This window comes from Mytilus galloprovincialis, chromosome 6 (genome assembly GCF_965363235.1).
Source record: "Mytilus galloprovincialis chromosome 6, xbMytGall1.hap1.1, whole genome shotgun sequence".
NCBI lineage: Eukaryota > Metazoa > Mollusca > Bivalvia > Mytilida > Mytilidae > Mytilus > Mytilus galloprovincialis.
In genome coordinates this window covers 18,464,342-18,536,430 of record NC_134843.1, presented here as the reverse complement: position 1 = coordinate 18,536,430, position 72,089 = coordinate 18,464,342, and the positions used below count along the sequence as shown (strand labels likewise).

General features: G+C 31.7%; 3 protein-coding genes and 1 long non-coding RNA gene across 7 annotated transcripts in view; all 4 read right to left on the bottom strand.

Annotated features, from left to right (window-relative positions):
- The window catches only part of LOC143079117 (uncharacterized), a 13,682-nt gene extending 8,830 nt beyond the window's left edge, over positions 1 to 4,852 (bottom strand). Inside the window, exon 1 of one of the 3 annotated variants that reach the window (XM_076254305.1) lies at positions 4,775 to 4,852. The gene's annotated coding sequence lies outside the window, so the exon portion shown is untranslated. Of the gene's footprint in view, positions 1 to 3,282; positions 3,391 to 4,515; positions 4,625 to 4,774 lie in introns of those variants that run through there. The other 2 variants (XM_076254306.1, XM_076254307.1) reach the window with 2 other exon arrangements.
- Positions 4,853 to 16,190: 11,338 nt separating this feature from the next.
- Positions 16,191 to 36,848, bottom strand: LOC143079115 (deoxynucleoside triphosphate triphosphohydrolase SAMHD1-like). 2 transcript variants are annotated; one of them, XM_076254301.1, is made up of 15 exons: positions 36,707 to 36,848; positions 36,436 to 36,497; positions 31,505 to 31,568; positions 30,662 to 30,822; positions 28,946 to 29,121; positions 27,799 to 27,881; positions 26,059 to 26,196; positions 25,453 to 25,491; positions 24,517 to 24,690; positions 23,707 to 23,798; positions 23,283 to 23,339; positions 21,763 to 21,949; positions 20,998 to 21,078; positions 19,287 to 19,388; positions 16,191 to 18,526 (listed from the first exon to the last, which is right to left on the bottom strand). In XM_076254301.1, exons 3-15 carry the CDS (start codon positions 31,511 to 31,513, stop codon positions 18,287 to 18,289), a joined length of 1,539 nt encoding a protein of 512 aa, XP_076110416.1. In that variant the 5' UTR covers positions 31,514 to 31,568; positions 36,436 to 36,497; positions 36,707 to 36,848; the 3' UTR covers positions 16,191 to 18,286. The 2 variants fall into 2 exon arrangements, with proteins under 2 accessions (XP_076110416.1, XP_076110418.1); XM_076254303.1 differs by lacking the exons at positions 36,436 to 36,497; positions 36,707 to 36,848 and adding an exon at positions 32,698 to 32,772.
- Positions 36,849 to 42,220: 5,372 nt separating this feature from the next.
- LOC143078017 (uncharacterized) lies at positions 42,221 to 57,352 on the bottom strand. The gene is made up of 5 exons (XM_076253041.1): positions 57,235 to 57,352; positions 55,038 to 55,200; positions 50,840 to 51,127; positions 45,278 to 45,310; positions 42,221 to 42,542 (listed from the first exon to the last, which is right to left on the bottom strand). The coding sequence occupies exons 2-5, from the start codon at positions 55,090 to 55,092 to the stop codon at positions 42,439 to 42,441; spliced, it is 480 nt and encodes a 159-aa protein (XP_076109156.1). The 5' UTR covers positions 55,093 to 55,200; positions 57,235 to 57,352; the 3' UTR covers positions 42,221 to 42,438.
- A 7,196-nt stretch (positions 57,353 to 64,548) lies between these two features.
- Positions 64,549 to 69,668, bottom strand: LOC143078016 (uncharacterized). Its single transcript, XR_012978997.1, has 4 exons — positions 69,641 to 69,668; positions 67,063 to 67,143; positions 66,049 to 66,209; positions 64,549 to 64,611 (listed from the first exon to the last, which is right to left on the bottom strand). It is a non-coding gene; the product is annotated as an uncharacterized LOC143078016 (long non-coding RNA).
- Between the last annotated feature and the right edge of the window lie 2,421 nt (positions 69,669 to 72,089).

The window sequence follows — 72,089 nt, the reverse complement described above, 5'->3', positions numbered from 1 at the left end:
CATTACATACAAGATAATATAAAAAGAAGATGTGGTATGATTGCCAATGAGACAACTATCCACAAAAGACCAAAATGACACAGACATCAATAACTATAGGTCACCGTACGGACTTCAACAATGTCAATGAGCAAAGCTCATACCGCACAGTCAGCTATAATAGGCCCCGATAAGACAATGCAAAACAATTCAAACAAGAAAACTAACGGCCTTATTTATGTAAAACCAGGTGTTCCGCAGGGCGCAGCTTTATATGACCGCAGAGGTCGAACCCTGAACAGTTGGGGCAAGTATGGACAAAACATTCAAGCGTGATACAGCTCTGAATTTGGATTGTGATCAAATTTTTGACATTACATGGTGTTTTTTTTACACAAAACAAATGTCAAGATTTTACAAATCAATTTAAGATTTCTTCTTCAAACTTTTTAAATCTAAAATTAAATAGTTGACACAGCATAGGTTTCTGACACAGAATGAATGTGGTCTAATGAACTTAAAAGTTTTTTTTTGCCTTTGAGCAATCCACTATGCTGTTGAATATTAATCCTCTCAAAAAAATGTTTGAAGAAATTTTCTTTTTATTTATGAAATCTGAAATGAGAAAAATTTAACCCCCCCCCCCCCTTTTTTTCACATCCCTGTTTCCCTTTTTCCAAAACTGATATCAATTCAAATTTCTAATGGAGTTTGCAACAATAACTACTCTTTTAAATACATTATAAAATATTAAAATGTAAAATAAAGTGCTTGTTATCACTGAATGGTAAAGATTGGTTGGTAGTAAAAGTGAATATTTGTATAAAACAATAAAAAAAACTTCATCAGCAACATTTTATATTGGCAAATTTCCAATGAAGTTATTTACATAAAGTTATTGGCAAATAAAAATAGAAAATGACATCATAGTCATGTCTGGCAAATGTCCAACATACATTATCTAAAAACATTTTAGATAAGATAAGGAAAGAAAGCTTCATCAGCAACATTTTATATTGGCAAATTTCCAATGAAGTTATTTACATAAAGTTATTGGCAAATAAAAATAGAAAATGACATCATAGTCATGTCTGGCAAATTTCCAACATATATTATCAACTACTATTCTATACAAAGAAAGATAACTCCAATTGAAAATTAATTGCTATTGCACAATATTGTGCAATTAGATATTTCTTGCTATTGTGCAATACTGTGCAATTGAAAATTTCTTGCTATTGCACAATACTTGATATGGAATCCTGATTTGGACCAACTTGAAAACTGGGCCTATAATCAAAAATCAAAGTACATATTTAGATAAAGCATATCAAATAAGCCCAATAATTTAATTTTTGTTAAAATCAAACTTAGTTTAATTTTGGACCCTTTGGACCTTAATGTAGACCAATTTGAAAACTGGACCAAAAATTAAGAATCTACATACACAGTTAGAATTGGCATATCAAAGAACCCATTTATTCAATTTTTGATGAAATCAAACAAAGTTTAATGTTGGACCCCCATTTGGACCAACTTGAAAACTAGGCCAATAATTAAAAATCTAAGTACATTTTTAAATTCAGCATATCAAAGAACCCCAAGGATTCAATTTTTGTTAAAATCAAACTAAGTTTAATTTTGGACCCTTTGGACCTTAATGTAGACCAATTTGAAAACGGGACCAAAAATTAAGAATCTACATACATAGTTAGATTCGGCATATCAAAGAACCCCAATTATTCAATTTTTGATGAAATCACACAAAGTTCAATTTTGGACCCTTTGGGCCCCTTATTCCTAAACTGTTAGGACCAAAACTCCCAAAATCAAACCCAACATTCCTTTTATGGTCATAAACCTTGTGTTTAAATTTCATAGATTTCTATTTACTTATACTAAAGTTATGGTGCAAAAACCAAAAATAATGCTTATTTGGGCCCCTTTTTGGCCCCTAATTCATAAACTGTTGTGACCTCAACTCCAAAAATCAATCCCAACCTTCCTTTTGTGGTCATTAACCTTGTGTTAAAATTTCATTGATTTCTATTTACTTATACTAAAGTTATTGTGCGAAAACCAAAAATAATGCTTATTTGGGCCCTTTTTTGGCTCTTAATTCCTCAACTGTTCGAACCAAAACTCCCAAAATCAATCCCAACCTTCCTTTTGTGGTCATAAACCTTGTGTCAAAATTTCATAGATTTCTATTTACTTAAACTAAAGTTATAGTGCGAAAACCAAGAAAATGATTATTTGGGCCCTTTTTGGCCCCTAATTTCTAAAATGTTGGGACCAAAACTCCCAAAATCAATCCCAACCTTCCTTTTGTGGTCATAAACCTTGTGTTAAAATTTCATTGATTTCTATTTACTTAGACTAAAGTTATTGTGCGAAAACCAAAAATAATGCTTATTTGGGCCCTTAATTCCTAAACTGTTGGAACCAAAACTCCCAAAATCAATCCCAACCTTCCTTTTGTGGTCATAAACCTTGTGTTAAAATTTCATTGATTTCTGTTCACTTTTACTAAAGTTAGAGTTCGAAAACTAAAAGTATTTGGACGACGATGACGCAGGACGACGAAGCCAACGTGATAGCAATATACGACCAAAAAATTAAATTTTTGCAGTTGTATAAAAATGAACAAAAAACAAATATGTAACACATAAACAAACGACAACCACTGAATTACAGGCTCCTGACTTGGGACAGGCACATACATAAATAATGTGGCAGGGTTAAACATGTTAGGAACATTACAAAATAGTGTGGCTACAAACTTTGGCTTAAGGGCATATGATACAGTTTTCATCCAATATTGAAATTTTGATGAAAATTTGCATATATAGGCTAAATTTACCTGATTAAATCAAATATGTTCTAAAAAATATACCTTCATGTGCTACTTTTTGTGTAAAATGAGGTTGAAATATCAGATATTTGTTCAAAATTCAGATTTGTTGACGTCTTCTTTCGAAAGAATTACATAACTTTTTTGTTTTAAAAGATTTAAGCATAAGCTGTTTTTTTAAAATTATTTGTAAAATCTATTCTATGGAAGTATCCAATAAATGTGTGCTTTTTTCTAAGAAATAACTCATTTTTATCAAATCCTATGAATTAAGAAAAAAAAAGTATTTTTTTGCTGTAGAGTGGGGCGCTCATATTAGCAGGGGACACAATTTCGCCGTTTTATGATTTTGAGGTGTAAAAGCTTCAAAGGATAGGTGAAATGGAAGAAATATGCCGGTAAACTATATTATTATACGAATATGACTTAGACACAATTTTGGCACTTACCGCAAAGGATTGAAAAACAGACCACGACTTTCAGCCAATTCCCTGAATGAAAAAATTATTTCAAAGAAGTATTTCTTAGTTATTCTTTGACTGAGTGACCTAAATTTCAGTTCTTTACACCTTTGAAATGTCTGCTATTCATCTATAATGAAATTGATTTGATAAATATTGTTCAAAGCTTCAGTCATTGTCAGTTATTTGGTTTTAAATAGATGTGTAAAATAGGCGAATGTGTGTCCCCCTTTGACAAACCATGAGGAAATTTCAATTAGCCTTTTATCTAACTTTTCAGACAAATTTTTTCAAAGAAACACATTTTCAAGCTAAGAATATTTTGTTTTTGATGTTATCTTTATATAGAAATACCAGTATACTCCAAAAACATAAAGATCTTAACATAAACTGCAGAAAACATGGAAAGTTATGACGAAAATGAGCCCCCCACTCTATATTAATATATATCAAATTAAAGAAAATTGCATTATTGACTTTTTTATGAAAATTGGTACAAATAATCTTCATAGGTAATTAAACCAAATGTCATTTTAAAAACGGGGCGTCCATGAACTCGTTTTCATGTTACATGTACATTTGTTGTATATCAATTTGAATGATGAAAATCAATCAAAAATGCATCTTTTCCAAATATACCACTGTTTGATGTTGCGAAAATCACATTTTATGTTAGCAACGTCATCATCTCCACTGTAACTGCATTGTATGCCCTTAAAAAACCTTAGCTTGATCTGACAGTGTGGTAATCCAAATAATTATGACGTCTTGGAAGGCTATTTTAAATTTTTGCTTTGACACCTTCCTGCAACGATGTAAGGAGTCAAAGAAAAAAAATATAATAGCCTTTCAAGATGTCATAATTATTTGGACTAGCAGTGTGGCTGAAACATTTTGTAAGTGAATATTTCTTTCACAATTTTCAGTTTTTTTATCATTCAATGTACATCTACTGCAGGGAAGTCATGAGCTTCAAATCAGCCCTAGATTTTAGTTTTAATGTGCTATTTCTCATGTTGACTTAAAGTCAGAATTTTTATCTTTTACGTTCAGTCACGGAAACTACTTCGGTTTTTTTTCTGTATAAAAGGTAACTTTCTTTACTTGTAAATTTTGTACCTTCCAAAATCTGTAGTTATTTTAAAATGTAAATCACCATCTCAAAAGTTCGTTGGGCTTATAGAACGGTACTTTATATATATTTTAACCTATACAACATACATAATTGTGTTGTGAAGAAGAAACTCAGCAATATAAACAGATAGAGGCCAGATTTTCAACTCCTGAATTTGGATTTTTCGTAAATGTTCGTCGCCATTTTGAAAAGGCCAAGAACAGGAATTGAGTTATTGTTCTTGTATGAATGGTCATTCGAATATGCTGAATTCAATATTATGTAAATAGTGCTACCATAGTTACAAAGGTGGGACACATTATAATATCGCTAATATACAAAAAGAGACTGATATTATATTAATACCATAAAAATAGCCACAAAGGTCAGAATAAGCGCGCATATGGTATCCAAACCGGAAGCAGATGCCAACAGCTCTAATCCTGAACGGTTACGTTATTCCGTAATTGTAACAGTGCAGTATCAAAATATGGAAAAGTGGCTAATTGTTTTTAATTAAACTGCTTTATACTTGTCTACATGGCTATTCAAATATGATCTCAATTAAAGACCCGCCATCTTTTTTTTTCAAATTGATTCTTGTAGTTTTACAAAGTTGATCAAAGTTGGGATTACGAAAATATAATAATTGATGAACTTTGTAGAAAATATATATGCATAGGAGACAGGTGTTACCTGATAGCCCCCTGAAGGTTATTGGTATTTAAAAAAAAGTAAATTTTACATGCTCTTTTGATCATGTCTGGAATTGATAAAGGGAGGACTGTCAAAAGAAAAAAAAAATATATATACACAGTCAAAAATAAACAACTTGACACAAGCGCTAAAAATCACAGAAACATGTAAAGTTAATTCAAAGTTGAATCTCACACAAAGCATGTTATATAGTTAAGCAGCAAAGTTTGAAAGAAGAAAAGCATACAGGAGCCTGCATGTAATTCAGTGGTTGTCGTTTGTTTATGTGTTACATATTTGTTTTTCGTTCATTTTTTTTTTACATAAATGTGGCCGTTAGACGGTTTCTCGTTTGAATTGTTTTACATTGTCTTATCGGGGCCTATTATAACTGACTATGCGGTATGGGCTTTGCTCATTGTTGAAGGCCGTACGGTGACCTATAGTTGTTTTAATGTCTGTGTCATTTTGGTCTTTTGTGGATAGTTGTCTCATTGGCAATCATACCACATCTTCTTTTTTATATGTTAAATTACATGTACCTAGTATTCAAAAATTAAAAAAAAAATCGATTTAAAATATGGTTTCTATCTAAATCAATCAGATGGATTTTATAAAAATCAAATAAAAAAGTTTGGAACTATTTTATATGCTTCGAGATCTAGAAATTTTAGATAAATATATATCCGACAATCGCGATTGAGAAAAACATCAATATTAGTTCAAGACAACATAACACAACATAAACATCAACAGCTCAATAGTTATATCTACAAGTAGAACAGCCGCGACCCGGATTGTTTATTTTCATTGAGGTCGTGGCCAGAATATTCATTTTCTGCTTGCCCAAAAAGTGACAAAAAACTCCCCATCACCAAGAATCAAATTGTTGTCTCCTAAAACTAATTTAATTTATGATACAGATAACTTTTTTTGTTGGATAAACATTGCATTGCTTTGGTTGCGTTATCAAACATATCAATTAGGTCGGATCTAGGGTGCTTGAAAAGGGTTAGCAAAATTGGAAAAACGTTTGCCGAGCGTTCTGATTTTGCCCATTTCCACCAATTTTAGTCTGTTTTTGCATTAATACGCCGAAACCTTTATAAACAATACTAAAATGGATTATGTGGCATTTAAGCATACGAGAAACATTGTTGATGTTAATCAGCGTGCCATGACCGGCGGAGGACATTTGAGCGCATTGATAGGACATTTGAGCGGGAAAAAAGGACGTTTGAGCGCCAAAGTAGAACCCATTTGAGCGCCGTAATTTTTACCCATTTTAGCGAAAATTAAAATTGTCAAAGCCGATTTTAGCGAAATATTTTTTAACCCTTTTAAGTAAATAAATAAAATATAATAAACTAAAAAATGTTAAATAAACTCAAGACAGCACAATATAAAACAATATAAAACATGTCCATTAAAATACAGCACTAATAGACTCAATTGACACCTAAAATGTGGTCAAATATAATGCCTACCCATGTTAAAATGAGCATAGAGCATGACATGAATGAATTATTTCGATTCTAATAGGACAAATACAGTATTTTTATAGGTCGAAGCGTACGAAAATACCGTAAAAATGTTTGGCTTTTCCCATTTCCTCCCCGAGGAGTCTGTGCATTACATTTCATATTTGATAAGTTTAAAAATTACAAGCAGAGTAAATATATGTTGTTTTATAAAAATATATAATAAAAGTTTATGTTAGCTGCTTAAATGTATATATTTTAAAGGATAACGATGGAAATAACGTTAATATACACAGTAAATTCGTGCGCATGTGTCAAACATATTTTGTGCTCATTAGAACACGGCTTTGTTTAAAAAGCGTAATAAGGACGTCATATTAGAATTTGATTTGAATGACATAACGTTAAACTACAGGTTGACCGGGGCCATAGGTGATCACTTACGATTTATGACTATTTTGATCTGAGCACCACTGACGCGCGTCTGGCGTTTAAAATTATAATCCTGGTATCTTTAATAACTATTTACACCACTGGGTCGATGCCACTGCTGGTGGAGATTTATTTCCCCGAGGGTATCACCAGCCCAGTAGTCAGCACTTCTGTGTTGACATGAATATCAATTATATGGTCATTTTTATAAATTTCCTGTTACTAAACTTTGAATTTTTCGAGAAAAAAAAGCGCGAAATTGTTCCCATTGAAAAGAACATGCACTAAATTCTGTATAAATAACTTTTCATTTCTCAGTCGTGACAAAAAGGAAAATCAACATCTTTTTACTGATCAAAACTTGGCAGTGGATTCAAGTAAGTGTTAAACGAAGAAAAAATTCTCAAAAAAGATTTCGACTATATGGGCTTCTAATTTCGCGTCAAGAAATTCACGCGACGTCAAAACTCTGCCATGTTTGATTGTCTAGGAAATTCAGGTATATTAATGTTTCTATACAAAAAGGAGTACGGGAAGCAATAAAATGAATATAAGTCATGATTTGATAAAAATAAAATAAAATAAAAATAAACATAATACAAATCAAAACAAGTCTAATTCGGTGGACATAATCGTGAAAAGGGGACGGGACTGTTATACAAATTAAGGAACATATCCGATATCATCTGTGAAACGGAGATTCCAGAACAGTCAACCAAATCGTGATTGCGTCCTTCAAACTTACGATGGGAGGATTTAACTTCATCATTTGAAACTCTCAGTTTAAAATATTTCTTTTGAGCAGCAACCCTATATCAAGAAAATTTTGGTAAGAAATACAAGCTTGAGAGTATCGTATCAATTGGGAGATATATATACATATATACCGTATGCAGGTGCTGCTGGAATGTTGCTACATAAAAATGGAAAGTTCAGAATTTGGAAACTGAAATCATCTCTTTTGTCGTAAAGTTTTGTTTTCAACCGACCCTTATTGTCAATTTCTAGATGTGAGTCAAGATATGAGGCTTATGATACTTAATTGTATCTGTTGTATCCTTTATCTCAAGTTCGACGGGATAGATGCGTTCAACATAGTCACCAATTTTGAATTATTTAATGAGAGAATATCATCTATATAGCAGAACGTAAATTAATAAAATGATAATTAGAAATAGTTATCAAAGGTACCAGGATTAAAATTTAGTACGCCAGACGTGCGTTTCGTCTACATGAGACGCTCATATAAAAATATTTATAAAGCCAAACACGTACAAAGTTAAAGAGCATTGAGGATCCAAAATTCCAAAAAGTTGTGCCAAATACGGCTAAGGTAATCTATGCCTGGGATAAGAAAATCCTTAGTTTTTCGAAAAATTCAAAGTTTTGTAAATAGGAAATTTATAAAAATGACCACATTATTGATATTCATGTCAACACCGAGGTGTTGACTACTGGGCTGATGATACCCTCGGAGACGAAACGTCCACCAGCAGTGGCATCGACCCAGTGGTGTAAATAGTTATCAAAGGTACCAGGATTAAAATTTAGTACGCCAGACGCGCGTTTCGTCTACATAAGACTCATCAGTGACGCTCATATAAAAATATTTATAAAGCCAAACACGTACAAAGTTGAAGAGCATTGAGGATCCAAAATTCCAAAAAGTTGTGCCAAATACGGCTGAGGTAATCTATGCCTGGGATAAGAAAATCCTTAGTTTTTCGAAAATTTTTGTAAACAGGAAATTTATAAAACTTCAAGCCATTGTTCAACTACTAAATTGTCTATTCTTCTTACCAGCACACTTGGTACAATTAAAAACCTGATAATAAATTGTTCAAATAAGGCCTTCGAAAATAGTGGAATACATTACTTTTGGAGTGTCAAGAACTCGTTGGAAGTACTTGATAAATTGCATGCTTATATTGGTGATTTTGAATCTGTTCAAAGTTTTGATTTGTCTACCCTGTATACCACATTGCCTCACATTCTCATTAAGAAAAAATTCACACACCTAATTAAATGGGCATTCAAAAAATCAGAATGTGAATATATATGTTCAAACTCTTTTAGGTCATTTTTTAGTAGCAATAAACAAAAAAACTATGTTAATTGGACATGCTTTGATACTATATATACCCTTGAATTTTTACTAGATAACATTTTTGTTCGCTTTGGGGATTCCGTATATCGTCAGATTATCGGAATTCCAATGGGGACTAACTGTGCACCACTTATTGCGGACCTGTTTTTGTATTGTTATGAGTTACAATTTATGACAAAAATAAGCAAAGACCCATCGAAACAACATCTGATAAACAAATTTAATAATACTTTTAGATATTTGGATGATATTTTAGCTCTCAATAATGACGACTTCAGTATGTATATTAATGAAATTTATCCTGTTGAACTTACTTTAAATAAAGCTAATACTAACAATGACCACTGCCCTTTTCTCGATCTTGATATATATATCACTAATAGAAAGCTGAATACTAAAATTTATGATAAAAGGGATGATTTCCCATTTCCTATCGTTAATTATCCGTTTTTAGATGGTGACGTTCCCTTGTCACCACCTTACGGTGTTTATATATCTCAACTTGTACGATTCGCTCGTGTATGTAACAATGTTTTAGATTTTAACGAGAGAAATTTATGTATTACTGAAAAATTATTAAACCAGGGTTTTCGATATCACAAACTAGTCAAAACATTTACTAAATTTTATCATCGGTATAAAGACATCATTCGTAAATATAGCTCAACATGCAGACTTCTAATACGTTCGGGTATTTCACATCCAATTTTTTATGGAAATATTCTTTATAAAGCACAATGGTGTCAGTATTCACCTCAGAAACTTACAAAACCTTTGAATAGACTTATTAAGAAGGGATAAAATTACGATACTGTTGTCAAGTCATTAAAGATTGCATATTTTGGCGTTAATATTGAGTCACTGATAAGGTCTTTGCATCGGAACTAAACACATTTATTCTAAAAACAGTTGTTGGCATGACACGGGTTATGTTCTTCATATATATGTTATGATGGTATGATACTAAACCCCTAACGGGAAGGATTGTGCCTGATGTTCATATGATGAAATCATAATCTTTCAGTCAGTTTAATTGAAGTCTGGAGCTGGCATGTCAGTTAACTGCTAGTAGTCTGTTGTTATTTATGTATTATTGTCATTTTGTTTATTTTCTTTGGTTACATCTTCTGACATTAGACTCGGACGTCTCTTGAACTGAATTTTAATGTGCGTATTGTTATGCGTTTACTTTTCTACATTGGTTAGAGGTATAGGGGGAGGGTTGAGATCTCACAAACATGTTTAACCCCGCCGCATTTTTGCGCCTGTCCCAAGTCAGGAGCCTCTGGCCTTTGTTAGTCTTGTATTATTTTAATTTTAGTTTCTTGTGTACAATTTGGAAATTAGTATGGCGTTCATTATCACTGGACTAGTATATATTTGTTTAGGGGCCAGCTGACGGACGCTTCCGGGTGCGGGAATTTGTCGCTACATTGAAGACCTGTTGGTGACCCTCTGCTGTTGTTTTTTATTTGGTCGGGTTGTTGTCTCTTTGACACACTCCCCATTTCCATTCTCAATTTTATTATATCTACGATAGACAAAGAAAAATATCCATTTGTATTTAACTTTGGAATGGGGAATATTTGTGTAAACTGTAGAAAAGTCAAATGTTTGAATAGTTTTGCAAGATAAATAATAATATAAAAAAAAATGAAAACAACACGTTATATATTTCATGCATCCGACCTCTTTTCTTGATTTACCTTCACCAGGAACGCTGAAAGCGGAATATTTGAAGACCAAGGATATATGTAGACATCAAACTTTGAAGGGCTATACACCAAATATGACCTAAAATAATACTAGTAGTAAAATCCATTTGAGGCCAACTTTGCCTGATGGAGTTGAAACCTAAGTTTCCGTATAATTCGAAAATTTATAAGCGGTCAACTTTAGATAGTTTGTTATAAATCATGTCAGTACCGAAGTACTGACTACGGAGCTGGTGATACCCTCGGGAACTGAGAGTCCACCAGCAGAGGCATCGACTCAGTGCTGTAAGAAAAGGAACGAGTCTTAGCTTGTATGTACTTTCATAGGTCATTGAATTTTTTTTATTATTCACATCTGAGTCACGCCACCTCTAGAATAGGCAGTTTCAAAATAACTTTAAAGCCCGGCTTTGATTGCTGATAACATTGATGTTAAATATTTAGAAAGAGGTTTCGTGAAGGTGTATTTGAAAAGGAGATTTTTACTACATTTTATATTAAACACTTTTTTAAAGAAATCCTTGACAGCACTGAATGCAGTTATCAATCGATTTTAAAAGAACTGAACGGTCAAATATAAAAGTACAGTTTGGATTCTTATAAAATGTTCAGCATCAAACACCTAAAAGGTTAATTAAGGTCTTTCCATTTTCCAAAAGAAAAAAGACCTGTGTAGACGAAACGCGCGTCTGGCGTAGATATGCAATTTAAATCCTGGTATCTATGATGAGTTTATCATGTTTATTTACAACCACTGGGTCGATGCCACTGCTGGTGGAGATTTATTTCCCCGAGGGTATCACCAGCCCAGTAGTCAGCACTTCTGTGTTGACTTGAGTTATCATTGATATGTTCATAATTATAAATTCGCTGTTAACAAAATTTAGAATTTTTGAAATACTAAGGCTTTTCTACCTCAGGAATAGATTACCTTAGCTGTATTTGGCAAAACTTTTAGGAATTTTGGTCCTCAATGCTCTTCAACTTCGTACTTTATTTGGCCTTTTTACCTTTTTAACATTTTTTAATTCGAGCGTCACTGATGAGTTTAGTGAAGACGAAACGCGCATTATATGCATATCAAAACACATATTTGTAGGTGACTTGAACGAAAGCTCTCTCAACTGTTTAGGAACAATTGCCATTTAAATTTTAATTTCTGTCTAAATGCTGAAATAAATTCAACCTACTTATTCTTTATTTTCACACAAAAAATAGATAGACTTTAAATGTGCGAAATTCTTTTTATACTTTTGTCCTCCTTGTATATCAAACTTAAGGGAGGAATGATAATAATAAACTCATTAAATATACCAGGATTGAAAATTTTAATTTGCGCGTTTCGTCATTAAAGACTCATCAGTGACGCTCGAATCAAAGAAAGTTAAAAAGGTCAAATAAAGAACGAAGTTGAAGAGCATTGAGGACCAATTTAACATTCCTTAAAGTTTAGACAAATACAGGCAAATGACACAGACAACGTTCGTGTGACTGTTTCTATCGACGCTTGCTTGAAATCACAATTCGGTAATTACGCACAATGCTGCTTAATTATGAATGCGAAAAACAGCCAAATGATTAAATTGAGTTGCCACAAAAAAACCCAGCAAAACCAACCAAATATTTCAAAAATATTCATTAAACATACGGCGATATAAATTGTATTTATCAATTGTTTTAAAAATACAATGACGGCTTAAAATCCAGTTCGTTGTACGGTTGGTACGAAATAAAAACAATATGAAAACAATTAAAGATAATCGGCTAATAATTTGTTATGCAATGCAACCAGGAAACCTCTAATACACGTGTTACAGGAAATTAGTTTTATAAGGACGGATGTAGTCGAAATTATATATTGGACAGTAGGTGATTGTTTAAATGTTACATGGAAAGGATTGGAATTTAAATTAATCCGCTTAAAAAGGTCTACATATAATTAGATTAAAGGTGAGTATGATGTCACAAATATCTTAAGGTTTGACGTTTATTCAAGACATTTTACTATGTACCATAGTTTGTATTTTTGTTTTTTTTTAATACATAGTTTAGACAATAGATAAATAGTGTCTCATAAGTCAACTTTGATTGGGTATGTCTATTTTCTTTTTTTGTTTGTTATTTTCGTACAAGTTTCTCATAGTTTTCGCTAATATTGCAAATTTGACTGTTTATACACATATTTACAATAATAGCAATAATGTACTACTACTCATTGTTTGCACATTAGAGCGCCAACATTTAAAAAAAAAGTTTTTCGACACTATAAATATTTTTTCTTCTTCAAAATTAAACACTACAAGGTATTTGGAAAAATTCACGCGAAACTGCCTACCCTTCCAGAGTACCTGAGATCACCCCTAGTTTTTGGTGGGGTTCGTGTTGCTTAGTCTTTAGTTTTCTATGCAGTGTCATGTGTACTATTGTTTCTCTGTTTGTCTTTTTCATTTTAAGTCTCCCAAAACAAAGTTTGAAGACATTGTTTTTGCTCAGTTAACTTCTTATTATTTTTATGTCACCCTGACGGAGGTCGGATGACATATTGGTATTGTACGATTCTTTTTTTCTCATTCTTATTCCACACCTTTTTTCCAGCTTAGTTCTCGGAACTGAATGGACCAATGTTGATGGAACTATTACATAATGTTGATCACCATGTGTAGTTGTACACCTGACTTTGGAATTAAAAAAATGGCTGCTATTGCCATGGAAACAGCAACAATGTGAAAAATTGGAAAGTCTTCCAAATTGAAAACTTCTATGATATTAAGAGACTTATGTCCACTTTAACATGATATATTTTTATTACAACTGGAGGGTCTTTTTGGCATAATTTGAGGGGGGGGGGGGCGAAATTTCATGGAACATTCCAGAACATTAGTGTTAAATTAATTCTACAGCCATTAAATGTTATATGATGGTATATTATTATTGGTAGCAAAAAATGAAGCAGCAGTATGACTTTGGAATTTTCAAAATGGCGGCTGTTACCATGGAAACAGCAAAAAATAAAAATAAAACAAAAATGCTAAAAATTCAATGAAATTTAAAACAAAGGTTGCATAACAAATATAGACTTGAATTTAGACTGGAGTTTTCAAAACAGCTGCCGTTTAGTGGCAATTGGCGGACCAGGGTGACATCCGATATTGCCGGCAATGACAATGCTAGTTATTCTGTTACAATTACTTCTTGTTAACCATGTCGTTGTCAGTTTATTTTTCGATTTATAAGTTTGACTGTCCCTCTGGTATCTTTCGTCCCTCTTTTTTTTAACACGAATTACACGTTAACTTTACAAAAAGTGGTGTTTTTCATAGTTTTAATTAAATGTGAAAATTAAGATGCTATCTTTATCATGTTTATTACTTTATATTTCGTGAACTTCATGTTAAAAAAATCATGTGATTTGCATGTGTATCACGTGAGTTTCACATGTGAAACACGTGAACCTCACATGAACAGAATTTACTTAATTTCACGCATAAGCATTTATATCCATGTGAAATTTCTATCCTGGTATCTGTGATTAGTTTATTTACAATCACTGGGTCGATGCCACTGCTATTGGTGTTTTTATTCCCCGAGGGAATCACAAGCCCAGTAGTCAGCACTTCTGTGTTGACTTGATTTATCATATTTAGATTTTTTAAATACTAAGCCTTTTCTACCTCAGGAATATTTTACCTTTAAATTAACTGTATTTGGCAAAACTTTTAGGAATTTTGGTCCTCAATGCTCTTCAACTTCGTACTTTATTTGGCGTTTTATTTTTTTATTTGAGCGTCACAGGTGAGTCTTTTGTAGACGAAACGCGCGTCTGGCGCAAATACATTATTTTATATCTTGGATCTATGAAGAGTTTATTCACTATGTATAAAACATTTTCCTGTTGTAAAAAGTGTAAGTATATTGTTATGCGTTTACTTTTCTACATTGGCTAGAGGTATAGGGGGAGGGTTGGGATATCATAAACATGTTTAACCCCGCCGCAATTTTGCGTCTGTCCCAAGTCAGGAGCCTCTGGCCTTTGTTAGTCTTGTATGATTTTTAATTTTAGTTTCTGAGATACAGCAAGTACGTCCTTCAACAATTGTATGCTACCAACGCAATTATAATTTAACCAATACAAATGCTCATTATACAGATGATACGAATTATTCTTAATCTCTACATGACCACTGTTCTGTATTTCATTATGTTAGCAGAATAGGTTTTTCTTATTCATAACCTGGTTTTAGGTTTAGTAAACAATATACCAACAAGAACATTGTTTTAAAAGAGGGCCGAAAGATACCAGAGGGACATTCAAACTCAAATATCAAAAATAAACTTACAACGCCATGGCTAAAAAAGAAGACAAACAGACAAACCATAGAACTCAAAACAAAACAAAGAAAGTAAAGACTGAGCACTGAGCAACATGAACCCCACCAAAATCTGGGGGTGATTTCAGGTGCTCCAAAACAGGAACGCAGATCCTGCTTCGCATGTGCTACCCGTCGTGTTGCTCATGTTAGTACAAACCCGGTATTAAGTCTAATTCAGCAAGTCACATTAGTGAAAAGGGAACAGGATTGTAGTTACTACATAAGATAATTTGTCATTGGTTACTTACTTTTTACCAATTACACCTGAGTGAATTCTTAAATTTCATTGAGTTCATATCACATTTGCTTTCATTTTAATGCTGTGTTTATCGTTGTTTCTCGTGTCTCTAGTACTTCTAGTGGCAATGCTCTTGTTTTTTTCTGTATTCCTAACAACAGTCTGTACGATCATTTTTTATCTTACAATATTACTAGGTCAGGGAAGATTTTAGTAAACTCTCAGACCAGAAAATGGTAATATCATGCTGCAAATGATAATACATTTCGTATAAAACTTTTAAAGTTTATATATTACGGAATTGTATAGCGACTACAATCGACAAACCATGTGTTGTCTTAACTAATTCTAAGTCAATTAAATAATACAAATTATGCATTTTTAAAGCAAATTTGACCATGGACAGTTCTCCTGTTCCTTCAAAACTTTTCCAAACTGCTGGTTTTCAAAAATAAATCACATTCCAATGGAAATTGGTATTCTACCTCTCACTTTTACCCACTATGTTCAATTTCCTTAGTGCATTTTCTGTTAAAATCTCTTAGGATCCTACACTTCGACACCAGAATATTTTATCTGCCAAAACTTGCTGTTTAACCTTCTGATTTGATTAATTTAAATACAACCAAAGAAACAAAGAACTTACATGTGATATCGTATAGTTTATGTTTTCATTTGGTGTTAAATCGATTGGACTTTTTTTCTGATTCACCAGGCTTCTTTATATGATAAAACATAAACAATACGTTTTACACTTTTAATGACCAAATAAAACTACAATTAAATAAATATCCAATAAATATAATATAATTTAAAAATAAATATCACACTTTATCATGAATAAAAAGCAATCTAGCACTGTTTCCTTTTGGTATCCATGATTATTTTTTTTATTGAACTTTATGAGAGAGAAATGAGAAAGATATCGTACTTATCTGACATACTACAGATATAAAAATGTTATTTTACACAAGTCACAAGATTTAACTATCATAGATGATAATGCGAAAATATTGTAACTTCTAATGATATTGCATAGTAACTTTAAAGCGGCACTGATAAATTAGGGTTTATAGTTTGGCCCCTATAATTTGATGATACACCACTTATCCCTGAATGTGAAATTCGAATGATAAATCAATGTCTTAAAAATAACTTTTTTCATTATTCAATCAGCTTACTAATATGATTAAATGTACTTCAAAAGATTAGCATCACCATTATGGCTTAACTTTCACAGTCTTGGTTTTGCCACAAAATACATCTACAAAACACACAAACACAATCCTCTCTTTTACGTTTGTAAAATAACAATTGCTAAATAGAACCATTGCTTCTTTGACATCATGGCAAAGCACCTGCATTATTTCCAGCGCCGTTTACCATTTGACCAACTAGGCTGCATAAAAATATAGCTTTTGTAAGTCAAGTAATGCCTTTTCTCGTCGGCGTTATTTAGCGTTGAAACACAATACATGATGTATAGTGTCAATGAGATAGTGTATATTTAAGATCAGCTATGTTTTGTCGGTGGTAAAGGATGATAATATACTTGCCAACAAAATAAACGATGAACTCCAAGTTATCGAAACATTCAAAAGTGTGATTTAACTTTTTACATAGAAAAACCTGTTAAATTGTTCAATGACAAACATTCGTTTTCAAAGCAAAGGCATATGATTAATAGAATCTGACCAAATTAGAAAAATAGAAAATACCGTGTTATTAAATACAGGGGTCAAATTAACTTTGCGGAAAATGATGACTATAATTTCGAAGATGATAATTAAATATTCAAATATCTGCAAAGTTATTCAAAATTTTAAGCAGACAAAAAAAAATATGTTTTATTTTAAAGTTTTCATATCGTTTTTTCTAATTTGTGAGGTGAAAATGAGATTTTCCAAATAACAAAAAAATCCAAACTTATGTCGGGTTTTTGCCGTAAATCAATGGTTTTGATAGAACATAACACTTTGTTAATATTATATTCATCAGGTAATCATTAAGCTTAGTACATTGTATCCATTTTCATTTTATATGGCAAAATACATTGCCTTGTATCGTTTCTTTTGTTGACTAGTATATTTTTTTTAGCATGCAGCCTAATCAAAGGTTAAAGTCATAAGAAACGAGTGACCGGTGAAAAGTAATGTTCTTTCAATTCTTGAACCAATGCATACAAACATCATAAACTTAGTCTTCTGTTCAAGAATTTTTATTTTTTTCGCATAAATTTCGTATAATCGTCAATTTTTTTTTCAATCGGTCAGTGTTGTTGTGAAAATATGGCAGGTAATTAAAGTTCATGTTTTGAAGACGAAATTTAACGATTGTCACCTGTTTGTCAACAATCAACAAAAAATCAACAAAAAAGCATGGAAATTGAGCACGTGTTTATCATGTAAATTCAGATAAAAGTTTATTTTAAGGACATCCATGCGTATTGCGATTACCGGATTTTTACGAGATGGGTCACACTGAGGTCACTTTGCATACGGAAAATATGTCGGGGAAGTTCTTCTAAATATGAATAAATAAAAGAATTTTCTTCAGAAAAAAAGTATATGTACATAAGTTTTATAATGAAAACTATCCATTGAGTTATAAAAAACATATGCATTATTTTTTTTAATTTGAGGTTTCTTATGACTTTAATATTATTATACTCTTTTGATTTTCTTTAGGATAACTCGTGGTTATACATACATATAAAAATGTCAATTCATGTGTATATGAAAATCGAAGAACAGTAAAAACTTAAATGTGTAAAAACATTGAATAAATTAATCTAAAAAAATCTACATATTCTACTAGTCCTGATTATTATAAGCCAATCTTAACGTGACTTTTTGTTTATTGGTTTTGAGGGACCAGATTTGCCATCTGCATTCAACTTGCGTTTACTTGCCGCATTTCCCTGGTGTTCCGAATCGATCGCTGAATTTTTCACTGACTCCAATCCAACTTTTATCAAACATTTAGCTGTTTCTTTCTTCAAAACATTAATATTTGCATCATTCTTTGAATAAACACGTAAAGTTTCCTCTTCAAATATTTGAGGTAAAAACAGCGAGGGCTGAAAAAAGAAAGATATTTACTCTTAAATGAAAACATGTTTTAGTTCATATTTGCAAGACATAAAAGACATTTTGCTGTTAAACTAGAGATATACAGAGACAACAATGCGACATGTGTAAATAATGTTCTACTGGATTCTACGTGCTATTGTTGTTTATCATCTTCATTGCGTCTTATATTGTTATATATTTGGCGTTGCTCGGTATCTAAACATATCGCCATTGTGTTATTGTGCTATGATCTTTTTTTTTGTATTCCTGTCTTTCATTCTTGTTTATGTGTTTTGTCTATAGTGTTTATGGGTCTTTTTTTCTTTCTTTGTTGATATAGTTTTGGTTTTCATAATAAAAAAGATTTTAACAAAATGTTGTCTTCTGTACTTCAATTTGACATGTTTACATACAAGTGAGAAGTATAGCTAGCTACAAAACCAAGTTAAATCAATCATTTTCTACATAAGCAAATGACTGTATCTAGTCAGGAATATGACAGAGCTCTTGATATTGCCATTTGATAAGGTATTTTCCGTTTATAATATTCCTTGGCCTTTGGTAGTGTTGTTATTTTACTTTTATGTTTTATATATGCTAAACATTATTGAAAATACAATTCACTATTTGAACAATAAATAATAAATTTTAAATCTGTTTTAAAAAGTTAAAAGCAATAGTTCAATGTATCTCTATTAAACTGTATTTCTACAAACCTTTTCCTCATTTTTGAAAAAAAAAGAAAATGACACTTTAAAATACTTGTACCTTCTTTTGCTTTGGAAAACAGTCCGTATCATTATCTTTCGTATAGAAATATACTGAAGTGATCGGATTACGTGGTCCCATTCCACACGAATAAGTTACTTTCTGTGAATTAGAATATAAATAAATATAGGAGTCAGTAGCGTCGCTAAATTGTAACATTTGTGAAATCGGTTTTCCAAACATTGTGATGTGATTTGTATTTTTTAAAGCGAATGTGTCATGCATCTGTGAGATTTATACCCACTCTGGTCTGGTATGCTTAATAAATTTTTGACGGCAATTCTCCTTGAATTTTCCTCGGAGTTCAGTAATTTTGTGATTTTACTTTTCATCCTTCATCGAAACTGAATTGGTGACATAGTAAAATTATGCTTAGAACAGTTAGGATGATGTTATATAATGACGAAAATGTAATTATAATGTGTGTTTCTGTCGAAAAAGAAGGAATTGATCGTTGTAAATGTTGGAGTTTAAAATGTGTATCACGTCCAACAAATATTTTGTATGCAAACCACAAACAAATATAGCCATATCATTTTCTTTTGTATGATAACTTATGGTATTACTCAGAAAATCCTTTTACATCTTGCGTGTGTTTAAATTCATCAAACTTGTATCATCGTTTGCCTATGTTTCAATATTTTGACGTGCATTTCCCAGTAAAATGCTCCAGTTCGTACGTCACAATTTCGAGTCGTTGAACGACGCAATTACACCGATTGACCGCGTGCATCACATTTATTGAAACATACAAAGTTTGAGTGGCAAACGAATCATGACGTTGCAGTTCAGCTGACATACAATTTATTCGTACTTTCCCATGGATGTAAACTAAAAGAATTTGAAAAACGTCATTTTGGAATTTGAATAATACATTTATAATGCATCCTGTATGTTGCTGTTATTGTTTATTGCTTTTTCAATTATGTAAAATTAACGCTTAAAGAAATCTTGGACAGTTGTACGCACACACGAGCATATTCATAACATGTTCATTACGGCACTACATGTCGAAAGGAAGTTGATATACATACATGTGGTATCGATCAACCAATTCGTGATGGTGACCGGAATAGTTTTGTAGGTGCGATTTTAGTTGTAACTGAAATATATAAACGTCATACGATTGAGCAGGATATATGTTACTGGTAGAATGATGTACGGTCACCTGCATTTTATTCATAGAGTGTAGCGGGTGGACACTAAGACATTACGTGATTAATGCTAGAATGTCATTACGAAATATTTCCGAGTCTCACTTCTTATTCGCAAAAATGAATAATATATGATAAAAGGATACATTCGAAAAAACCATGAAGTGAGACAAAATCAAAATTTGACACAAACTTAAACTTGCTGCTATAACAAAGAAATTGGGAATAAATCAAAGAGACAACAACCCGACCATAGAGTAGACAACAGCCGAAGGCCACCAATGGGTCTACAATGCAGCGAGAAACTCCTGCACCCAGCTGTCCCCTAAACACATGTATTATAGTTCAGTGATAATGGACGTCATACTAAACTCCGAATTATATACAAGAAACTAAGATAAAAAATGATACAAGACTAAAAAAGGCCAGAGGCTCATGACTCGGGACCGGCACAAAAATGCGGCGAGGTTAAACATGTTTTTAAAGATCTCAACCCTCTCCTATACCTCTAGCCAATGTAGAAAAAATAAACGCACAATAATATCATCATTTCTTACTTGCACTGTAAAATCATCTTCACTAAGTGTTGTATTCTCTAACAAAAGTGTTTCCATGGTTTCTTTTTGTTTTTCTATTTTCTGAATTTGGAAATAATAAAATCTGAAGTTGTATTGTACAATATTGTTTTCCTAACAATTTCAACAATGAATACCATATTGATTATGTTTTGCAAATAATGATACTGTGTCCACTCAAAGTTGCAAAATTTTTAACGTACAAGTTACACTTTTTATTTTGTTTTCCCTTAAATATGACAGTTATAATAATATATGGTGGACATAAGGCATTTATAAAACAAATTATGTGTATTCCTTTGTGTAGATATTCATACCCTTATTTGTTGCCAAAGGTTTAATTAGTATTTTTGGGTATTTGTTTTTATTGTTTTGCATTCTATTTAATTTTAGTTAAGTTATTTCTAATTCGTCTCGTCTAGTTTGATTAAGAAGAAATATGATTCGACGTCAACGTAGCACTATTTAATGATTTTCATATATCTTCACATTTATTTCACAGCTTATTATACCAATAGTATGAATCTCACACAGTCATTTGATCTTATCAACATCTAAAAATAATTTCACGACACAATTGTAAAATCTTTTATTAACGAGTTTAAGGCAAAACACTGAAAAAAGACGTGCCACAGAATACGTTTTGTTTAAATATTTTAGTCAATCTTGGGCAATTACAAAATTGCAATCCTGGTATCTATGATGAGTTAATGTATTAACAATAAATAATAAAAGAATTTTACTTACCGTCACTGGTGACGTTTCATCGACAAGGCTGTACAATTTGCGTTTGTAAACGTTGTTGATCAACTCTTTAGCTATTTCCAGTTGTTTATTCGAATCCTCTTTCATTAAAATTTCATCAAAAACGCTATCAGTAAGCTTTTCATATACCTCTGGGTGTTGCCAGGCCTCACTCATCTTAACAGTGTGTCTTTAAAATGAGATATTGAATTCAATTATCTTAATCACGATATTCTAATCATAAAAGGTTTGGTAAACCAGGTTATGTGTTTATCAGACACAACACATTTAGTAAATGTGTCATGATTAATATAGATGCAACCAATGTATCTTAGATTCGGTTAATAAGATAATTTGATTTTTACGTCAGAGTGATAGCTTGATAATTAATTATGAAAAAAAAAATTTTTAACAAATCATATGTGTTTACTGAACTTTTTTCCTAATAAATTTAGTAACTAACAAAACATGATAACAAAAATACCGGACTCCAGGGCAAATTCAAAGGAAAGTCCTTAAAATCTAATATCAAATTATGGGTTAAACCTGGTGGAACAGCTAGTTAAACTTCCCGATGGTATGACAGTTGTTTATAGTTCCGTTCAATTAAAAAAAATGGTTGAGCAATCCAAACAGATATAATAGGTTAATGTGACAATAATAGCAGCAGCCAAACCTGTGTAAACATTCATCACAAACTTACATTACAACTGAATAAAAACTAAAACATTCTAAGGGACATGCAAAGTCAGATAAAAGAGACACTTACAGAAAAGGTGTAGAAATCGGTAATAGCAGAGATACTCGAACTAACTCTGTTATCCGAGTCAATTCATGACAATGTAAAAGATCAGATGTGTAATAATGTTCTTTGAGGTAAAAAAAATAACAAAATGTTACAAAATATTGTCAGTTTATGTTCGATTTATGAGTTTGAATGTTCCTTTGGTATCTTTCGCCCCTCTTTTACATAAGTCAGTGTCATCTGTTATTATAAAGCGAATTATATAGCATATTTATAATGTTTCGTTTTAGGTAAGTGTGTTCTATTCAAGACTTGTTATCGTCTGTTTTGTTATATTCTGTTTTTATAAAAGCCCGAGGTTAAGCTAGTCGCATGCCAGGTTCAATCCACCATATTTTTCTTGAAATGTCCAGTACCAATCCAGAAAAATGGCAGTTTTAATCTTATAGTTCGTTTCTCTGAGTGTTCATTGTCGTTTTGTCTTTTGTTGCTCTTCAGTGCTTCTGTTATGTCGTTGTTTTACTCTTATAGTTGATGTTTAAGTTTAAAATCCGGATTTTTTTTTCTCCCAATCGATTTATAACTTTAGAACAGCGGTATACTACTGTTGTTGCCTTTATTTACTATGTGTTTTACAGATGATAAGCGACCCCTTTTTCATTATCATCCAGACAAAGCGTACGATTAAGGATGTTTTGTGTCTAATAATTCTTTTGTATGCTACGAGTGGCATTTTGTTTTAAAATATCACACGAACTATACCATCCAATTGTCTTACCCGCTGTTATTCTTAAACAAGAGGTGATCATTGGCTTCTACTAAAACATCAGTGAACCTAAAATGAAATAGAGTATAGTTCCAATTTAGAAAAATCTTTAGATATGACATGTAATAAGCAATAAACATGAAATCAATGATTATTAAATATTATTCATAATGATACCATTTCATTCGATATTAAATGAAATGTTCAACAATGTGACTATGTTCTTACTTTCCATTGACAATTTTGATGTGATTAATAGACCTCATTATTGTAAAATTTTCCATTGTTTAGTACTTTTTTTCTCTCTCTGTTTTATCTGTTACCCGGATTAGGTTTTGCTGAATTGAATTATGACTACTGAACAGCGGTATACAACTGTTGCCTTATTTATAGCCAATCACAATATTTTGTTTTCGTCAAAGATTTCCTGACTTACATTATCTCTATTGCCTTTGTTACTTTGTGGTAGTAAGCTCTTCTGAAAAGTCCAATTCGGGTGTGAAACAGCTCATACAGATTATACTCTTCCTGCAGTGAAGGAGAAGTTATAAAGCAAGCAATTAAGAGGTATTGTCATATTGTGTTTTGTTTAGGATACAACTATAACTAACAGGGTATTTCTGTATAGGCAAATGAGAAATGAAGCCAACAGTAAAATCACACTCTATAATAATCTACAAGTCATGCTGTCTACAACTGTATATTACAGTTTTATCCGTACTATAGGTATTGGCTAAATTTTTCTGGAGAGTCGAGAAATGACCCATCACCAATATATCACACAGGATAAAAGGACAAACAGTAAAATAAAAAAAATCACTGATGAAGTTCTGAACTCGGACGTGGCACGTACACATATGGCTAGACCTAAAAAAAATTAAAAAAAATAAAAAGGTATATCAGTATCTTCTCTATTTTTGTGCTGTACTTTTAATCTTTACTGACATTTAAATAATAGTTATTGTGTAATCTAAGATTACGTTCTAATTTTGGTAGAAAAAGGTGAATATTTTAATAAGGTATTTGAAATAAATTTTCAGTATACATATGATGATAAATCCCATGTACCAGTTCTTTCATATGATTAAATTAACGGTACCAGTAATACTGCACTGCAACAGATGTGCATTTCGACAATAAATGCCTCTCCAGTGTACTCGGGGCCAATAAAATAATAATGTTGAGACCTTTTTGGATAGTATCCTATATCATGTATATGAACGTGTATAAACAATTGTGTATTAACCTTGTCTCGAACAGCAATAGTCGTTTCATCAGGTTTATCACTGGAGAACATCACTCTACATTGACTGATGTAACGAAGATGGTCAAAGTTACTTTTCATTCCGAGTCCATGACAATCTCTAGCAAAATAGTCCATTTTATCAACGTCTATCTCATTCCGCTTGTTTGCTACAATCTACAATTAATTTCAAAGACAATGATAATATTTGTAACACATTGTCCTCTAAAATCTTAATCTGAAGAAGGTTTCAAATTTTAAATTTTTCGACCCAAGATTAATTTGGCGTTTGGTTGTTAGTTCTTTTTCGGAGGTGAGGTAGAACTCATATCTCTAAACGAGGACATTTATTAATTATGTAAATTGACAGATTTACCGTAGATTCATTTATTTTGGTATGTATCAATTTTCGAGGACTGAGGATGCATTTACACGGATATTCAATAATTATATCGTTGTTTTGAAAAAGTCTGCATACATTCCTATAAGTATCTCCTTACGTAACATGGTGGATTTAACCTGGAATGTGTTCCAATTATTTGACATGTACAAAATACGAAAGAAAACATTCATTTTTTTTCTTTAAATTTTTAAATTTTAGTAAAGCCTTGTCAAATCAAACTGTTCTTCACTCCATATATTGCGGATTGCTGATAACACACTAATATCCTTGTGTAATATACGCAACTTATTATTAAATATTTTAGGATCCTACCAGGAAAATGTCTTATTGTGCTATACGAATGATTTTCATTTTGATTTTATTCTACAGATATATGTTATTGTCGTCATTCAACTTTTTGTATGAGTAAACATTTTTAACGATTATTTAAACAATATTTGGTCTCGTTTACTTTCAATATAGTTCGATATAGTGTGCCCTCAACAATTTAAATATCAGAGTTTATAACCTAGAAAAAAATACACCTATGAACTTACCTCATACATGTAGTATCTTGCTTTCTTATCTGTTTTCTCCTGGAAAATGAATTATACTATGATATGGAAACTTCCGATTACATACGAGGACGAGTAATTTGTGAGAGGAAAATGTTATGATAACGTTTATCAACCATTAATATCATGATCAAGAATCCCAAAACAATTACTAAGTCTGAAACCACATATTCATATAGATGTGAATAAGTAAACTTTGCTTAAAATTACGAAAACACAACGCAGGGAATGACACATTTAGAAAATACCCTGGTCATGAAATTACGGTTTATGAGCACAAATTAACCATAACTTAATGTTTCTGGAATACTAGTATATGTCTGGTTATAGATGAAAATTATATAGAATGCCTTACGGAAAGGGAATAGCTCATGAAATTACAATATAATCTCAATATTAAATTGGAGGAACTTTCAAAATCATAGAGATTTACCAAAAATATTTTGTATTTTTCAGTTACCTGTAACTAAATGAATAGAAAGCATAAACTATCAGCTTAATTTTTTTCCTTTGAATTATCACCATACTTGAACATTTCTGGTACATAGAAACATGTGCACTTTTTAATATTTATAGAGATTGATCAACCTTTTTTCCTTCGATGAGGTCTTTTATGAATTTTTTTCTATTCTCCCAATCCGTATCAAATTTGTTTACAAATGCGTCCTTAAGATCCTCATTTGTGGCAATCATATGGTCTATCATCATACTTGACACATCTTCATGCTAAGATAAAAAATACGCTTGAATTAAAAATTGGTAAATACGGTTCAGACGCTCAAATGTATCAATGTTATATTATTGTCACCTATTTAAAATTACAATGAGTAACACGACAGGTATAACTATTTGTCAAGGAGCTGCTCATTCTTCTGGAGCACATGAATTATTTGTATCTTCCGTTTTCAATTTGTGTGAGTTTTGTCTGTTCGTCGTTTCACTGTTAAACTATGCATGTGTCTGTTTCTATTTGACTTACGTCTATATTTCTGTACTTATTTTTTATTATAAAAATTTACTCAGTAATTTACCCTTTAAAAATGATTTTTTAACGTTTCAAATAAAGGCAACAGTAGTATACCGCTGTTCGAAACTCATGAATCGATAGAAAAAAACAAATCCGGGTAACAAACTAAAACTGAGGGAAACGCATTAAATTTAAGAGAAGAACAACGACACAACATTAAAATGTAACACACACAGAAACGAACTAAGCATTAGAAAAATTCCGATGAGAATAAAAAAATATAAAATCAAAACTAAATACATGAACTTAAGATAGAAAAATACCGTGACTGTCTAATCTATAAGACAGCAGGTGACTCATGTGAAGCAAGCTCGGCTACCCTTCCAGTCAACTCAGGATTAATTCCGGTTTTTGGTCATTATTTAGTGTATGTCTTTTAGTTTTTTTTCGTTGTTTTTATGCAATGGCATTGTTTGTTCGTTTTCGACTTTTGACTTTGTCTATGCATTTGGTATCTTTCGCCTTTATTTCCGAAAATATCGACCCAAACAGGTTGTTTGAAGTCATCACTAAAATCAACTGATGGATGCGAGGTTGTTAAACATCATGATCCTAATATTCAATGGGTCTATGATCACTTAAACTTAAGCTTTTAAAAATCCAAATTATCTAAACATGTGTCTTGCTACCATGACAAATATGTTGTTGTCTCAGTAGATACAGTTTTATTAAAAAAGAAATCGTTTAATTTTCGTATATAAGTTATATGATATTTCTGTTAGACAACCAGAATAGACTCATATGACACTCATTTGAAAGAAAATACTTTGATATTGTAGACTTTTTTTATGTGTTTTAACATCTACAGAAAACAAAATAAATAATAAACATCATCCAATTTTAAATATTGTGTCGACAGTTCTACTGGTAGACTTCCAGTTCCCGGGGTTATCATCACCTTAGTAGTCAGCAATTCGCTACTGGTATTATTTACAATTCACCTTTTTTCAAATTACAGGCGAAGTTGACTTTAAATGGAGTTGGTTTTTAGTTTTATCTATTTCGTTTATATAAATCTACAGCTCTTTCAATTAATCTTATATATACTTTTTAATATTGGACTGTGAGCGTTCCCAATAATGGTAAATACAAAGGAAAGCATGATGTTTTACAAAATTATGTGTTCTTTTATTCTAAAGAAAACTATGTCCACTGTACCTCAACGTCTGTAATTATGCCATTGTTGATATTCTAAACATGTCATTGCTTTAATCATTGAAATAATTCATGTAAATAGGCCTTTAACATTTAAGTTTAGGAATATGATAATATTTAATATCCATAAATTTGTTGCTACAAACCTGCCATTCCACTGTACTCGGGTCCTTCTTTTTCATCGCTTTGTTGAACAATCGATCAAACAAATGTGAATATGGCCCGTGTCCTAAAAAGAGAGAATTTATAACAATACTTGTTTTGGTGAGAAAGAGACGTATTACGTCGTCAAACCTACGTTTAATATATATAAAGCATTTAATACGTCAGTAGGTTAAAACTATACCAGCTGCCATAATGTTTCGCTTGATAGACATATTGTTTTTGTTTTTAATTCAGTGACGATGTTTGAACTCTGTCGTGTGTCTTACATAACAAAATGTTTATAACTACTACTATTGAAAAAGTCTTGGCATTGAATAATGCATGTTTATTACAAACGAATGTTTAATTAAATGTCGAATGATGCAAGCATTGTAACAGATACTAGCGGACTCCCCTGGTCTTTTTCAATTTTGAGTCATTTAGTTCGAGTTTTTATTCCCACAGGTGATTGTTTTATATCTTATGTTCATTTTCAATAAGTTTGGTTTTCATTTTTTCCGTAAATATAAATAAGAAGATGAGGTATGAGTGCCAATGAGACAACTCTCCATCAAAGTCTAAATGTGTAAAAAGTTGACCATGATTTTTTTACTGCAATATATACAATCAAACTTTTTAAGATTGAACTATTCCAAATCAGAGAAATATAACCCATTTAGATACTGTGGATTCATTATTATTCGTTGGATACCAATTTTCGTGGATTTCGTGGGGACAGTTGAACCAAGAAATTAGATGTTCAACGAATGTTATGAAAATTATGAAAACAAAATAGGTAAAGTTAGGAATCCAATTAGGCGCAATGTTACATTATGATGATAGGCAAATCACGTATATCAATTTTGCATAATAAAAAGAAAAGAATTCAATCGATTAGCCATGTTATCCCTTATTCTAAATCGAATACAGTAGATACTTCAACGTATTTACCAAACAGTATTGTGTATACTGCTTATTATCTACTGAGTTTTCACTTCATAGTATTTGAAAATTAGTTATTCAGTCTTTATTTTATCTGTATAAAAGTGGACAAGTTCTTTTCTTTTAAATTATTTAAGCATTGTGATGTTGTTTTTCCAAATTATAGTTTTTATTTCATATTGGTACCTGTCTTATGTTTTTGCATACCTATATCATGGCATAAGCCTGCTATCTCTATACACAATAAGTCCTTCGGTGTCATTTTCGCCTTTTTCAGTTTCTTAGCATATGTTTTCGTTTCTTCATGTTTCTCTAACCTCTCTATGTCTTGGTCAAGTCGTTCCTTTAATTGGTGCGCTAATTTACTGGCTAAGAAACATGTCCTGAATATATAAATATGTATATACCTTACAAGTTATCTTTGAAAAAAAACCAGCTAGATGTTTCACTTTAAAATACACCAAAGAGTTCCATCTTAAAAAAATGTAGCATCAATTTAGACATTAAGTTGAATAAATCAACAAAAGAATTGGTTAGAAGTTGTAGTAGAATGTTTACTTATACCAGATTCTAAGTAGAAATAGAAAGATGTGTTATGAGTGCAAATGAGACAACTCTCCATCTAAGTTACATTTTATAAAAGTAAACCATTATTGCTCAATTCACGGCCTTCAACACAGAGCCTTGGCTCACACCGTTCAGCAAGCTATAAAGGGCACCAACAATTACTAATGTAAAACCATTTAAACGGGAAACCAACGGTCTAATCTATATAAAAATATCTATACAAGTGCTTACAATAATTTACAATATTAGTTTCAACGTTAGGTCTGTAGATTTTAGTCATGGAAATATAACTGTGATAATTTTAGCTTAGTATAAGAGAGTATGTGTGCTTATTTTATCAAATTACGATAAGGGGTTCACAAAAGCCATTGTTAAAAAAATAGCAGCAATGCCACACAACACTTAACATACTATAGATACTATAGACGGATAACTTGTGCACATTGAGGAACAAATTTAAATTGAAAGTGTTTCAATTCCGTGAGGCATATAAATATCAATATCAGTAATTGTAGTTCGTAATTGAAGATTTCATACAGCAATTTCATTGATAGAACATGATAACATTGTTATGTTTTGAAATGTAATAAGAAAGTTTTTTTATTACTTTTTTTATTCTTTATTTAGAATTTAAATTCAAAGAAGAAAAAAGAAGAAAAAGAAGAAAGCAAATTGATATGCTGTAATGTGTAAGAGTATGCATGAGTGTAGTATTGTAAAGACCATCTTCAAGATGTTATAAAATTGTATATATGATATGTATAACGCAGTACAGTATTTATAGATATGAAGTGTAATGGATAATAAAAAAAAAAACCAAAAAAAAAAAACCCCAAAAAAACCCCAATTATTATCAATACCCAGAATAATTGTACAGAATTATAGCACAGAAACAAAAATCTAAACTATTTTGGTGAAAAGGTGTTGTTCATCATTAAATATATCAAACGCAGAGCTTGAACAGTAACATGTTATTATCAATTACTTTATTTAGCCAGAAACAGTTAATGAATGATGCATACCCTTGTGAGATTTACAGATTATTTTAACATTAATGCGAAATAAAACATATTGTTACATTCATACAGACTGTTTGACGTCTGTTTGTTTTTTGGTTTGTTTGTCATGAGCCAGTTGGAATTAATTCAACAAATTAGAGAGTCAATAAACCTTTTGGATCTTTTGCTTGCTTTATTTCGGAAGTTTGGTGTTTTCCAAACTGAAAACCCAAAATCTGTTTATAAAATATTTAAAGTACATTTGTACTAATCTTTTATCACAAAACAAGATACAAGCCTTAATTTCCTGTGTTTTTTTTTCAGATTCAAGAAACATTTTAATCCATATTTCACTTACCCAATGCTGTGCTCAAAACGGTTGTGTGCTGCTGAAGGATACACAAAATAACACCCACCAAGTTGTTTGATATTTCTCAGTCGTTGGAACTGAGGTGTATCAATTATTTTAACAAGTAACGGGTCCAGCATGATTGTCCCATGTATTGGATCATTGAAGATCTATAGAATACAAAAGTTAAAAGTTATCGTTATTAAATTAAATTTAATGCGAGTATGAATAATTTATAATTAGACAACTTTATATATCGCCAAAATAAAAATCTTATCGCATTATTCAAAATAAATTTATTAAAAAGAGGCTGAAAATTAACAGTTACTTACAGAATAACAACAGAAATTAATCTTTATCAAGCATATACAGTGTAACCTGCCTTTTCCGACACCTGAGCATTCCAACATACTGCTTTTACCGACACATTTTCATGGTCCCAAAATATGCCTATCCTTGCAAAAAAAATCCTCAGTATTCAGACTTCCTGCTTAATCAGACAATTTTGTCTGGTCCTCAAGTGTGCCGGATTAGTCAAGTTACACTGTATATTGGCAAGCCATTTGTGAAACCGTTCAATATTAGTTTAATGGGGTTTCATGGATTCTTTTACGTTGATAGACCGTGAAATTTCTAATCACGAGGCATCAGAGATGAGGTACTTATTTGCATGTTTTTGTAAAAGCTGAGCTACTGCACTTACATTCAATCAGTTCGAGTCATCTTACCAGACAAAAAGAATGTCGATTTAGTCGAAGTCATTCTGGGGTAAAAATAGTAGGTTTAAAACAATTTGATTAAATACAAAGTTGAAACTAATTGGAAAAAAAATAATAGTTTGTAACAATTTACCTTCGACATATTTCACTGGCTTTTTGGTCTATCTGTCTGCTGCTTTCAATTTATGTTCTAATATCTATAAATATATCTACTCAATATGAAATATGTATAAAAAAAACTCACCAATATTTCAAATGTTAACTTGTATAAATAACACCATGGCAATGCATAAAAGTGCCTTTTTATCTTCAAAGGTAAAACTGGCATCGTATTACCTCTTCTAATATACAGCTAAGCGTACAACTTCAGGAAAATATTCAGCAGATGTGGAATGATTAGTAACTATCCAACAGAGTCCAAAAGACGTGTATTCGATTTACATTTGCTCAGTTGAGTTGCAAATTCAGAAATTAATGCGAGACTTTTATTATTGGGAAAAATGCGACAGAGTTGGAAACGCAATAATTTGAATTCGAATTTTGAAATATTTATATGAATTAAACAGGATTTTTCACAAAATCATAAACATTGAAATCCCTTTTAAGTTTAAAATGACAAAATCGCAAGAATAAATGCACGCTATTACTTCTGAATTTACAGTATTGCAACTCAACTAAGCAAAAGTTATCGTTTCATTGGATTTAGATCAGTAAAAGAGTAAAATAACAAAAATACCGGGCTTCAAATCGGAATGTCCCTTATCAAATTGCAGAATTATACGCTCAAAGACATCAAACGATGGAAAACAGCAGTCATGATGTTTCTTAGAAACAAACATGAGCTGCTCTGTTGAATATTAAATTTTTGTAAACATTGTATGATAACATATTTTAGCAAAATAAATTGTACACATTGCAGATTAACAAAACAAGTCAACACGTATTTATAATTAATACTTGCATATTGATTTTCAGTGTAAAGCGAACACGAATCAATGACAAATGATCGGAACTGAAATACACATAATTGATTTTACGACATTTAATGTCTTATCCTGAGACCAGAAACGTCTAAAACTCATCTCATTAAATAACTTTAGCTGTATCTCAGCCGATATATACAGGAACTAATCAGAATCTTTTTTTTGTTAGTTAATTTTTTCATGAAGGCGTGTATGTCAACTGAAACTTATAGCTCCTCACCATGATGCGAGGCAATCATTTCATGTCTGTAAATGGCAGTACACCAATTTCTTAAGTAGGTTCATAATTTAGAAAAGTTGTCGTCTCCATCAGATGGACGGTTAATATATGATGGTCACTTACCTTAGGCAAGTACTTAAAATAAGACTTAAGTCGAATCCTGCACAATGCCAACTCATACGTCACAACCAAACATGCTAATACTTACCACACTGATCTGTGTCCACACTTGTATTGATTAAGCAAATCGACAAAGACTTGATAGTATAAACGATATTTAAATATATAAAAGCATAGATATTTAAATTTTATTTATCTGATTATTTTCTAATCTAAGATGTGAGATTTTCTGTCTGTCGATAAGTTTACTTTTTTAATGATCTGATTGTTAACATACTTTAAATTGTAATATTGTTATAAAATCGTGTGTGTGTTTTCATTTTTATCGTCTGCTGTACATTACAAATTATTAAAAAAAAAATAGACGATATTTTGAACATTACATTGACATTCAGAGAACAGATCTGATACAAAGTTCACACTGTTATCGTAATTAGAATCATTAGATCAATGGCGAGTAATTCGAACTTATCCATTTAACCGACTACGTCGGGACAGAACAAACTCCGGAGATTGCTATTTACCATCCCCTGTTCAAATATCAAGATGCATGTATATAATTGATTGTAACTGATAATAAACAGATCACAACATAAAGTTAGTTTAAAATGCAAATATAAATATTTCACGAACATATCTTATTTTAACTATAAATCCCATAAGTACTGGCCTTCCTCTTTAGTGTATAAGAGTTGAATAAAAAATAATCAAATTAATCGCTTAAACACTCTATCGGACGGAACATGTTCAATTTCGTCAAAATATGATATTATTTAAAATACAGTGCTATGAAAATATTTGTTTAATTTGACTTCTCAAAGTTTAAATACTCCTATACATACAAGTTTTGACAATAATTCTGCATCTTTTTGTTGATAAGAGCACACAACTTATTTTAAAGGACTTTGCCGGATGAATACCTTTTCTGTTTAATAGGATATTAAAATCAATTCATTTTAAAGAAATTTTCACTACATACATTGATCTGCATAAGGTCTTAATTTAAATAAGTATCTCTTTAATTTAAACTTTATTTCAAAAGTACATCTTTTTCAATTCAATCTTCGTAGCTGTCAACATTTCCCGTCTTTCATCATTTTTGAACATGAATTGAAAGCAGCACCATTTACAATATTGCCTCAAGCATGGTTATTTGTTAGGATTCAGAGTTTCTCAGTCTCTAGTTTTTAATGTTGCGTTTTGATAAATGTTGTGTTTTTTTTGCCATGGAATTCTAATTTTGTTTCGACATATTAGATTGAATTTCCCTTTGTTACTGGTATTGCTTGCCTCTCTTTTATTGAGGAACACAGCTGCGGTTGTTATTGGTAATTTCAAAGAATAGCAAAGTCATAATATGTCTATTACAGTAAAAAAAATTATCCGTCACTGCAAAATACATTATTACATATATAGTGTTACTAGCCTTCCTTGCGTGTTGTCCAATTACATCAAAATAAATACGTTTATTATAAGTTACTTGATTAATGTGTAAGCACAACTATATAGAATGAAAAACGTTAGCTCGATTCGACGTATAAGCGGATTGAGCCATAAAAAGCACAGGGCAGGTTTTATGTCAAGTCGAAAAGAACTGACAAAATCATGCCAATAAAAAACGTTCAAAAGACTAAAAAAGTATTAAAAAATACATTAGAGAAGGTAGTTTTATAAGTTCTTATAAGCCCGCCTTTGTCGCTGATAAAAAGTAAAATCATAAAAATACATCCCGGCGGTCTAAGTTGTTGTGTACAGCATCACTAGCCTGTCTTCACTTATTTTACTAATAAATTGATCACAAGATGTAACAAAAAGTAAAATAACAAAAATACTGAGCTCCGAGGAAATTTCAAAACGGATAGTCCATAATCAAATTGCAAAAACAAACGACAAAACACATCAAACGAATGGACATCAACTGTCATATTCTTGACTTGGTACAGGCATTCTCAAATTTAGTAAATGGTGGATATATCATTATATTAATTTAATACCAAACAGAAAACAATAAACGTGTGCCAAACATTGTATACCACAAACATGAGGTGCTAAAATTCGTACACCATATCCAAAGGAGTAGGTCCGGTAAGGGCCGATTTTGGCCTCAAATTTCAGGATCATCTGACAAAAGATTTTGGACACTTTTTAAACACTTAAGTGTCTATTTCATTTGATTCAATTAGTTTAAGTGAAAGATTTTAACTGATTTAGTCATTAAAAACGCCCCGATTCAAGCTCAAATATGAAAAATCTATAGAAATGCCCCAAAATGTCACTTTTTAGATGTTTTTTTGTCAAAAATGAAAGTGGCCGTATCCGTGTTCATCCTCAACCTTTATATATGTTATGTATTATCATCAAATACAACTTATATTTCAATATTAAGAATGAACACAAATGCGGCCACTTTCATTTTAGACGGTAATTTAGCATGACTTGATGATGCTAGTTCCCGATTTATGTGCATTGTATTGTCAAAAACAGTCCATACTTATGTAACAGAAGCATTCTACTACCATAAATAACTAAAAGTTTACATTTTTACAATTTTGTAAAACTGCTTTATTTTTGTGCAAAAAAGGGGTTTTACCTGACGTACTGCACCAGTTACGCCTTACACCAAAAATCCACATTTTTTTCGACATAAATTTACCATAAGCCGGTTTTGAACTTCGTACAACAAAGCCAAAATTCGTCCAATCAATCATAACGGGATCCATCAAATTTATGTTGATTATTTGTTATTTTAAAAATACAAATACATGTTTAAAACTGAAGAATTCTTGACTATAACATTCAGAAAACGACAGAAAATAAAAAAAAATATGTTCAACCCACCATTTTCTAGGTAAGAAAATGTCTGTACCAAGTCAGGAATATGACAGATGTAACCATTCGTTTGTTGTGTTTGATCTTTTGATTTTGCCATTTGATTAGGAACTTTCCGTTTTAAATTTTCCTCGGAGTTCAGTATTGTTGTGATTTTACTTTTTATCGATGTCCTCTATATTTGCAGCCACCATGATAAAACAACAGGAACTCCTAACGGAGTGATACATTTACCTCTATAATATCGATATAAATATAAATTTAAGTATATACACGAGGTCCAAACTGCGGGGGATCGCATAAATTTCAAAAGAATCATGACTCGAAATCTATTTATCAAATTGCTATTTGAATGTTACTTGAGTCAATCTTACATAGATAGTAAAACTATAATAAGATATTAAAAGAGGGACGAACGATACCAAAGGGACAGTCAAGATATTAATGTTCGTTTACAAACACCTAAATTGATATACATCAATTGATTAACAGTAGCTTATGCAAAATAAAACTTTCTCTTATACATTATAAATACTGTTTTTTTTAATTGTGTGTTCTATGTAATATCGAAATAAAAAAAGAAATGAATTACAGAAATCCCTTAAGTTTCACAATAGTTTAGTTTCAGTACAGCTTATTTGAAAAAAATGATAAAAAATATAGGTCACCGATGAGATATTTCAATTTTAATGCCAAAAAATTACAATTTTTCACTAAAGGGTGACAATTTGGAGCTTTTTCAATGATATAAACATTTTAAAAGTCATCTGGGACCAAAACTAATTGTTTTTTTAGGGAGAGGGGGGTGATAATAGTGTTATAAATAAAATTTGTAATAACAAAACAATGTTGAAATTTTTGCTGAAAATTTTGTACCCTCGAGCCTCCTTAATTTATTTGTGATTTACTTACAATTCCTTTAGAGTGTTAATCTTCTTAATCTGTTTGGATGGTCTATATGGCTTTAAGGGTCACTGTAAAGTTGATTTTATCCTTTAACTTATTGATTGAGTAATACAGTTTTAAACAGTAGGCGTCTTTAAAGATATCACGAGAAGATAAAAACAGATTATTTAATCAATTCAAATGAATGAGATCTCAAAAGATATAAATAGCACATACTGCACAATAAATACATAATACAATAGAATGGAAACGGGAAATGTGTCAAAGAGACAATTACCTGATCAAACAACAGAAAACATCACTATACCGCCAATTGGTCTTCAATACACAGTAAGTACCGCACCAGTAGGCTGGTTTTAGCTGGTCACTCAATAAAATCGTATACTATAAAGTAAATAAATGAGGAAGAGTAGAGTATTTTAAAATTGATATGAATTAAACAAACGACTTTCATTTACTTAGAAAAATCAATTTCATAACATGAAATATCTAAAAAGTTAGAGACACATTATTTAATGTTACTATTTACTGAAAAATGCAGCATATTTTTCTTAAAATCGAAATTAAAACAAACGACAAAATTTAAAACGTAAAAAAAAAACCCACTCAAATAAAAAAAGCCGTGAACGAATTTGTAGTCAAAATCGATAAACAAAGGTTCTTGTGCAAATCGTGCAAAAGACTTTATTTGAAAATGGCTAATTGTGTACAGATTATTTTCTCTACAATCTTATTCGCAGCACTCGATCATTTTTTAATATGCTTGTTTGCTGCGGAGATTTAATTTTAATTAGATTGATTTTATCTATGACGATGATTTTTGTCTATTAGATTAATTGAGGAACTGTTAGTCGAAACCCGAGTTTATTAACATTACGTGGCATTGTCTTTTGGCCTATTGGAAATGCAATAATAATGCATGTGGTATTATTTACTTAATAAATGCCGTAAACAAAATGTTAGATTTTCAAATAAAAGATATGAAATGTTAACACATGTTGTACAATATTTCGTTTATATCATTGTTTTTTATATTCATTAATTTTCTTTTGGAGTAATTTATATATAATAAATATATATAAGAGCAGTTCTATTACGGGTGTGGCATGTTATCTATTTTTGCATGAAGATATATTTCTGGCAGTACACTGAATGGAGTGTGATACGGAAAAATGATTCCTACAATGCGTTAATCGACAATATTACGACATTTTCATTGGTTATTCTTTATATCAATTGTTACTAAAAATTCTAAGACAAATAACGTGTCATTTACAGCAACTGCGATTTTTTAATGATATGCAAAACAATTACTCTTTTCACCTCCTAATTCTTCTTTTTGTATTTTATTGCACTCTGAAGCGTATACATATTTTTAAAATGACGCTAGAACAGGAGATACTGATATATGCCAAAACTATATAACAAACCATGGGATAGTTCTAATTCAATAAGTCAAATTCGAGGTGAAGATGACGTGATTGTGGTAACGATAATTAGAAAATACCCGTCGAATATTTAAAATATTAAAACATTGCAAATATGTTAAAAATATCTATTTGTAAATAGTGAAATAAAAACATTTCTTTAATTGTATACATCGAATACGAAGACTAGTAATTATGATCAGATTGGCGATTGATAATTTATCTTATGACGATTTTGGCTTCAATTATTTGTGTATATGTCGTGTACTAATAGTTACATGGTGTTGGTGACCTAATACGAGATATATGGGGTCAGCAAATTCCATATGGGGTGAGAGTGGAGCTCGAATCCCCATATGGATTTTACTGACCCCATATATCTTGTATTAGGTCACTAGCACACCGTGTAACGAATTTATCTTACCGACTATCTACACATGTGGTATTTTTGCTAGCGGCCTATCAAAGTGATCAAGTCTTCAATATTTAGTATTAAGATCCTATACTTCCATTAGTCTATACGAAAAACATTCCAACTATAACAACTTTTTTAGCTTTAAATTTATTATATGAATGTATTTCAATCGTTTATTACATGTATTTATTTGTTCTTTTTATAAAGGGTTGTGGCATCTTTTTTGTTTTAAAAGGGAAGTAACTCTTTACTAACCCCATATGGTTGTTAACCCTATATGGTAACTGACCATGTGACACCCTATATCAAATATAAATAGTCACCATGTGTAGTCCATTAACCAAACAGATCCCCATAAATCTATTTGAGGTATGATAAATGTTATTATCTTACCTCCTATAGATTTATGGGGATACTTACCATTATCTATGTGTACTTACCTTTAGATAAGAACGTATCACAATAGTATGTCATTTCACAACGACAAACCGACAGATCTTCATTTATGCCGATAATTATGAATTGAAAAAGGAGCACAAGATGTATGCCCACACAAACATATAAAATAATAATAATGACTAGCTTTCAACTTTTACATCTCAAACATAAAACACATAAGCTTTCAAGATAAAATTGAAGATGGAGAATTACCTCAATTGTTATTGATCGATAAATCATACGTTGATAAGACGTTTTAGATTCAAATGTTTTTCGGGTGAAATCAAAACTATAATTTGATTCTACTACCATATTAAATTATTTTTTGAATAACATAAATGTTACTAATTTGTCTGTACCAGATGCGCATTTCGACAATCAATGTCTCTTTAGTGATGCTCGAGGCCAAGTTATTTGAAAATCCAAAGCTTATAAAAAAGAAAAAAAAACAAAGTCTAAATCAATGTTACAGCAGTATACCGGTGTTCAGGAGTCATAAATCAATTGAAAAAAAATCAAAATCCGGGTTACCAGCTAAAGACGAGTGAAAGAGGTGCAACAAAAACAATAGAAACGACCTATTTGATGTAAAATGGTAAATTAATCATGATAGTTTTTATGTTTGCATAGTGTTAAATTCAGTTTACTTACATTTTATCAAGTGTGTTATTTTTATACATCTATTCTATCTATATGTAGAATACACAGATCATAATTTTACCACAGTTGCGTAAATGATAAGACATGCATGTGCCAATTATATTCTGTAGGAAATGGAATTCACATCGATAAAGCACACATATATAGACACACAAAATCAATACAAGTAATGAAAAACACATACAATAAGAATAACATCTTTAGAACATGTCATTTGCTGTTATTGGTTTAAAACGAATTTAAATTAAATAAAATTTATGTGTTTTAATTTAGTCAATGCAAGAAATATAACAGTATCGATGTCGTTATGATAGCACTAATGTTTTAATAACGGCTTACAAAGTATGTAAAGTGATTGATGAATGCAAATTGTATGCGTCAGGCAGAAAATAAAAAGACAAAATACTTATGAATGTGGTCTGTTCGAATATAAAATTTTACACCTCAATGCTAAGGATGTATAAATACTAGTCATACCAACCTAAATTACCAATAAAAATCCCTGATAGGTGATAGTATGTAGAATAATTTTCAAATCGTCCAGACATTTCAGACGCTGTTGAAAGGAAATGGGAGACTAAAGTAAGTGTACTCCTGCCAATAAACCATGAAAGATACTCAACTTATTTAGTTAGCGTTTCGTCTACATAAGATTCATAATTGAAGCTCTAATCAACAGTTGAAAGCCCAATTAAATAAAATACTATTTAGTATTTTGGAAAATGCAATATTTTATAAAACCAAACTTACAGAAAATGAACAAATTATTGCAGTAGCATCCTCACTGTAGTTGTTAAAAACCATTGGAAAAAAAAAACCATGCTATTATTTATTACGCCGAACGCTCGTTGTTTCGTCTACATAGACTCCTCGATGACGCTCAAATCAAAACTTTTGGAGAGTATCAAAATCAAATTTGTAAAGCATTTAAGAACCGATTGAGAGAAAACAAATTGGTGTTACAAACTAAAACCGCGGGAAACACAACTATAAGAGGAAAAACAAACGCCAACATACATACAAACGAGCTATTTGATAACAGCTGTCATATAACTAACTTGTTATACGACATTGTTTGAAAATGGTGGGTTGAACCTGGTCTAATGGCTAGCCAAACCTCCCGCTTTATGACATTGTTAATATCGCAGAAATGACAACATAACGTGCCAGAAATGCAGCACAAACACAAGCAAGAACATTTATCACAGAGAAATACACAAACAAATAGAATAATAGTCGATACAACATGAAAACTGCAGAGCAACAACAAACATTTATAGTATAACTAATCGCCGTATTTGAATATCAAAAATAAGACAACGCGTGACCGAACGACGCATGGATTAAACGAGTGCGCAGCACGAGTTTAATCCATAGCGACGTTCGGTCACAAGTTGTCTTATTTTTGATATTCAAATACGGCGATTAGTTATTCTTTTTATTACATTGGCAAATGGCTTTTTTTTATGACATTAATGTAGAAAATGTAAGGAACTATATCTTTTTCCTACGCATTGACAATTTGTTTTGATCCGACGTTATCGACGTCTTGACAACGCCTATTGTTGTATGACGTCAGAGAGTGAAATAACCACGTTTATTTCACATGTGAAATTATCGGTTTTTATCTAACTGGGAAATCAATGTAATTCATTGCAACCAATGTAATAAATTCTATTACAACAAACACCACAGGATATATAAAAAAATGACATACCAAACATGCATCCCGAACTTTATCCAACTATTTTCTAAATACTCGTCCAAAGAATGTTCATGACATTGATGTTATGAAAAGGCAATTTTATAATTATTTGGACAACAACCGATAAGACATAACAGATTGTTCAACCAAAACCATAACAGAAACATAAAAAACGTACAATACATGATTGTTGGACGTACAAAATACCGAGACATGTCGTATAGTAAGGTAAATTCACACGTAGTATAACTGTCATATTTGGGAATATGAAAATGATGGTATAAAAGTAAATTTTAAAATTATTTGAACATGAACGATAAGACATAACACTCTTTTCAATCGAAACCATAACAGAAAGATAAATAAAATAAATACATGAATGTTCGATATACAAAATGCCGAGACACATATAGCAATGCAAATTCACACTCGGCATAACAGTCATATTAGAGAAAATGTCAAGTTCGGTACTTAGCAGACAAACGGCATAGGTGTATCTACAATCTAAGAGGTGGTAAAAATGTATACAGAGTGTTGTTTTAATTATTTCCTCACAACTCTGTTGGAGCAGTTTTTGCGTAATAAGCACACTCCTGTGTATGAAGTCCGTATAGTGTGAGCATGCACGTGCATAACGTATCAATTGAAATATGTAAACACACTACGACGGAACAGATGGAATGTTACTGCCGAGAAATGGGAAATTGATAATTGGGAAGATGAAGTCAAATCACTAATGACTGTTTAAATTCTCCCTGATTTTTCAACCCGATTTGTTCTTTCCGATCAAAATCGCTGATGATGCAACTAAAGCCATTCTTACATGATTAAAGAATGATTTTGTTTGCTAACGTCAAAAGAAGAACAAACGTTGTCACACTCTTAACCATTGTATTTAGTTTCTGTTTACTCTAGATTTTGCCAAAAATACCACAAAAATTATGAAAATAGAAAAAACGAATGCAGAAACACACAAGACAGAAAAGAAGTTTTATAAAAATAAACAACCTGAACTAATGATATAGTGACATTATCTGCTATTATCGTGGCAACGTCTTCTCTGATTGTGCAGGTTAATACAGGGCTAGAACAGAACATATAAATTATTATAGGATTTACGGATAAAACACGACAATAAGAAGAAAAGAAAATATAGAATTAATTTAATATTTATAGAAGATGCAAACTATTCTCTCATGAGCAAAACATATTAATATGAGAACAAACAAAAAAATCAGGAACAGGGACACATTGTATTGCATCCTCTTTTGGTTCACAGAAGAAAAAGATGTTGAAATTAATTCTTTTTATCCATATGAAAAGCTATCAACACCTGCACACGTGTTTTCTGCGTTATATTTAGGTTATCTTAATTTTCTCTTCTTACAATAATATACTACTCCTATACTTATTCCTATAACCAAAAGAAGAGATACTACGATGCCAGCTGTTTCTCCTTTATTCAAACCTGGAAAATATTAAATTTAATATATAAAATAACTAGCTTGTAGTACAAAATGCAATGAGGTTACTATCAAACCAGGTTCAATCCACCATTTTCTACATTTGAAAATGCCTGTACCAAGTCAGGAATATGACAGTTGTTGTCCATTCGTTTGATGTGTTTTATCATTTGATTTTGCCATTTGATTAAGTACTTTCCGTTTTGAATTTTTTCTCTCGGAGTTCAGTATTTTTGTGATTCTACTTTTTACTAGAGCTTTGTAATTATTGCATTAAGGAAATGCCATACACAAAAATTTGCTCAGCACTCAAATTCAAATGTCATACCTCAAGCTAAATACAGACCAACAACTCACGGACAAATAAACTCTTAATGTGTAGATGCAATTTCATATTTTAACGTAATTTCTTCGTTCGTTACACATTTCGTAATATGTGAAATGAAAATTCTTGGTTTGAGTCACGTTTTGGAAGAATGTTTCAGTGGTATTGCTACCACTACCAACCACTGAAAAGTTTCTGTTTCGCAAGAAAAACTACAAGTTTAAAATCAACAAAATACAAATCAAGAACTTTTACCAACTCGTACTTCTACCAACTAGTTCTTTCCCAACTATAATATACAAAATACAATTACGTACAACTTTATTTAATGGTATTCTGATGCAATTTCTTTTCAAATCAGGAAGTTTTAAAGTTGACTCGTCTTAGACAATCAGCTCTATTTTTCATGGCACTATATTAGTTGTCTGTTTATTTTCGACCTATGAGTTTGAACGTTCCTCCGTTATCTTTCGTCCCTATTTTAGACGAATCTAAAACATAGCATATCAGTTCTCCGTCTAGAAATCATGACACGTCCACATAAGGGTCTTACTCTAGAACTACCCTACATGTTGTGAAACGACTTTTTAATTTGTAATTTGCTGATTTTGCACATGTATTTTTCACGTGTGCAGTGATCTGTATTTGAATTATCGTCAGTCTTAGTCAAACGTCACAATGAGTATGATGAAAAATAGAAAGTAGAATGAATGAGATGAATGAACTAATGTATGAAAAATCTAACATTTCAATATATATAAGGACAACGATGAAATAAGTACCTGAATTTGAGAGGGTTAACTGATGAAGGACTATTTCATTAAATAAATTCATCATAGATACCAAGATAAAGGGACCAAAGTCTTCGTTTCAGCGACAACTTTTGATGTTTAATGTTAAGCAAACTTTAATGCATAACATAGAATAAACAAAAATACCGAACTCAAAAGTAAATTCAAAAGGAGAAAGTTCATAAAACATGACAAAAAAAATCAAACGGTTGGATTTGTCAAAGAACAAGCAAATGGAATAGACAAATGTCTTATTACTGACTATAAAATTCCCGTTTGAATGGTTTTACATTACTAATTTTTGGGGTTCTTTATAACTTGCTTATCGGTGTGAGTCAAGACTCCGTGTTGAAGGCCGAACCTTGACCTATAATGGTTTACTTTTATAAATTGTTATTTGGATGGAGATTTGTCTCATTTGCACTCATACCACATCTTCCTATATCTATATAAATCAACCCGCTAAATTTTGCCAATTATTCATTCGTTTATAAATCGACTATAATATTGTACGTACTCTGCAGAAGAATTATAACAAATTAGATATGATTTTCAGGAATTTGTTTTATAGAGTGTACCTCATCACATTGCATTTTTACGGATTATGGTAGATTCCTAGGCAACTTTTCTTACTTAACCTCAACAATGACACGATGACTTACACAGATTGATGCTAGTCATATCTTTATAGGAGACATTACCATTTTCTCGTAACTGACACAATATACCTAGCTGAACGCACAATTGTTTCACCATATTTTTTTAAAAGATGATGTTAACAGAAATCTATCAACCTTATTAAAAGTGTTAACAAAATCACTTCATGTTCATGAAGACAACTTATTTGACGAAGGAAAGTATACACAAAATGCAAAATAGCATCAATTGTATAACTGTATGATGCATTGTCCCTTTTCCGCATTATTCATGATTTGTATGCATCATAGATAAAGTTTTACTGGCATATTTAATTGTATATTACTTATTTAATGTATTCAGTAGAAGTTGGAATAACTCTTTTCATTATTCAAATTGATTCATAACAAAAATACCGAACTCCGAGGAAAATTCAACAACGCAAAGTCCATAATCAAATGATGAAATAAAAAGCTCAAAAACAAATCAAATGAATGGAGAACAAAACTCATATTCCTGACGTAAATAGATGTTTCAGGTAAATCATTGGTTATTGGTATGATAATATCAGTTTCGGAAAAAATATAAATGAATATACTGGATTTCATTTAAACGTAATAACACTTCTTATATTATTTACACATGAAAACTTTTACTCGCTCAACTATCATTTGTTTCGTTTTCGGGCGTCTTGATTGACAAAAAAAAATTGTTGTTGTTGATGTAGGTATAGGTCTCGGTTACAGCTTATGGTGAAGATGACAATGTAGATGTCAGGAATTGGAGTTATGTTATTATTTGTCCCTTCTACTATGTATCATTAATTGAGGGTCTTGATTCAATTTAAAAATCGTAAATGATTGTACATATTATTTAAACATATTCGCAGTTGTCTAAGCAATGTGTTTCTCTACATGTAAACTAAGGTCATTTTCTGACAACTTACAACTATGCAGTGTAGTTTCTATTAATTTTCAACTCTTCTTACCTGAAGGCGTCTGGCTAGATGAATGTGAAGAATCTGAAGCAGAAAATGCAAAGACATTAACAATAATTTTTAACACAAAAGCAGAACAAATTTAATAAAAGTCACATAAAGCGATATGATTAAAGATTTTTTTCACAGATGACCGATTCGCACTAACATTTGCTTTCTTAGTTCTTATACTATGGAAATAAACATCATAGATACCAGGACTAAATTTAGTATAATAGCCAGACGCGCGTTTCGTCTACAAAAGACTCATCAGTGACGCTCGAATCCAAAAAAGTTTAAAAGGCCAAATAAAGTACGAAGTTGAAGAGCATTGAGGACCAAAATTCCTAAAGGTTATGCCAAATACAGCCAAGGTAATCTATGTCTGAGGTAGAAAAGCCTTAGTATAATGTTCGTCTGTCTTGACTTCAAATTTCCTCGACACTGAATTCGCTTCCCTTGGAGTAAAATTAATATAATTGTATAAGGCGTGTTTCTCAAGGGTCTAGTTTCTTCGAACGGGATAAACATAGAGTCGAGAAGTAATGGAAATAAGGAATATCATGTACTGCAAATTTTACAGTCTGAAAGAACATAATAACAGTCAATGATTTCGTTAATTAGTTAAAACTTTTACAAAATTCTATTATAGATACAAATATTTGGTTTTCAAGTTGTGCTGTAGAAAAACTTTTTATGAACGAGATATTGAATTCTAGCATTTTCGTGGCTATCTCGTTTCTTGGTTTTGCCAAATACTGCATACTAGTACAACTTAATATTCATATGTGTTGTCTCCTTGGCAATAATAATATCTCCTTATTTTTGTTATCCTCTAGTTTCTAGTTTCGTAATTATGTTATCAGTGATCAGCTATCGAAACTTCATTAAGATAAAATAATTGTAAGATGCAAAACTATTGCCATTATTGTACATAAAGCAATAAATATTTTTTTTTAGTCCGAATCAAATTTTAACTACGCTTATCTGTTTCCTGGTATTATTTTGAACTAAATGGACGTTTTGACCTAATAAAAGTAGTACACCCTTGTTCAAAGATGATAAATCGATCGAGGGAAAACAAATCCATGTTACAAACTAAAACCGAGGGAAACATTTCTATTATAGAAAACAACGAAACAATAAAAGCACTGAAGTGCAACAAGAAACAAACAACAATGCAGCACTCCATACATTGAAACGAACAATTATATAACAACTGCTATTTTTCAGACTTGGAACAGGAAATTTTAAGAAAAAAAATGTTAAACCAAGTCCTTAAATATGGCCAGGTCCGTCGACATTTCCTCATCGACCATGATGTCTTATGATTTTTGAGTAAAACTCTATATTCGAATAAACATCTTTCCTGAAATTTTTTAAACATTGGATACAGATTAAGAAGATCTGAAAAAATGTTTGCCATGAACACAACATTCTTGTATTCAGAAAAAACACCTATTTTGAGGTAAACGATGAAGTAATCTAAGACCAGCACTGAAGTTCCTTACTTTTAGCAATGTATACAAACACGTCAGGATGTACTGAAATGGTCTTTTTTATACAGTTACCCACTTATCTAAATGTACACAGAACAAAAATCAGAAAATAATAACATTAATGTGTTCAAAAATTATTTGTTTTATAATTAATGGTGACTTCATTTATTTTATTACACGTCATAACGAATGGATATTAGTAAACTATTAAGAAGATCATGATGTTGTCCAATAAGAATTGGATACCATATAAATATCACAGTGTGGGAACGGAACTGTACGGTTTTCTAATAATTTGGTCATTCGGGAGACTGTCAAGCGGAGCTCCGACATTTGCAAAATAACAAGTTGCTTGATGGCAACTTTGACGAACTCTTATGTTCCTATATAACGTTTCTGCTTCAAGTTTTGATAGCTAAAACATTCTTTGTGTAAATACGAACCAATAAAATAATAAGAAAGATATATGCATCAAACGTTTTCCTTAGAATGGTGGAGCTCCGTGTAAAACGATCAAAATTGTCACACAACCGCGATCAAAAATGTCAAATAAACATCGAAAAATCAATGTTTGCTACCTGAATATTCACATGTACCTTTTCTGATATATAGTCTTACCTGTCTGAAAGTTTCAAAGCCATTGTCCCAGTAGAAATCGAAATATATTCATTTTCTCCATGTCGGATATTTTTATTGACTGTACAATCGCTTGCAAGTTTACTGTAATATCACTCGGAGCCTTCCTGTGCAATCGCTTGGAGCTTTTCTTTTCATCGTTTGGCCACCTAGACTTTTCCGAAAGGAGGGTAACATACTTTACCTTGTTATGACTTCACGGTCCAGCTAGCAATCAAGCTAGTCAAAGGTATTACCTCACCTACACACTCATTGCATTTTGATGTAATAGTTTCTAGTGGCATATGACTAATTTTAACTCTTAAGTAGATAATGCTTACAACTATCTCTTTTGCCACATTCATGATCAGTTTATGTTTTCCATGATACTTTTGTCATATAAATATTTATTAAAACTACTGCAATCCAATACAATACATGTCTGGCTTGATTTTTCTCTCTTTTTTCTGTGATGATTTAATAACAGTTAGTTATTTGGTATTGTTATCATTTTTTTTAAACCTAAATTTCACTCAAAAGTGTTACTGGTGTTTGAAGATTTTATTTGAATGGATGTAACCTGCATTAGCGGATCCTGTATGCGGGGAGAGGGAGTTTTGGTGGTTGAAACCTCATTTTTTTTCGATTTTTTTTTAATTTTGTGGACGTTTCAGGGTGTTCGTGGTATGAATTCCCCTTTTGCAGAAAGGCGGGATCCGCATCTGGTCTGATATCGTCAATGATAGTATTAAATGATGATCCGATCATTCAACTGATTTTTTATAGTTTGGGTTTGTGCTGTGCTAGTTTTGGGGAGAAATGAGCGCACACAGACATTTTTAACTCTGCTAAATTCGTTATGTACCTGTTTCAAGTCAATAGCTCGTAGTTCAGTGGTTGTCGTTGGTTCATGTCTGTCATATATGTTTTTCGTAAATTGTTTTATTATGAATTAGGCCGTCAGTTAAATTCGAAAGGTATTGATTCTTATTTTTCATGTCGGGACCTTTTATAGCCGACTATAAATGCTTAAATCCAATTATTTTTTGAACTTTGACAATCATATCACATCTCCTTATTTTTATATTGAAGATATAAATGTGGTTTGATAAAATGTTGTTCTCACAAAAAAAACACCAACTGTTTCGTTCGTTTGTCGGATGCTATAGTTGGGAATATTGAAAAGTTCTTGAATCGTGACATTGATATAAAATAAATCATGTTGAAAGATTTTGTGTTTTCTCTGTTTTTTAGATAACAAGTTCTCTCCCATCCTTGATAAAATTTAATTTTACTGGAGCTTTTTCTACCAGTATCTATAGCTTGTAATAAACAGACATCTCATTTTAAATTATACCACATCTTCTTATTTTAATATCATGTTTATTGACATATACGTGTCTTTTCTTGGATTATTGGTTAACTACCACCATTCCACATTCGAATTCCTTTATCATGTTACAATATCCCGATCCTGTGATGAAAAAATCTTTGTTGTATTGTTCAAATATGTATTTTGTTTAAAATTGCTGTTAAATAATAAGTAAAATTCAAAATAGGCTAATTACCCTTCCAGAGCATCTAGTCACCTTTTCGGTATATATAAATATTTATTTTGTTCGAGGATTATTTTCACTTATATTTTAGATGAGATTCTTAACATATTTTGTACTGTCCTTTTCTTTTTGTCTTGTATACTTATTCAGTGGTTGTTTGTTTATGTGTTACATATTTGTTTTTCGTTCATTTTTTGTACATAAATAAGCCGTTAGTTTTCTCGTTTTACATTGTTATTTCGGGGCATTTTATAGCTGACTATACAGCATGGGCTTTGTTCATTGTTGATGACCGTATGGTGACCTATTGTTGGTAATTTCTGCGTCATTTTGGTCTCTTGTGGAGAGTTGTCTCTTTGGCAATCATACCACACCTTCTTTTTGATATCTATTGTACACATTTTGTTTTCGTCCCTAATATAGTCACCTTTAAAGGGTTCCTTGATAGAATCTTAATTCTCAAAATGACTGGTTTTGTGCTTATTTTCACTTCAAATACCATAATGAATATAATAGGACAGCAAGAAACAACCAATGGAATGCATATGCAATATATCTAATAAATTTGGCCAAGCAATTCTACAGGAAAGCTCCAAGCGATTGTACAGGAAGGCTCCGAGTGATATCACAGTAAACTTGCAAGCGATTGTACAGTCAATAAAAATATCCGACATGGAGAAAATAAATATATTTCGATTTCTACTGGGACAATGGCTTTAAAACTTTCAGACAGGTAAGACTATATATCAGAAAAGGTACATGCTAATATTCAGGTAGCAAACATTGATTTTTCGATGTTTATTTGACATTTTTTATCGCTGTTGTGTGACAATTTGATCGATTTACACGGAGCTCCACCATTCTAAGGAAAACGTTTGGATGCATATATCTTTCTTATTATTTTATTGGTTCATATTTACACAAAGAATGTTTTAGCTATCAAAACTTGAAGCAGAAACGTTATATAGGAACATAAGAGTTCATCAAAGTTCCCATCAAGCAACTTGTTATTTTGCAAATGTCGGAGCCCCGCTTGACAGTCTCCCGAATGACCAAATTGTTAAAAAAACGTACAGTTCCGTTCCCACACTGTGAATATATATACTTCATAATTCATAATACCTCAGCTGATCTATCTGTACAATATCATGACCTAAACTGTATGCGATTTTTTATTAATATATTTTATGATTTATATCTGATCAACAAAACTGTGAATGGAAACGGGGAATGTGTCAAATAAAGAACAACTCGACCAAAGGGCAGAGAACAACCAAAGGCTACCAATATATATATGATTGATTCTGGTGTTGTTTCAAGCTAACTACGTTGTTGTTTGAACTGAAAGACGTCTCAACAATAGTTTAAAAAACAGACACAACGTTTTTTGTTTATAACATACATATGTGTAAACCCGTAAAAAAATACATCAGGGTCTATGGTATCTTTTCAATGAACCAATGAATGCATTGTATCTCTTTTATATGAAGACCTTGTAAATAGTCCGAGCTGAGAATGATCTTGTGCATTGGTCAATTATAAATATTGACAAGATATAGGACCGCTAGTGTGAGGTAATGTCTACCAATACATTTTTGTATGATTCATCTCATGCAATAATTATGTGCATTTTTTCTATCAAAGTAGCTATACATATTACGTCATAAACTAAGTTAGTAATAATATAATCAGTGTTCCGACCTACGAATTGGTAGCTACAACACACAACATAAACCTTGTACATGAAGACATTTTTTTAAAGACCAATACTGAATAGGAAATATATTTTTTATTAAGTGCACTTATACCTGGTGATTCAAGTATTGGATAAAGAATTGGTCACTTACGCGCATGCTTTTCCTGGATCCGCCACTAATATTGATTTATAAAAACCTAACACTCACCTATTTTAACTGTATAAGATATGTTCGAAGAATCATAAAAACACGTCCACGTCATTTGATCGTCCTTCTTTAGTAGAGGGTCTATTATCACAAAAATACTAGATGTGTTCCCCAAAAACATGAAGTTGTCCTGAGTCTTTAGATCACAAAAACCTGTTTTATGACATGTGATACGTTGCATGTTAGAATTACTCCATGTTGCTGGGCCTTCAAAGGAGCTGATTTGACATGCCAATAATAAATGCGAATTTAATTTGAGCGAGCCATATCCTTCAATAGAAATTGCACCTAAAAAAATTAAAAAAAAATTACGATGTTTCTATACAGATATAAGTTTGGGGCCCTTTATAGCTTGTTGTTCGGTGTGAGCCATGGCTCTGTGTTCAAGGCCGTACATTGACCTATAATGGTTTACTTTTTTAAAACTGTTATTCGGATGGAGAGTTCTCATTGGCACTCACACCACATCTTCCTATATCTATATAAGATATCTTTTTTCGCTAATATAAAATATCAATAAAAGTAGTAATACTAAAGTTTAAAAGCAAAATAAAGTTAAAAAGGAAAATGTATGCATTAAATTCAAAACTATAAGACATTGTTATAGCTAGTCAGTACTTCGGTACTGACATGATTTATAACATTCATTTCGAAAATTTTCCGTTTATAAATTCATAATGTTTAAAAAAAACCCCAGAGGTTTCAAATCGAGTAGGCAAAGTTGACCTTCGATAAATCTATCTATTTTAGCTACTTTTGGTCATAAAGCTCTTCAACTGTTGCGATTTTAAACATCCTTGGCTTTTAAATATTCGGCTTTGAGCGTTCCTGATGGAGGTTAAGGAATAGTCTTTGGTAACAATTAACAAATGCTTAGCGTAAAATAAAAGTTGAAATAACAAAAATATCGAACTCCAAGAAAAATTCAAGACTGACGATACAATCTAGACTCAATCTAGTGTTGAAGAAGTTTTTACAATGAGTTGTATTGTGAAGCTTACATGATTTTCTTGATAGAGGGTTGCTGCTCATAAGGAAGCTCTTAAACCAAGAGTTGCAAATGGTGAGGTTGAAATCATCCCTTCGTAAATTTTACAGACGCTATCACGAGTTGGTTGACCGTTATGGAATAACCGTTTCACAAATGATATCGGATATATTCCTTACGTCGTAACTACATTCCCCTCCCCTTTCATGAATGTGACCTACCGTATTAGACTATTTACCGGATTTGTTATCACATAAGCAACACGACAGGTGTCACATGTGCAGCAGGAGCTGCTTACCCTTCTTGAGCACCTGAGAACACCCCTGTTTTTCGTGAGGTTCGTGTTGCTTATTCTTTAGTTTTTTATGTTGTGGCATGTCTATTATTGTTTGTCTGTTTGTCTTTTTCATTTTTAGCCATGGTGTTGCCAGTTTATTTTCGATTCATGAGTTTGACTGTCCCTTTGGTATCTTTCCTCCCTCTTTTGCATGCTCTTCAACTTGGTACTTGTTTGGATTTACAACTATTTTGATCTGAGCGTCACTGATGAGTCTTATGTAGACGAAACGCGCGTCTGGCGTATTAAATTATAATCCTGAAACCTTTGATAACTATTGACACCACTGGGTCGATGCCACTGCTGGTGGACATTTCGTCCTCGAGGGTATCACCAGCCCAGTAGTCAGCACTTGGGGGTTGACATGAATATCAAATATATGGTCATTTTTATAAATTTCCGGTTACAAAACTTTGAATTTTTCAAAAAGCCTAGGGTTTTCTAATCCCAGGAATATATTATCTTAGCCGTATTTGACACAACTCTTTGGAAGTTTTTGTCCTCAATGCTTTTCAACTTTGTACATGTTTGGATTTACAACTATTTTGATCTGAGCGTCACTGATGAGTCTTATGTAGACGAAACGCGCGTCTGGCGTATTAGATTATAATCCGGATACCTTTGATAACTATTTACCCCATTGGGTCGATGCCACTGATGGTGGACGTTTCGTTCCCGAGGGTGTCACCAGCCCAGTAGTCAGCACTTCGATGATGACATGAATATCAAATTATATGGTCATTTTTGCAAATTTCCTGTTAGAAAACTTTGAATTTTTCGAAAAACTAAGGATTTTCATATCCCAGGAATAGATTACCTTAGCCGTATTTGGGACAACGTTTTGGAATTTTCGATCCTCAATGCTTTTCAACTTTTTACTTGTTTGGATTTACAACTTTTTTGATCTGAGCGTCACTGATGATACTAATGTAGACGAAACGCGTGTCTGGCGTATTAAATTATAATCCTGGTACCTTTGATAACTATTTACAACTTATCAAGTTATCAAGAAAAAGTATCAACTAACTCCAAAGAGCTTTCAAAAAGGGAAAGTTCCATATCAAACGGCAAAATCAATTATTCATATTCCTGACTTGGCACAGGCATTTACTTATTTTGAAAAGGGTGGATTAAACCTTGTTTAATAACTAGCTAAGCCTCTCACTGAATGACAGTCGCACAGATTTCCGTGATATGGACTTTAAAGGCCAACCAAAGTTTCACTCTCAGTTGTTACTGGTAGGATAATAATTAACTTACGTCGGATATCGGTTAATTGTTGAATACGATTTGTTAGTTTAGATGGCGTCGTCAAAGAATAGTGGCATAATTGCGGAATTCTATCTAACAACTGTCGGAGGGTAAATTCACAGCCCGTCATTTATTAGCATTTTTTTTTAAATGAATTCCTTTTGATTAGTTGCTTCGATTTAAAATTAAATTGATCATCAAATTGTGCATTGATTGCATTTTTTCATTAATGTGCAAAGATGGAACTTTTTTTTTAAATTTCAAATATAAAACTCTAGTTTTAATTACACAAATATTTTATTCAACTAAAAAGATATTCTAAACTATGTGTTTGACCATTTAGAAAGCAATCGCACATTGTAATACATTTAACATTACTTAATGGTTCAATACTTCAAAGAGTAAACTATGGTATATAAATGTGGTCATCTTTTGAATTCTTCGATAGAGCAGTGCAAAAGGGAGGTCCGCTTGGCTGTGCTGAAGGAATGAAAACACATCAGTGCATATTCGAAAAAAAACCCAAAGAGGTTCAATCCTCTTCCGCAGAAATGGAGAATGCCACGTACTCTTTACGATCAATAAGCATTAAAACATCTTTTGGCGGTCATCTAATAGCTTATTGCAAGTAAAAATTGCCGAGGCAAAACTCACACTCCCGCTCACACTACTAGTGCGACCAAGTTTTTCGGTTTTGGTTATACTTTATAAAATAGTTTCAGCCATGTTTCTATTTTATTACAAAGGAAGAAAAATAAACTACATTTTAGAAGGAAAAGTTAAGAAATTTGTTTAATTCTTATAAAACAAGTTGCTAGAGAAGCCCTTTGAAGTACCGACCTTGCAGCATAAATAAACTCAAAGGCAAAACTTAGAAAGATTTTTTAAATTAGTGTTAACAATTTGGTATCCGTATGTATTTATCGTGTCTATTTTTTCTCTATTTTTTTTTAATCAAATTCGACCCTGTTTGTAGTACCAATCTATCCAATAAAGTAATCACAAAAACAGCTTCCTTCGACATCGAATTTTACTACAGTGGTCATCTCAATACGGAAATATATATCAAACAAGATTTTGACATGTAAATGGTCCTCACCTTTCCATCAACATTCCAACTTCACCCTTGTAATGAGCATATCTTTCTCATCTCATATGATATTCGAATGTTTGCAAATGATACTCAGACTTTGTAAAACCTCATCAGTGTCTGGAAAACTATTAATCAGCCAGGGTTTGTCAAAGAACGTCTGTCACTGTCTGCTTCACAAATATTACGGGATGGTCTTGATTTATAGGTTCTAGATGCAAAATTTTATGATTTTTTTTATTTACTTTTTAGTTTGCACTGTCTTTGTCTTTGTACTATTGTGTTCCTTTTGGTCGTATGATTCTTAAAGTGATTCGATATGTGTATCTCAAACTATCGAATATTTGGTTTTGGTGTTTCTGGTGCGTAGGGAACACAGGTGCGATTTGGATGCATGATGTATGAATAGTGTTGTTTAGATTTTTATACCCTGATATTTAAGGTTACTTATTTTTTCTTTATAGGGAAAGTGTATAATAAAATATGTTTACTTAACTGTATGTACATACGTACATTTAATAGACAAACTCACCGTTTATTGATTTCCAAGTTAATAAAGTATATACACAAAATGTTAAATAATCCATTGTTATGTCTTTTTATCTCCTTTATCCAATGTCCATTTCATGCATTTGATGACTATAATATCAAATTTTTTTACACCATGGATCTTATTTATGGTTTCTCCGTATACTCTGTGTGTAAAAGCATGAACAAATGCATGTTATATCATTAAATTAATTCAATATGTAAACAGTGATCGAGCGCAGCAGTGTTAGTTATGATAATAATTTCATGTATGTTCATTGTTATTCTGCTTTTCACATGTTGAAATGTACTTTTATTTAATTTATTTATGCATTTCTCTGTCCTAATATTCTTGTGTTTATTTGTACTGATTCCTGTCACTAAGAAGTCATTTTAACGGTATATTTAATAGTGACATATAAGCGGGAGGTTTGGCTTATCATAAAACCAGGTTCAATCCACCATTTGTTTTTCTTAAAACGCCCTCTACCAAGTACGTGATATGGAATTTGTTATCAAATGATCTGTTTCTTTTTATGTTGGCGTTTGTTTTTGTTGCAGTTCAGTTTTTCTATTGTTCAAATTTTTTTCCAATAATATTTGAAAAAGGTAAAATTACAAAAATACTGAACTTCGAGGAAAAATCTGAATGGAAAATCCCTAATCAAATGGCAAAATTAGAAGCTCAAACACATCAAACGAATGGATAACAACTGTCATATTTCTGACTTGGTACAGGCTATTTCTTCTTATGTAGAAAATGGTGGATTAAACCTGGTTTAAGGCTAGATAAACCTCTCACTTATATGAAAGTAGCACCAAAATCAACCATATTGACAAAAATGTGTGAACAAAACAAACAGACACAATAGTCAAAAATTCCACAAACAGAGGCACAACAGCAATTCGAGCCCCACCAAAAACTGGGGGTGATCTCAGGTGGTCCGGGTAAACAGATCCTGCTTCAAATGTGGCATCCGTCGTGTTTCTGATTGATTCATTTCCTCGGTTTTAATTTGAAACTCGGATTTGTTTTTGCTTACTCGATTCATGAATATTGAACAGCAGTTTACTACTGTTGTCTTTATATAACCAAAGCGTACGATACTTTCTCTTGTATAAGTTCTGTATTCTACAGTTGATAGAACTATATAAGTGATGAAGAAGTCCAAATTATTTAGTTGATTTTTTGAAATTATCTGAATTTAAATTCATAAAATCATTTTGTAATTTTTTCAACACATTCAATTCGCTGTTGTAGACAATTTTAACAAACTTAAGTATTACAAAATTAGTAGTTCCTGCAATGAAAGACATATCGTTATTTTTCCAAAAATAAAACTCGATGTACACAAAGTGAAACTGTCCATTTCAGTAGGAATTTGAAATAAGCTAAAACTGTACCAATTGTGTTGCACCAGACGCGAATCTCGACAATTAATATATTAAACTCACTATAGAAACGTTGAAGAGCTGATATAACATAAAAAAAAAACACAATATAAAAAGTTATAACTGGTGAAATAAATATGGAGAAATTGGCGGAACCTCTATATAACTTCGAGATAGAAAAAACACCAGGTTTATTATTATTATTATTTAAGATAACTTAAAGGTTTTATTCCAATCGCTCATTGAAACATCTTCGATAAATGCTTACGAACCCCCAAAAAATACAAATTAATAACAGAAAGCATGAACACGAAAGAGTGTAAAAAGTATAACTAACTAGCATTTACACAATTAGAAAAATCATCATATTATAAGAAAAGACTTTAGGTTCTTTTGTGTCGTTTGAATGCAGTCCCGTTGACGAGTATCCCGATCTGGTTAAAATCATAAAATTAAGAAATTGAGGTAAAAAGTTCCCACCCGTGACCAATTGTCGAAGATGTAAGCAACTATAGGTCAACGTTAAGCCTTTAACAATGAGCAGATTTAGAATATTATAAATGTAAATCTTTAATCTTAAAGAATAACGAAGACCCCAAGATATTGAGAAGGACTATGAAAACAGTATGCCCAACATAATGAAGTACACAGAAACAGCCTAAAAATTAAAATACTAATATTGAAAACAGAAGTAGAAAACAATAACTCAATTGTGCCGATTTACAAGTTGGTTCAAATATTTTACGAGGTCCCGTTAAAAATAAGCTAGACATTATGAAATCGTCTTAAATGGTAAAATGTTTACTTACATTCCTTGGGACGTTAGAACAGTTAAAATGAGATCCTTTTCAATCAATTTTTCAAATCTGAAAGTAGACTGAAGAAAAATTCACTGATTATTTGAAACAGGTAACAATACCGACATTTAAAAGATTTGTGTACGATACACAATAATCAATAAAAGTAAAATAAATCATCGTTGCATATAAATATGTTTGTTGACATACCAATATTATTTAAATTTATTTCATTTTTCTTTATTATGAATCATTGGCTTTACCTACATTAATTCTGGTTCCAATATATATATATATGTTGATTTTAACAACAATAACTACCACAGGAACATTTTTTTTTTCTTTTTCTGGATAAAAAAATTAAGTATACAAAAGTCATTAGATATTTTTTTTAATTATATTGCGAAAAAAATAAAACATGATTGACAACGTTAGGTACTAGTATATTATATTGAATACATACTTTGTCCTTGATAACAGACAGACAGTTCAGAGTGCTGAGTCTATTTTATTATTGGAAAAACATGTATGAAACATTGTCCATTTGTGATGTTTAACAGCGTGCTAAACAGTGGAAATTGGACCAATCATTTTCACTATGGTTTACAAGCAATGGAATCAACAACAATCATTTAGGTTTTGAATTACCTAATTGTAGGATGTGTCTTGCTAATTGTAATTTTTTAAAACTATTATCTCCCCTTAGAAGGAACGTGATTGGTGGGTAAAGCGAGAACCAGACGAACCAGAACTGGACACGTTGTCTGAATAGATCAAAGCTTTTTGATCATGCATTCAGAAGCGCAGTTAAAAACCTCGATTTACTATGTGCACAAGGGTTTTTAAAGCATTCAAGAACCCGGAGGTTGCGGATGCTTCATCCTATTTGCATGGCAAATATGTCGTTGTTTCAGCAGATAAAGCCTATAAAACTATTGTCATCGTATGTAAAAACCATTATTTGAAATGTATCACAAAGAGCTTAGAATTATCAGAAAAACTGGTAAACCTACATATTCTTTACCATAATTTACAAAGGATAAAACTTAATAAAATCACAAATCTGTCCTTCTATATGTTGGTATCTACATAAAAAAAACGAAGAAATTTTGCCATCATTATACTGGATTTCAAAAGTTCACAAAACTCCGTATAAAGAACGATACATGTTTAACATAACATCTTTTTAAAGAATTCTTTCTACAGTAAAAAATGGCATTCAAAAATATTGTGATGAGATATGTGGATACTCAAAAGGTCTAAAGATATACATTTAAATCGTAGATCACAATAGCTGCAAATTGACAAACTTTAGATTTTTCTTTGCTTTACACTACTATCCCCAATGCTTAATTGAAAGATCAAATTAGCCAACTCATTAAACAGGTCCTTTTTTCTATAAAAATGGGAATCGTCGATACAAATTTATTGTTTTGGGTTATAATAATTCTTATTTTGTGAAGCACCACACTGATTCTACCAGAAAATATACTGAAGATGATATTATCAAAATGCTGGAATTTTTGAACGACCATATATTTGTTGAGTTTGAAGGATTGATATTTCTAATGTGTACTTATTGTGCGCACCTACAGGCCGATTTATTTTTGTACTCGTATGAAGAAAAATGCATTCACAACCTTCTGGAAGACAAAAAGAAAAAGCAACTTTCGAATTTCTTTAATTTCACTTTCAGATATATTGATGGTGTCCTATCACTGAATAACCCATATTTCAGCCAGTATTTATATCTCATATTTCCAAGTGAACTTGAAATTAAGGATACTACTGATAATAGAAAGAGTGCTTAATACTTTGATCTTTTCCTCAATTTTGACAAAGATGGACGAATTCACACTAAAATCTATGACAAACGGGACGATTTCAACTTCCCAACTATCAATTTCCCATTTCTCGGCAGAAACAGACCTCTGCCCAATCGTATGGTGTTTACATATCTCAGTTGATACGGTATACCCGGGCATTTTCACACTATACGGGCTTCATTATACATCAGTGTACTCCTTATCCAGAAACTGCTCCAACAAAGTTATGAGGCGGAAAGATGAAAAATGACACTCAGTAATTTGTTTATTAGATAAATCACGAATTCGTTGTTTGATACGATGTGTATGTATCTTAACAAACATTTTTTTAACGTCTTATATTGTGGTTTACCTTTTACGTCGTCTGCTCTCTTAAGTACCGAACGTCACCTATTAATATGACTATTGTTCTGAGTGTGAATTCACATTGCTATAAGACGTGTATCGGTATTTGTTTATCCAGCGTTCATATATTGAATTACGAATTCTGATCGGATATTGTTTTGTGGCTTATCGTTTGTAGTTATGATTCTATTTTTTATGTTTTATTCATATGTTAAAGTAAAGATAATTAATCACCAAGTTCATTTGTATGGTTTTAATTTAAAGCAACAGTGTGCACAGGATTTATATATTTGTTTTACACAGTTTGATTTGGAAGAAAGGCCGACATAGTTAGATTGTGCAGTAAGTTGCACAAATAATAACACAATTCTATATTAATATTTTGTAATTGTTATAAAATACATCAAATAACATAATTAAAAATCTAATATTGATTTATATCTATTTTTTAGAAATTTACCAGTGACGTTTCTTTTTGTGGCGTTGATACATGTATGTGACAGACACACAGTTCGTAATATAATAATGCTGTTTTTGTGTACTGTTCTTTATTAATTCGTGTTATTCGTTGTTTTTCTGTTGTTGACATGTCGATGTTATGTTGTCATTTAAGAGGTATGTTTAACATTGCCATAAAGCACGAGGTCTAGCTAGCCACAAAACCTGGTTCAACCCTCCATTTTTTTTCAAAATGTCCTGTTCCAAGTCGGGAATATGGCAGTTATTATCTAATAGTTCGTGCCTATGTATGTTGCATTGTCGTTTGTAATTGTTGCACTTTAGTTTTTTTTCGCTGTTTCAGGGCAAAACGGACATGTAAGATTTACACTGTGTATATTGTTTTTTCGCTGAATGGGAAAATGCACGCAAAAATCAACAATATGACATATGTTAAAAAAATTAAAAATATGAAATTGATAGGTAATCGATCACAAATATATACGAGTAAATCAAACAAAAGTTAAAAATTAGGAGAACATTTAAAAAGTGATTTATTTTTATTATATTTTCACATTAAATGCCTATTGTTTGGGCTATGATACCTGTCAATACAATAGCTCGTCACTAATTAGCATCTGATTGCTGTGTTCAAAAGGTGTGACACGTATATTTAAAGCTAATATAATTATCATGAAAACAGAGATTTCAATTAAGTTTGCTCATTCTTGTTATCTGTTGGACAACACAAAAGATTCCATAATTAACAGTATAATATAAAAAACTTTCAAATTTTGATAAATCTGGGAATATGTAGGGAAAATTACGCTTGGTCATATTTTCGCGTTTTGTTAGATATCGCGAACAAAGCGAAAATTAAATACACGCGAAAAAACCCCGATATACGATAATATAATTAAAAAATAATTCATAGGGGATTGAATATATCGTGATTTTACCACGGGTTGGCCCTTTATGACAAATGCTTTACCCTGAGCGATAGCGAGGGGTTAAGCATCGGCATAAAGGGACAACCCGTGGTAAAATCACGATATATTCAAGCCCCCATGAATAATGTTGATTCTAATAGGACAAATACGGCAATTGTTTTGGATCGAAGCGCTCTTGGTGAAGGCATTATTTGCCGTTCCCATAAATAAACGCACTATCAAATTGACGTAAAAGAACGGAGCAAACTGAATTAGTAACATGCTTCAACTGTTTACAATAACAAATTTAGATAGGTTTAGGATGAAATTAAATGATTATTTTATATATATATATGTCTTATATGTATACAAAAATGGCTTATATAAAACAATTTAGCATCGTTTGTTTACGTTTCTTTGTTTCACAAGCGTGTATTTTCCCGTAAAATGCTTATATTCTGATGTCATCGTTCTATGACGTCGGGTTGCTCATTCATAAACAAGCATGTGAGGTGGGGGGTACGATCGAAACAGCTCAAACAATATAATCATGTTTTACCACGGGTGTGTACTCAAAGCGTTTGAAGGACGTCATGTTAGTAGTTATCAAAGGTACCAGGATTATAATTTTGTACGCCAGACGCGCGTTTCGTCTACATAAGACTCATCAGTGACGCTCATATCAAAATATTTATAAAACCAAACAAGTACAAAGTTGAAGAGCATTGAGAATAGTTTATTACAACATGTGAACCGCAGAGTAACAACGGACATCTTCCATTCGCGAGAGCAAAGCACACAACAAACAGTGACGCATTCCATACTATTTACAAGTTATTTTACAAAACTCTAGCTGATTATAAAGATATTGACAGTCTTGAAAGCCTTCTAATTAATGCTGGGATGACATCATAGTTGTTCGGACTAACACAATAGTTTATCAATAGAAAATGTAAATTAACTCGTTTATACTGCAATCAGCTATTTTACTATACAGATAAAGCTATACGTATAAACGTTAGCTTTATACGTCAATGACCCCAACTAACCTATTAGCCCCACCTACTTACCGGAACTACCGTATTTCATCAACAACGTCACGTCACAACCATCACAACGTGTAGTAACAATGGTCAAACTTTTATGAATTTAAACTTGTTATGTCTTCAAATTGGTAATTTATATACCATGTTTATCAAATGTTATTAATTGAGTTCATTTTCACTTTCTTATTCCTTAAAATGTCAATGTTTTACCGCCTGGACTACGCTCATAGGGAAATACCCTAAAATGGTACCCCAAGAGGGAAATTCCAAACACTTTATTTTTTAACAATGTTTGTTAAATATTTTTTTTATTCTTTTTTTAATTTTTTTATCGATTTCAGTATAAAAACAATATACGTATAGTGTCTTGAAATATGAAATTTATTTGTATTCGGCACGAAACAGGGGAAATGCTCGGTAGAACCTCGCATTTCCCCCGTTTCTAAGCCTCATACAAATAAATTTCATATTTCATAACACTATACGTATATTGTCTAATTATACTATCTAGTAAGATATATGTGAAATTTACCGAACATACAGAATACAAACCACAAACGATAAACAAAACACAATATCCAACCGAACCCAAAAAGACACATCTGGCCTCAGATCACAATTAATTCCCTTTGTTCGTGGTCTAGGAATATATAGTCCCAATTATTATATAGGGTATTTCTTCCCAAGTAATCTGTCTACTATTTTCTTTGAAATGTTTACTATTTAAGTGGTCCTATCAGTTGCATATATATTGAAATAAGTAAAACATGTGGAAAACAATTATTGTTGAAAGTGAAAGTAGTGATTTGGCCAAAATGAAAGTAGGGTAGAAATTAGCCTTCGTCATTTATTCAAGATTCAAATCCTACCATTGGCATGCTAATAGGGCCCTCAAAAGAAAAAGCACTGATGCATTGTCCTGGGACAAGCATATTTTATTAGAATAATAATGGTCTATAAGCAGTTAAATTTATTTTATGTTTGTGGCGGTGCAAATTTTTTAATTCACTTTAACTAAAAAATGCATTGTAGCCAAGGGGAAGAATAATTGTGTTCTGAGGCCTAGGAGATGAGTATGGACAAAACACAATTATTGTAAATAAAGGGTTTAACAGGTAACAACATGATCTTTGTCTGATTACTTTTCAAGAAAGAAAACAGAAATTACACAAAGTCTATCAAAATAAGACATTTTTACCATATTTGGGCATATGATGCAGATATTGGCATTTTTTACAGTTGACCTGATTTCTAATGAAAATTAAAGGAATACAATTGTGAGAATGTACCACATTACTTAATTAAATCAATGAGGGTACCTTATAAATACAATTTAGTAAGGTTTTTACAAAACTGAGTTGATCCTGGGACATAACATGACATACAAAGACATTTAAAAATAATGAAAAATAAATGTTTTAAAAAATTTAAAAGTGTCAAGTCTAAATTACTTTTAGTTGTTTAGAAGTAAATAACCAATAGGTGGGATAGAATGAAGGGAAAAAATCAATTTTTCAGTGTCTTTTCATCCACAATTATGCTTTTTATGTCTGTACCTTTATCATACTGACCAATGCTGATTTAATAAACATAGAGATATAGATATGAAAAATAATGGCACATAAGTGGCAGTTTGCTTTAGCAGTTGTTTCATTTTAACTAAATACAAGTTATGTTAACTGGATAAAAGGCTTATTTTGGGAAAACAATACCAAAAAAATGTTTTCTGTGTAAAAGTTTGACTGAATTCTTAAAACTTTGCAAATAGAATGTTCCGCAGACATATATACTAATATAAAAACATTCCAAACTTTTTTGTTATTTGTCAGAATGTAATAAAATTTGGCATTTATACTACGAAGATATAATGCTAAGTAACTGTGAAGTTTCATATGGATACTTTAATTTTTTGAGGTCTAATAGGCCTCAGATCACAATTAATTCCCTTTGTTCGTGGTCTAGGAATATAGTTCCCAATTATTATATAGGGTATTTCTTCCCAAGTAATCTGTCTACTATTTTCTTTGAAATGTTTACTATTTAAGTGATCCTATCAGTTGCATATATATTGATATAAGTAAAACATGTGGAAAACAATTATTGTTGAAAGTGAAAGTAGTGATTTGGCCAAAATGAAAGTAGGGTAGAAATTAGTCTTCGTCATTTATTCAAGATTCAAATCCTACCATTGGCATGCTTATAGGGCCCTCAAAAGAAAAAGCACTGATGGATTGTCCTGGGACAAGCATATTTTATTAGAATAATAATGGTCTATAAGCAGTTAAATTTATTTCATGTTTGTGGCGGTGCAAATTTTTTAATTTACTTTGACTTTAACTAAAAAATGCATTGTAGCCAAGGGGAAGAATAATTGTGTTCTGAAGCCATCTTCACAAAATACATTTTATAAAAATTTCAATCAACTTTTTTTCATTATTTGAATTAAAGGCGTTTTACATCCTGTATTGCCTATTTGTCAAGCAAATTATTTAAATTTGTTATATTAGTTCAACAATAATTGCATTCGCTCCCTATGCACATAACTTGGCATTGATGAAGCAAACCTTTAAAAAATGCGTTCACTTATAATAGCAGTAAAACTTCAGATGAGATCATACACGATATTTAAACATACCTAAATCATGACACAAAGCAGCTATCTCTATACACAATTTATCCTTATCAGACATTTCAGCTTTTTCCAACCTCTCTACATATTTTGGGTTGTCCTTTTTTGTCATTTTGACATCTTCTTGCAGTTTTGACTGTAACTGATTTGCTAATTTACTAGCTAGGTGACATGTTCTACATAAGGAATTTATAGCATGAAGTCATTTATGAAACTACAATGAATAAGTAACAACTAAACACTATATGATCGTCAGTGAAACTATTATTATGTTGTTATATCGCCGAATGACGACGGGTATGTTTAAATAGAAAAAAATACCAAATGGTCATTCAAACTCGAAAGTTTAAAACAAACACAAAACAGAAAACTAATGGCTGAACACCACTTACCCAAGCTACAACCGGGTGATATCAGGTGCACCCAAAGGGTAAAAAGTAATATTGTGAAATTACCAAACTCTATAGAAAATTTAAAAAGTAATAACAAAATTACCGAACTCCTAGGAAAATCGTAAACGGAAAGTCTCTACTCAAATGGCAAAATCAAAATCCCCCACACTTCTAACGAATGGATAACAACTGTCACATTCCTGATTTGGTACTTGCATTTTCTTATTTAGAAAATGGTTGTTATAATTTGGATCCTGCTCCACGTACCTAATCCACATGTGACACCCGTTTATATAAATTTCAATATATCTTTAATTATTATTTTGTGTAATCTTACTCATTTGCTTTGTTTTCAAGGGTAAACTGAATAGTGCTGCTATAAAAATGATATTACATGATTATTTTAAAAAATGCAGTAAACAGACATAAATAACATCTAATTACTATGAAAAATCCATTCATGCAAATATCTGACTAATTTCAGACCTATTGACAACCACGAAATCAAAAGCCCAGTATACAGCACTTTTTATCGGGTACCTTACTTGAAAATTTGCTGTGTATAAAATATTGAAATAGTCGAAAGGGTAAGGGTTTTTTCCTGATATAGATTGTCTTAACCAAATTTGGCACAAGATTTCAGTATTTACAGCTTGACAACTTTGTTTTTTATTAACCCTGTAATCTGTGTTAATTTGAGCGTCACTGACCCGATTTAATTAGACGATACGCATGAATGAAATCATAATGATCCTTGTATATTTGTTTCCTTTTCTAATCATGAATTTTTCCTTCCTCACCAATGAAAAAATTAACTGCCAGGTTGAATTATATGAAATATTAAAATTTTCTAATCTAAATTATAGATTGGCATAGTCGTACTCGTAATTCTCGAGCTTAAAAGCCCTAGAACTTCCGATTTACTTAGCCTACCAACTGTTTTGATTCGAGCGCCTTAGGCAGTTTTCACTCGATGCTTTTAAAAAATATTTTTTTTAGCTTTATTATTGATGTAGGTGTACATCGAATACGATTTTAGCAGTTATGACAACTCTTGTAAAGTTTAAAGGCGTGTCTGGTGTTCTTAAAATTATAGACAGGAATAGGACTTTGGAATATCTAAATTATGGCGTTTCTATTCAGATATATATATATATATTTATTTGATTAGAACTATCGGCTAGTTTATCTACAGACCTACAGATCTATCAAGATACTCACCCAATGCTATGCTCAAATCGGTTATGTGAGGCACCAGGATAGACAAAGTAACATCCACCAAGTTGCTTAATGTTCCTCAGTCTCTGGAACTGTGGGGTGTCAATTATTTTGAACAACAATGGATGTAACGTAATATTACCATGTATCGAATCATTCAGTATCTGAACAGAGAAAAAGAAATAAAAAAAATCTCATTTAAATTTTAAATCTCTTTGCATTCATAAAACTGGACCACACAACACAAAGATTAACACTACGTGTAAAATCTCTATTCATGTGAATAAGGTTTTCGTTTTTATTGAAAAGTATCAAAAGTAAGATAGCGTACAATGATATATATAAAATGTAAATCCGGAAAAAAATATTATCGAATCTTGAAACTTTTGTCAACGTTAACATTAACACAATGCGTATTAGATTATGAAAAGGTGATATTAGGACTACATTTTACGTAATTTAATCATTTTCTAATAGTTTTATTATAAGACGTATGGATCTTCTAACCCTTCCGAAACACCTGCGATCATCCCAAGTTTTGAGTGGAGTTTGTGATTCTCTCAGTCTTTAGTTTTTTATGTTGTGTTTTGTGTTTTGTCTTCAGTTGTTTGTCTATTTGATCTTGCCATAGCGTTGTCAGTTTATTTTCTACTAATGTGTTTGAATGTCGTTACATGTTGCTCAGTCTTTAGTTTTTGTTTGTTGTGTTTTGTGTAATATTAACCATGGCGTTGATAGTTTGTTTTCGATTTCTGAGTTTGAATGTCCCTCTGGTATCTTTCGCCCTTCTTTCATGAACAACTTGACGGGTGAATGCAACAACGACGTTTAAAATTCTCAACAATTTGTTTTTCCAAATGTATTCAATGTACCAAAGTCAAAATATTTATCCTTTTGATAACATTAAAGTATTATAATTAGTAGGGTATAAGACAGTGAATTAATGTCGAATAAATAAGAGACAGGTATATCGGCTTATATCTATTTTAATGTGGTATCATACTATGATAAATATACCTTCGACATGTTGCGCGTTCCTTAATGCTTTCACCACATATACTAACAGCACATATTGAGTCTAATCTACTTTTTCTCAATCTATAAAATAAAACGACATTTTGTATCAATAATAGCCTCCGCAGACAACCTGCTATCTATTGTGTGTTTATCTATGATATAATAATAACCATATTGATAATAATGTATGCTCTCATATCTATAAACATACGAAAAAAAGTATAGCAACCATATACGCCCACAAAATCAAATTGAAATAGAGAATGTCCGTAAAAACTGCCAAAATCATACACTTTATCAATCAATGGAACAATACTCCTTTGTGGACATATTGGTTTGTAAAGAAAGGCAACAGTGGAATACCGCTGTTCTAAAGTCATAAATCGAGTGAGAGAAAACAAATCCGGGTTACAAGCTAAAACTGAGGGAAACACATCAATTATAAGAGGATAACAACGAAACAACAGATGCACTATAGTGCAAAATAAAACCCCAAACGACAAGGCAACAAACTCGGAAACGAACTATAGATAAAAATTGCCATTTTCCTGACTTGGTACAGGACATTTAAAGAAAAATGGTGGTTGAACCTGGTTTTGTTGCTAGCCAAACTTCGCGCAAGGTTAAATATAACACTAAAATGACAACATTATATGACAGGTATACAGTACAAAAAAATGCCAGAACATAAGGATAGAAAAATACTCAAATAAAACAATACAATTGATCGTTTTGACATGTTAATAGTTAACAAAGGTATCGGGCTTATTATTCATTACGCAAGACGCGTTTTCCGTCTACACAAGACATCAGTGACGCTCAGATCAAATTAGTAAAGAAAGCCAAACAAAGTTGAGGAGCATTGATAACCTAAAATTCACAAAAGTTGTGCCAAATACGACTAAGGTAATCTATGCATGAGATAAAGAAAATCCTACGTATTTAAAAAAAATTCATACTTTTGCCAACCGTAAATCTATAAAAAATTATAATTGTAAAATATTAACACAACGTTGACTGCTGTACCCCAATTTTGGACATTTTTACCTATTATGTCTGTTTGTTTTCTTCACACATTATTTTCAATATTATAGAATGTCATGCAAGTGAGAGGTTTACCTAGCTATTACAACTGTATTTATATACACCATTTTCTATACAAAAAAATGGCTGTACTAAGTCAGGAATATGACAGTTCTTATCTATTCGTTTGAAATGTTTGAGCACTGATTTTGCTATCGACTACGTCCGTTTTGAATTTTTCTCGGAGTTCGATACCCCTGATGTGATTTATGTTAAGCCAGGAGGTAATTACTACTGAATAAATTCAGATACTTTTAAAATACAAAAACATGTTCCGATAATATTATTGACTGTTCAAAGACACCTGCTACAAGTGAATCGACTTCTATTATTTCTTCTTGTAAACATAAAAAAGGAAAACATAGCATCTGTAAAACTGATCTACGGACAATGCCGTTTGTGGAATTAGATGCACTTTGTGTAGACTTCTTAATGTTGGTAGACCATTTGCGTAAAAGGACGAATCAGCACCGGTCTGATAATAAACAGCAATTCAGGGTTCTTGATAACCACTTTAATTGACTTGACCATTATGAAAGTAAGCATCATCGAGAACATTGATCACCACTCCAGTAGCCCTATACTGAGAACTCCTTCCCGAAAAGATAGAAAAAATTTCTAGAAAAGGTAACTGGGTACTATAATGCAACATGGTTGCAATGTTATCACCAAAGAAATAGGAAATTTGTCAAGTCTAGCCTGCAGTGATGTAAATGAAATGAGCTTATTCAATGAAATTGAGATTTGAAATTATTCAATACTACTTAAGACACCAGCGTTGTCATGGACATAGATATTTTCATCGGTCTAATGTAAAATGTCTTCCAAATTCAGATCGCCATCTGGGATATTCATGACCTTCTTTCACATCTTCATCACCAGCTATGGTAACATTACATTAGAACAACTCTTTGTTCACTGCTTGTGAATATTCTTAAATGTTTGGGAGATTATGAACTTGACAAAAGACCCATAAAACATTTTCTTCAATATACAGACCGCTCAGTTTAATATGTGATGAAGCTCTTTTCCGTCTTTTTAAATCAGTAGATTTGAACCTTTACATGAGGAAAGGAGAAAATTCCTGTCTATTAAGTTTATAAACAACGGAAACGCTGCAATCAACATTTTTGATCGGAAGATATCAAGACCTTTTTGATAAATATTCCGTATCAGTTTCACAAATAATACATGATGCCATTCTCAATTTTATGATGGTCTTGAAGTATAGATTCTATATAATAATGGTGTTTATCATCTTAATCAAGGATTAAAGTTTCTTTATTTTGTCCTTTGTATATTTTTAACTTTTGAAAAGTTTATTTCGTTTTATGATTTTTTTTAAAATCAATATCTTGTTAGACATGTTTGACTTTTTTTTTTTAACGTTATGGAACGTAACACAATAAACCAATATTTCCTTCCTATAATATCATCTATACTGATTGATATTTGGTATAAATGAAGAAAAATAACACACAGTAAAAAAACTTACATAAAGAAGCCTCCCTGTTCAAATCACAAGTGACGTATATTGTGCAATCACGAGATACATATTTGAGATAAAAATTTACTATCTATATATTATATAGAGTAACATAAATGCATTTACTGCAGAATCTGAAAAAGTTAGTATCAAAGCCAGGGCCGACACTCAGCTAACCGAGAGATTGGTCGGTTAATCTATATTGAGTATGCGGCTATATCGGCGGTGGGTCTGTTAATCGGGTTGGCTAAAGTCTGTTAATCAGGTGTTATCGAGAAAATCATTGAAAGTTCAGCATGTTTCATTGAATAACTTTCTAAATATATGTTTATCATAAAAAGTGTTCATGTCTAACAAAACAATTCAATGTACTGAATTCAGTGGTGTAATTATTATATTTCTAGCTTCGATGTACGATCTATAAAATGAAAAGGCGGGTTACTCATCAATAAATTTATACAAATTTGATTTTATTACTACCACTGGGTCAATGCCTCTGCTGGTGGACTATTAGTCCCGAGGGTATCACCAGCCCAGTAGCCAGTACTTCGGTACTTGCATGAAAATACGGATTTTTTGTGTTATTTAAATTTGCTGTTACAAAATATTAGAAATTATTATAAACTAAGGAATGTATCTCCCTCATGCAAAGCTCTGATTCCTTTCACGAATTTGACTATACTTTTTGGACCTTTTGGATTATAGCTCTTCATCTTTTATATAAGCTTTGGATTTCTAATATTTTGGCCACGAGCATCACTGAAGAGACATATTTTGTCGAAATGCGCATCTGGTGCAACAAAATTGGTACCGTTGATTTTATTACTACCACTGGGTCGATGCCTCTGCTGGGGGACTATTAGTCCCCGAGGGTATCACCAGCCCAGTAGCCAGTACTTCGGTACTGGCATGAAAATACGGATTTTTTGTGTTATTTAAATTTGCTGTTACAAAATATTAGAAATTATTATAAATTAAGGAATGTATCTCCCTCATGCAAAGCTCTGATTCCTTTCACGAATTTGACTATACTTTTTGGACCTTTTGGATTATAGCTCTTCATCTTTTATATAAGCTTTGGATTTCTAATATTTTGGCCACGAGCATCACTGAAGAGACATATTTTGTCGAAATGCGCATCTGGTGCAACAAAATTGGTACCGTTGATTTTATTACTACCACTGGGTCGATGCCTCTGCTGGGGGACTATTAGTCCCCGAGGGTATCACCAGCCCAGTAGCCAGTACTTCGGTACTGGCATAAAAATACGGATTTTTTGTGTTATTTAAATTTGCTGTTACAAAATATTAGAAATTATTATAAATTAAGGAATGTATCTCCCTCATGCAAAGCTCTGATTCCTTTCACGAATTTGACTATACTTTTTGGACCTTTTGGATTATAGCTCTTCATCTTTTATATAAGCTTTGGATTTCAAATATTTTGGCCACGAGCATCACTGAAGAGACATATTTTGTCGAAATGCGCATCTGGTGCAACAAAATTGGTACCGTTGATTTTATTACACTCATAAAATGTACACAAAATGACACATTGGTTAAATTTACTTGCATTCAATATTTTAAACATCGAAAAAAGAAAGGCATTATGTTTGTTAACCATATTGATATCATTGTGTGCAAAATCTTAACGAAAATCTGTATTTTGGTGACACAATCTTTACTTAAAAACCTGGTCTGTTAATGGGTCGGATGTATAAAACCCGGTCTGTTAATTGGTCTGTTAAGAGTTATGAATGGCAATAAAAGGATAATTTTATTGATACATGGGTTGTTATTCGATCAAATTAGTAGGCTCATGACGAGCGGCTAAAATATACGAAAACAACACATGAGCAATGAAATATAACATATACGGAAACAACACATGACATTGAAAATTGATAAAAATGGTTTCAAAAAGTGTAATATTAAAGTAATATTAATTTCATTCAAGAATGATCGCATGTATATCATGTTGATTCTGTTTAATTGTCATGAATGACACAAATTTGTCATCTACATTGGTAACCAGTATATAAATCAGAGATAATCGTCGTAATGTAACTAAACATCAGTAAGTTAAATATATTGGGATGACAAAATATGAAAAATAAAAAGAAAGAATAATGAGTAAGATAAATAAAATGTAGAAAAAAATGACATAACAATTTAAAGAATACAGAAATAAACAATACCCCCAATCCGGACCCTCATGGTATACACGATAATCTTGATGGAGACCCAGAATATAGAATAATATATAAGGACAGTAGAGAGTGATACATTGCTAAAAACGAGAGAAAAATAATACTTGTTTAAGAATACACACATGAAGCACCGATGGCTGTTGAAACAGTAACGGATTGCGATGTACTTATATTGGTGACAAATTCTAGAAGTTTACATGCGGACAACTATTATGGCAGGTTAATGCCATTTTGCGTTTTAGCGCTTCA

What these genes read in the sequence shown, in the direction of transcription:
- LOC143079115 (XM_076254301.1), bottom strand. An exon ending in CAAGATACTACATGTATGAG is followed by an intron (nt 24,691 to 25,452) that starts GTAAGTTCATAG and finishes AATTAATTGTAG; the next exon opens with ATTGTAGCAAACAAGCGGAA. An exon ending in AAGATGATTTTACAGTGCAA is followed by an intron (nt 19,389 to 20,997) that starts GTAAGAAATGAT and finishes TCTAATTCACAG; the next exon opens with AAAGTAACTTATTCGTGTGG.
- LOC143078017 (XM_076253041.1), bottom strand. Translation starts at nt 55,092, where the DNA reads ATGGATTATTTAACATTTTGTGTATATACTTTATTAACTTGGAAATCA. An exon ending in ATCTTATACAGTTAAAATAG is followed by an intron (nt 45,311 to 50,839) that starts GTGAGTGTTAGG and finishes TTTCTGCTTCAG; the next exon opens with ATTCTTCACATTCATCTAGC. An exon ending in ATCTAGCCAGACGCCTTCAG is followed by an intron (nt 42,543 to 45,277) that starts GTAAGAAGAGTT and finishes AATATTTTCCAG; the next exon opens with GTTTGAATAAAGGAGAAACA.